Source organism: Glycine max, chromosome 11 (assembly GCF_000004515.6).
Source record: "Glycine max cultivar Williams 82 chromosome 11, Glycine_max_v4.0, whole genome shotgun sequence".
Classification (NCBI taxonomy): Eukaryota; Viridiplantae; Streptophyta; class Magnoliopsida; order Fabales; family Fabaceae; genus Glycine; species Glycine max.
The window spans coordinates 35641402-35713490 of NC_038247.2; the positions used below are offsets into that span (position 1 = coordinate 35641402).

At 34.9% G+C, this 72089-nt stretch overlaps 6 protein-coding genes and 1 pseudogene across 6 annotated transcripts; 4 read left to right on the forward strand and 3 right to left on the reverse strand.

The window, feature by feature from the left end:
* The first annotated feature begins 19044 nt into the window (after nt 1-19044).
* On the forward strand, nt 19045-27736 carry LOC100815551 (receptor protein kinase TMK1-like; annotated as a pseudogene).
* A 2648-nt stretch (nt 27737-30384) lies between these two features.
* On the forward strand, nt 30385-32020 carry LOC100800966 (U-box domain-containing protein). Its single transcript, NM_001317643.2, has one exon. The coding sequence runs from the start codon at nt 30497-30499 to the stop codon at nt 31802-31804; it is 1308 nt and encodes a 435-aa protein (NP_001304572.2). The 5' UTR covers nt 30385-30496; the 3' UTR covers nt 31805-32020.
* Nucleotides 32021-34159: 2139 nt separating this feature from the next.
* On the reverse strand, nt 34160-34960 carry LOC100816084 (agamous-like MADS-box protein AGL80). Its single transcript, XM_041006860.1, has one exon. It carries the CDS (start codon nt 34886-34888, stop codon nt 34160-34162), a length of 729 nt encoding a protein of 242 aa, XP_040862794.1. The 5' UTR covers nt 34889-34960.
* A 2166-nt stretch (nt 34961-37126) lies between these two features.
* Nucleotides 37127-43542, forward strand: LOC100801506 (nicastrin). The gene is made up of 16 exons (XM_003538339.5): nt 37127-37373; nt 37459-37572; nt 37759-37873; nt 38075-38157; nt 38259-38335; nt 38655-38732; nt 39020-39091; nt 39183-39256; nt 39700-39832; nt 39950-40021; nt 40503-40622; nt 40781-40852; nt 41022-41162; nt 41966-42050; nt 42158-42599; nt 43045-43542. The coding sequence occupies exons 1-16, from the start codon at nt 37307-37309 to the stop codon at nt 43307-43309; spliced, it is 2010 nt and encodes a 669-aa protein (XP_003538387.2). The 5' UTR covers nt 37127-37306; the 3' UTR covers nt 43310-43542.
* Nucleotides 43543-51014: 7472 nt separating this feature from the next.
* On the forward strand, nt 51015-56946 carry LOC100802040 (NADH dehydrogenase [ubiquinone] iron-sulfur protein 1, mitochondrial). Its single transcript, XM_003538340.4, has 5 exons — nt 51015-51798; nt 52836-53082; nt 53263-53557; nt 54825-55199; nt 55817-56946. The coding sequence occupies exons 1-5, from the start codon at nt 51372-51374 to the stop codon at nt 56714-56716; spliced, it is 2244 nt and encodes a 747-aa protein (XP_003538388.1). The 5' UTR covers nt 51015-51371; the 3' UTR covers nt 56717-56946.
* Nucleotides 56947-57572: 626 nt separating this feature from the next.
* LOC100816608 (centromere protein V) lies at nt 57573-59451 on the reverse strand. The gene is made up of 2 exons (XM_041006876.1): nt 59313-59451; nt 57573-58198 (listed from the first exon to the last, which is right to left on the reverse strand). Exon 2 carries the CDS (start codon nt 58128-58130, stop codon nt 57720-57722), a length of 411 nt encoding a protein of 136 aa, XP_040862810.1. The 5' UTR covers nt 58131-58198; nt 59313-59451; the 3' UTR covers nt 57573-57719.
* A 5704-nt stretch (nt 59452-65155) lies between these two features.
* On the reverse strand, nt 65156-67361 carry LOC100802565 (centromere protein V). Its single transcript, XM_003538341.4, has 2 exons — nt 67219-67361; nt 65156-65913 (listed from the first exon to the last, which is right to left on the reverse strand). The coding sequence occupies exon 2, from the start codon at nt 65843-65845 to the stop codon at nt 65432-65434; it is 414 nt and encodes a 137-aa protein (XP_003538389.1). The 5' UTR covers nt 65846-65913; nt 67219-67361; the 3' UTR covers nt 65156-65431.
* Between the last annotated feature and the right edge of the window lie 4728 nt (nt 67362-72089).

Genomic DNA, 72089 nt, shown 5'->3' on the forward strand with positions numbered 1-72089 from the left:
TAATATTAATTGAGTGAATAGGCAATTTAGTCCCTGAGATTGTACCTATTTTGCATATTAGTTCTTAACTTAATATTAAATTCAACATAGTCCCTATCTTTACATAAGTGTTGCAAAATAGTCCTTCCGTTAAATTTTAAAGTAACGCCGTTAATGAGGTCAATTTTAGTGCCACGTGGCACTAAAGGATGACGTGACATGACACATGGACGTGTCTGATGCCACGTCATTTGATGATAACAAAATGAGTAAATAGGCAATTTAGTCCCTGACTTTGTACCCCTGTTGTATATTAGTCCCTAACTTAATGAAAAATTCAAAATAGTCTCTATCTTTTACATAAGTATTGTAAAATAGTCATTCCGTTAAATTTTAATGTAATGTTGTTAGTGAGGTCAATTTTAGTGTCACGTCATTTGATGATGATAGAATGAGTGACTTTTTCAAATTTGATAGTTTTGAACCAATTGAGACATATATACGAAACAGAACTCACACACACTTGCAAAAATAAAAAGAACCAAAAATTCACAGCAACAACCTTATCTTTGTATTTGTCAACACCAATGGACAAGGTTTGCATAACCATTCTCTTTTCCTTTTTTTTTCTTCAATTACCATCAATGTATCATTCTGGGTTCTGATTTTTGTGTGTGTTTTGAATAGGAAGAGAAAAAATCAGAGGAAAACAAAGTGGAGGAGAGAAAAACAAATGAAGAAGAAAAGAAAGAAGAAGAGAAAAAAACCAGAGTAATCAAAAGATGACAAGGAATCCAAGGAGAAATCTGCGCTGCCAGAAATCGTGCTAGGCACAATCTTTGCAATGCATGGACACTTTAAGCATGATTTCTGGCATCTTTTAAGTTAGAGACTATTTTGCAACACTTATGCAAAAGATAGAGACTATTTTAAATTTTTCATTAAGTTATGGACTAATATGCAACAGGGATACAAAGTCAAGGACTAAATTGCCTATTTACTCGTTTTGTTATCATTAAATGACGTAACAACTTTTAGGAGGCACATCCACGTGTCATGCCACGTCATCCTTTAGTGCCACGTTGGATAGTTCACGTGACACTAAAATTGACCTCACTAACAGCGTTACTTTAAAATTTAACAGAATGACTATTTTGCAACACTTATGCAAAGATAGAGACTATTTTGAATTTAATATTAAGTTAGAGACTAATATGCAAAATGGGTACAATTTCAGGGACTAAATTGTCTATTCACTAAATATTAATTAGGTGAAAACATCACACACTCATCAACAACGTGATCAGTGATCACTAGTCATCTTGCAGAATAACAAAGTTTAGTAGAGAATATAAAAAATTAATGATAATTAAAAATGAAGGAATTTGGATTTAGGTATATCTATTGGAGTCTAATGCAGTTGTACTTTGATTCATAAACGTAGGGTGACAGTTCCTACAAGAAACATGTTAATATTTTTGAAAAGTGAGATACAATATGTTTATCATGAATGATAAAAGAGAATAAAATATTCTTATAATACTGATTTAATTATGAGTATATGATGATAAAACTTTCTTATCTTCACAAGTGAGAATGAAATTTTATTATAAAAATTGAGTGAAAAATCAATAAACATGTGAATCAACTTATAAAAGATTTTTCCGATTTGAATATAATTATTTCTAATAAAAATATATATGATTTAGATAAAAAAAAGTCACTAAATTTATTTATAATAATTAACGACAAATATAATGTTTTATTAATGAAAATTTAATAATAATTAATATATATTATCTTGTTTTATAAAACTAGTTAATAACCTAATTAAAGAGTGCAAAATGACATATAAAGATATAATTTAATTTTTGATTTAAAAAGATTAAAAACATTATCAAGTAAATCAGTGAGAATAGAAAGAAATTAAAAAAAAAACTTATAGAAAGTAAATTAAAAATTACTAAAAATAAACTAGTGTGTAAAACAAAGTTGATTAAACTAACTCAAACTAATAGTTTATAAACTCCCAAGTGTCTTATAAACACAATGAAAGATAATTATAACAATTGTGTTTTTTTAATCAAGTGATTTATACTTTAAATCTATTAATTACCGTTTTTTAAGATTATTTCATATAATATCATGATAAAAAAATAGTAAAGAAAAAAAATATTTGATGTAAATTAGATAATATTTAATAATTCTCAACGAGCTAAACTCCAATGAAATGCATATAGAAAAAATAGCAAATTAACCCATCATGGAAAGAGACTTAAGGGATATCATGGCCCTCAACTCCCTCATTAAAGTGACATTATTCCACGCACGAAATTATAGAATCATGATGGCCATAGGTCCATCATTTGCTCTTTTCAACTTGGGAATGACCCTTTTACTTCCTTTGATCTTTAATTTCAGCCAGCGTGTTAGTATATGATACTACTGCTTGTGACATGGTTAGGAAACAAATGGGTCTCACAAAATCCATCATGCTAAGCTACCCAACAATGGCAGCATTCAAAACCTTTACAATCTACCTATACAATTTATAAAAATATAAAAATGCCCATGTCAACACCTTTAATTTTATCTTCTTTTTTTGTCCAGAAATGTTAGACTGAGAGTCACAATGAAAAATAAAACCACAATAAAAGCTTTATTAAACTAACAATTTATAATCAGAATGGAAATGAACTGAGACTTTAAGGAGGGGAAGTGATGGCGACTTTTCCTCCTCCCAGTCTATTAAATCAATTTAATAGCTTAGATTTTCCCACTTGTTTTTTTTTTTTTTAAAGAAATTTCTCGCTTGTTTTAGAAAATATTTTTTAGTTTGATTATTAATTCATTTTTCATATTTATTTGTTTTTGAAATTTCCGGCTATTAAACTGGCAGAAATTGTTTGTACAATAAAAAATTTCTAAGATTTGTAATTGTTAGAAATTTTGTGGTGATTTTACACCCTCACAAAAATTTCTTTTACAACATTTAGAGAAATCTAAATGGTGATATTGATCTAATAGTCTAAAATGATAGAAAATTATGACTTTCTCTCGTTTAAGTCATTGAATCCGTATTCACTCATAATGATCATAATCACTTTATCTAACATTATAATATATGTTAAAATATTTTCAACAAGTTTTAAATAAAATAAATTAACTTATATTGAAGTAAATAACATACTTTATTATGTTGATTAGTGTAAGATTTTAAAATATCTTAAAACAAGTACTATTTTATTCTCTTATTCTCATTATAATTGCTTTGTAGGAAAAAAAATTATACAAAAAAATTATCATTTTAATTTTTTAATGTAAGATTAAATATATTTTTATTTATTTATATCCCTTATGATATTAATAATATGGATTATAAAAATAAAATATAAATTAATTAAAATTAATTTTATAAAATTATTATCTTTTTATTTATTTATTGATATGCATAAAATAATCTAAGAACATAATTATAATATATCAGAGGAAGTAATATTATGTTCTAATTAATATAGATGGACCAGATACAATGTATCTTCCAATAAATTAAATAAATTATTTTGCTTTAACTGACTAGTGATCAATTACTTTAAGGCTGTCAATTTTTAAGATTATTGTGTCTGTGTAAATGTATTTGATGTTAAGATTTTGTGCTTCATTGTAATCTTTAAAGCACCAACCTTGCATTGTTGCATTGGCCGAAAAATAATTGGTAAAATTGGAACGAAAATTAACCACAGCAATACCGTGAATATAAAAAGAATATGAAAGGAAGCACTTGTCTAATGGGCAAAAGGGGCAGGGTGTATGAAGAGCTATCTATTATCTATTAGTATAAAACTAAAAGAGTAATTATTTTTTACATCTTAAGCGTGTAAATATTCTATTGATATTTTTTTATCATATTATATTACTTATTACATTTATATTCTTTTTCTTTTATCTTTTTATCTCTATAAGTATCTACTAACATAAAATTTTCATACATAATTTTCCTATACAAAAATTTATGACCAATATATTATATACATATTCTAACTGGATCTCACATGATTTTTTTTTCTTTTCTTTCAAAGAATCATTAATTGAAAATGCACAACAAATTTATAGAAGATAAATATTAACGAATGTCTTTGAAACATTAATTAAAAATAAAAAAAATATTAGAATACACAATATTATGTTTTTCATGATTTTTTTTTACGTTGTCCCGTAATTTTCATAATAAATAATTTTTTAAAACATAAAATATTAAAGAAAGAACATTAAAATAGTGCACCATGTTTGCGTTCAAATTAACAACCAAAGTTAAAGTTAATGTAGATTAATGCAAGTAGAAGTAGTTAAATATTCATCAACATTTCATCGACGCTCTGTATAGTGATATTAGAAGTGCCCCATGTTCTATCACTCTTATTTATAAAACAATATTTTTAATGGGAAATTATAAGAAGCTTAAGCAAGTGTTTAAAAGGGGAGATGAAGTAGAGAACGGTGTTAAAAGAATACACAGGCTCCTCAAATTAAAGCAAATTTTCAATTGATTTTGCACTTAAAAGGACCCTAAGCTGGAGGAATACCAACCAATGAATCCGTTAAGGCCGAATGTTCAAAACTGATCAGTGATCTTCTTATTCATATCACATCACAGAGTGATCAAGAAAAATATTTTTTTTAAGAGCCCAATAAAGTAATAAACAATACGTAAAATTGTAAATTTGGTCTCTCATTTTATTTTTAATTTCGGATTTTGTTCCCCAGTAAAATTATTTACAAATTTTGTTCTCGTATTTAATCAAATCACACAATGTTGGTCTCCCAGTCCATGATTGGACATTATCTGTTACAATGACTGTCACATGTCCCGTTCTTATTGGATGATGACTGTCACGTGTCATTGATCAATGAAACAACAATGTATTTCATTTTCCATGAAGTTGACATCCAATCAGAATATAACACGTGATAGTCATCATCCAATAAAAACGTGACACATGACAGTCATTGTAACAGTCAACGTCCAGAGTTGTGGGCTGAAGAACCAATATTACTGATTTGATTAAATACTAAAATAAAATTCATGAATAATTTTAGCGAGGTACAAAATCCAAAATTGGAGACAAAATAGAGAAAAAAAAATACAATTTTGCCTAAACAATACAATCTAAGAATTTTTTTTTCTGGGTAACCCAACAATTATAAGACATTGATAATTCGATTAAGAATTTAATTTAGTTGTTTAAGTATGATGCGTAAATTATTATAAATTTTATTTTATTTTTTATTTCTATAAATAAAAAAATCATCTAATCATAAATTATCGTCGGATTCAAACTAAAAAAAACTATACCAAAGCCAATATTTTTTTTTATTTTCTAAAGAGAAACTTATAATACACCTGTTAAAGCCAACATTATTACACATTTGATGTCTATCTTACATTTTTTTCACTTATTTGATCACACATATGACAAGTGACACTTCACCTTTTGGTCATGGCAGTTAGAGACATGTCCATGTTTCCGCCGCTTGGTGCAGTTCCCATCACACCCTGGACTGCCAAGGTGGTCCCCACCACACACCCCAATTCATATCTGTCATTACAAGGCCTAAATGCATATCATAAGCAATAAGCGTTGATATTTTAGTGCAGAGGATATAAATATTAACTCCTTTATTTTGATAATTATAGTCTCTAATCTATTGATGTATTTTAAGGCAGTTTCTTCCACTTGGTTTGGTGACTAATTAATATATTCTCATGCTTCCTTCCTTCTTTACAATTGTTTAGTACAAACATATAGTTAGTGCTGATTAGTAAGAGCCCACCAGAGACTACGCTTAGTCATTCATAGCCATGCCTTTTCCTATATTGCACCTTCTATCAAATACATGTTCATCATGATTCCAATCTAATTTGAATTTTAGATACCGATTGGTATCGTTGGGTTGGGAGATCAAAAGATAAACTACTTGCTAGCAAACACTATTGGTTTGTGCTTAGAGCATTTATAAAAACAATAGAGGATTGGATGCTGCTGGCATAGAACATTATGACCAAATTAAACATCAGCATAAAAATGGTGGAAGTGTTATAGTGTAAAGATTCTTGGGTACATATACCTTAGATGGATTAACTTGTGTCTATGCACCACATTCATTCCATGTTGACATCTTAAAGTTGATCTGATATATGTGCCATGCGGCATCTCTTTTTTCCTTTTCAGATGTTTCCTTTACTCAAATCACAAGAGCATGCATAATATTCTATCTCACAGTTGTCTTTTTTTTTTTCTCCTTAATATGATGTTTGTTTCTTTTTTTTCTTTTTTATCTATTGGTGCTCATGCACTCGTAAATGTTCCATAATATTCAACAATTAAATCAATTCAATTCTAAAATTTGAAGTCGATAAAGGCTTAAATGGACTAGAGTTTTGGGCAATTAATTTTAGGGGAGTAATATTGGCTTGGGAAGATGCAGACAAGCATCTCAGTTTAGAAAGTGATTCAAAAAGCAGCTCTTGCAATTGCTACGATATTTCCTGCTAGTAGCAACAGAAATAATCACACAACTATGGTAAGACGAGTATGTACTCTAGCCGGATAGAGATTGAAAGGAGGATCAACCACACTTTTGGAGAAGGTAGGAAACATCAACTGCTACCAGGACCTAACTCTTTTTTTTTTGTCTAGACCACATATATTCTCCATTTTAAACAATCATGTTCAATATAAAGTAACAAAATTTTTCCTCAGAGTATTTAACACTACTGCGTATTCAGGACTAGAACTCGAGACTTCTAATAAAGTTAAAACAATCTTACTTCAGTTGATTCTCATACTTGATGGTACCTAACTCTCTTTTTAGCTCAAGGGTAGTGAAAATAAACTTTGTAGTTTTTGAAGATGACGTAAAAGAGGGTAAATTTTTCACATTTTTCGAAACTTAGATTTTATTTTCTCAGTGTAGTTATATTTGAATAAAGAGCAGGGAATAAGCTCACATATAACAAAGTAATTTGTAAAATAAGAAGCATGACATACTTTCACAAGATACGTTTTTCAAGTTGTTTCTTCCATAAGTGCCTAATAAACAGTTTATAAAGATAGGTAACAGAATCTAAAATAGACATGTCTGTAGAAGATAACACACATATCTAGATACATTTATCAAAGTTGTAATGAATTAGTGTCAAGGTCTACAAAAGGAATGAGCAGGCACCTGTGACATACATGTATATATAGAATACATCAATAACTCCAGTAGGATCTAACCCTACATGGTTGCTAAATATAGACAACTACAACTAGAAAACTCCTAGAAGTACTCCACCAAACATCTCCTATAACATCCCTAGGCATCCAATAGTAGTATTGTCAACTCCATGCCTAAGTCTAACCATCAGTGGTCAGAAAGGGTATCCCTTGGGCTGGATGATAAGATTCACCAGAGTCATATAAGCAATAATAATTGATGCAAAATGAGGAAACATGATCATATTTACGAATGATTTTGCAACATTTATTTGTGTTCCCTCCATGTCAAGATCATTATCTGATTTCATTTGATATGGCTATGCAGGTGGCATTCATTCTACTTTTTTTGTCTTGTTTATAAAGCAATTGATCAAAGCCTAAAGCAACTACAGGTTGTGCAAGGTTCCCTTCCCTTGTTTATATATACCTTAGTTATTTGCATCCTTTCCATGTTCTAGTACTCATTGCTCTATTGTTAACAATAAGTAAATAAATAAAACCTTCAAAGTTCAATCTCTAACCCTGGCCATTAAGAGTCCAAGTGAACGCACATAGATGCATGAGTATATATATGGAACAATGGGATAAAACTTACTAGCTTTATATATGTCACTGATGAAAACTTTTTTCAAATTTAATAATGGATCAAAAGCCTATAATACAATGATCAAGCACTTGGTTTAACTCTTTTGTTTTGGTAGCTGAAACATTAAATTAATTTGACTCGATCAACAGCCCATGATACTGAACTAATTGAGCAGTGATTAAGCATGCAAGAATGTCATTATATATAGGCGATTAATCTATTGATACTTGATGTAAACTGTAAAATTAACAACGGAGAGTCATATTGATGTAAACAACACATAGATACTTGATGTAAACTGTAAAACTATCACGAGCCCATCATCCAGAAACAAAAAGCTCAACATCTTCAACTGCAAATATGCAATGTATTACTATCATTTATCAGTGATCCACTCATCATAAGTTTATCCAAACAGGGCATATGTAAAGTTGAGAGCTTTTCATTGCTTCTAATGACGAGTTTATCACTGATAATAATAATACATTGCTTCTAGAGCCAGAACTCTATTATCATCAATGTTCCTATCTTTATCCGAGTAAGTATTTATAGGAGAAGAAAATACTTTGTAATTTGTAGGCCCCAGACTATTTTGCACTAATTTGTACATCTTGTGATGATCTCAACACATAATAACCATGGAGTTCACATGCAACTTCACTTAAGACAGCCTTCAACTCATTATGTGGACCGTCAAGACTGTGATATGCATCCACAGAAATTTTAGAATCTCCCTTTGAAAGCATGGTTTTGGAAACTGTCATTTCGTGAAATCCTTGGTATATCATTTGAAAGCATAATTTTGGAAACTGCCATTTCGTGAAATCCTTGGTATATCATTTGAAAGCTGATGTCATAAATAGAATCAGCATAAGACAACTGTAACCCAAACAAGAAGATAAAAATATAGAAGTTCTGTTGGGCCAAATTCACTTTTGAGGGAATGTCAATTGGTATAAGAATTTTCCCCTCATACAATTGCAATCACCCTGACTAAGAGTGATAAAGTAAGTGGTTAGAACTATGCATCTCCTTGAGATGAAATTTCAAGGACTGGCATCAGTGGCATTCCAAACCTATCCCAATCTAAACCAGATTTAATCCAAATAACCAATTTCCATGAAGAATTTTGTTTCTAAAGGAAACCACCAAAGCCTTTTCGCTGCCAAAGAAATAGTTTTAGAGAAAAACTATTGCCTAGACTTTAGCCCCCTCATTTCTGCAACACAATCCCAATCAACAAGATTATCTCTTTTTGGATCACTTGCCCATGTCCACAGAAAATCCTTCAATAAACCTATCACTCAAAACACACCAATATGCTTCCAAATATCATCTCAATGATCATTTGAAGATGGGAAATCGCCAAAGGATAGATGTTTTTTGAACAACAATATGTCTTGTAAAGCGGCGTGAAATTAACCACCAAAGCCTTGTAAAGCCAATATGCCTTGAAAACCATATGAAGTTAACTAACAATATGCTTCCAAATATATTTGGATAGAGTATTTTGAATGACTCGTCAGGAAGCTCTGAGTTTCCAGTAAGATCAGATCTTTCCAAGACAAATATATTCAGGCAGTTCCTCACAGGAGTATCAAGTTCAACTCGAACATTCACATCAGAGGAATGAACATTCAAATTCTTGCTAAACAATAGTAGGGCATAATCTCTGGCCAAAGATTTCGTGCCACCATGAGGATATAGCAATGAACTTTTTGCAGTCCATAGTCCCCACACCAATATTGCATTCTGCTGCAGGAATCCTAGAAGTTACCTCCTCAGAGTATTCAGGAGCGAAGTGTTTAATAGCATTGAAAGGATGAAGTGGACGACTCTATCATAAAAAGCTCTGTTAGACAAGTTATAAAAAAATACTTAAGTAGCCCACAGAAACATGATTCACAATATAAGTGAATTGGGAATAGAGAATAATCTTCTAAAAAAATTAATGTGCGATGAAGAATACCTAAAATTACATATACACATGATAGGCAAAATTATAAACCTATAGCCACAGTACAAACCAATAAACAAAATCAGTATAGAACTATAAGAACAATAAGCATATTGTTGAGAAGTGGACAAAAAGAATTATATAACAATAAAATAGACAGAAATGTATACATTTGCAGGTACAGAAGGAAAAGGAAAAAGAGTGAGAGTCCTACAAAAAACAGCTAATGGAAAATTGTTGATCAGAACTAAGGGCCAAAAATTAAATAAAGTTGATATTAAAAGGAAGGCAGTACCTTTTAGAAGGACCCTTTGGTAATTTTTTGCTGCTCCCTCCAGGACACAGTGCAGTAACATAATCATACCTTGAATCAAAATTTACAAACTTAACAAATTAAGTAATTACATATCACATAAGAGTGCAAAAGGATAACAGGGCATATTCTTAGGCTCTCATGTGAAGTTTATTGGAGAACTTTCTTGTGACAACATTTGCTGCAAATATCTAAAGGAGATATCACACTTGCTTGCTGCTCAGCAGCTATGGTACTTAAGAGGAACCCTGCACTGGAGAGTGCTCAAGATATAGAAACAAACAAAAAGTCTGACAAGAACAGGATGCGAATTGAGAAAATAAACAAGATCACCATTAAGAAATTCTTTTGGCAGAAAATGCAAATATATGGAACTAATTCATACTTTATATTCCAGAGGAGAACATGTTTTACATCCATGAATCACAAGTATATTACAATTCATTCCTAATTGTTGCTGGGATTGGGAATATCAATCCTTTAATGCAATTTTTTTATTCAATAAATATTATTATAATAATCTCACTCTTAGAAGAAAGCACTAAATTAACCATCATCCTAATCCTACAATCATTCTTATGTGAAAATGCTTGATTGAAAAACACATTCAGCCTAAGTATTTATATATAGAATAATTAATGCAAAATGCAATATATATGAATAATTAGGCAATTAACTCCATGTCTATTTAAGAATAACATAACCCTCTCGTCATAACCAACAAATGTCACATGTAATAACATTGCAGTTATCGACCTGTATACCTCATCACCATCCCTCTTTTGCTCAATAATAGAAGGTTCTGCCTACTTATTTTGCAACAGAGATTCTTGTAAAGCAACGTAAACTTTGATCCAACTCAAAACAAACCATCTAATCATTTAAAAAAGTTCATAGAAAAATATTTCAAGATTGCTGCAACATCAATGCTATTCTGTAGAAATTATAATTTCTAAACCTTGCACTTGTGTAGTCTTTTATAAATAGCTATAATAAAATAACATATATGAATGAATGAAAGAAATGCATGATGCTTGCTTATTTGATGTAGGAACATACTTTTCTTCATTTGTGTAGTCCTTTATCAAATAGATTCTAAAATGTATCAGAACTCAAACAAGTGTATCATATGACAAACCTAAATGTCCTCAAATTAAAGGCATTTCCACTATTCCAATAATTACCAACAAAATATTAAGCTTATATTATTATTAGTTTTTTGCAACAACTAATTTAATATATATCGTCATGATTAGTTTTTCTATTATGATTATTATTATGCCTATCACTTCCTGGCATAGTTTTCAAGAGTTTTGTATAAACTGTTATAGTAGCCCAGTTACCAGGCCCCCAAGTGGCTTATGTAGATACAAATATTTTTCATTGATATTTTTTTTTTGGCTTCTGTTACATAATTTAAAGAAGGCACACAGAAATCAGTACCTCAATCCCAATCAATAATAATTCATGAAGCAAAATTTAACTCAAGTACAGTTACCACACATTGATTGAACTTCCTCCCCACCTAGGAATTTCAGAGGTTTTGGACTGAAACAAAACTTCCTCCCACACACATGCAGCTCAATGACAACACAAAACTTGCTTCTTCTTAAGGGTGCAGTGCAGTGCAGCAGCGTAGAAGGAAGAAAGTTTGAAACACGAATTTGATTTTGTGACACCATCTATCCCGATATACATATAAATAAGAAAAACATATAAAAATGCAGAATTTAATTAAATCAATTTTATTCAAATCACTTAAACAAATTCACATGGGTAAAACGGTCACATTCGATTCACTTTTACCAAATAAAACTTATTAAAAACATCTCCGGCTCAAAACAAGACCGTCCAAGTTTACAAAAGAACTCAAATTAAACAGCAAAATAAAATAAAGTAAAACAATATGCTTAGAACATGATGCAATTGAAACACAAACTCATGCTCCAATGTCACATCCTATTAGAGCATTGTGTCCGAACATCCCCTAACACAAGATTCTTTAAAGTTATCCACCTAGTTATCTGCTCCCATGAACACAAGCTTTGAGATCCTGACAGGATCCAAACACAAACAAAACACAGGGAGTGAGTTATCACATTCGTAAACAGGTAGAGATAAATGAAGACACATATATAATATAAGTATAACAAGCTCAACTTAGCACAATTCACATCATTTTACCACTCATGTAACATCACTTGTCCCAAGAATCTAATAAAAAAATCACATTTCACACTTTCACATAATCACGTGTTCAGAACAACACATTCAAGTACAATACAACATCTCATGCTCACACAATTCATTACTCACCATCACGTAACAAATCACAATGATCATTACATAGACATTATGCAACAAATACACTAAGACTCAATTTTATATGCAATGTGGTATTAGGTGAGTGAAAAATCTCATCAGGCGCCTAGGAATACATGACAAGACAAGTCATACATCGGTAAGTCAAGTCACTCTCACTAGGTAAAATCATAGAGAGAGCAATCAAGGTCACGCTTTTTTTGAAAATACTCTAACCATATGAGATCGACATAGGCTTAAAGGAACACTCAAACCGGGTGTATTTACTCCCAAGGCCTAGACTCCAAATAGTCCTTCAAGGCTTCTCCCTCCTGATTCAGGTTCAACCCAGAAAATATTTTAACATGAAGACTCTATTTATGAACTATACAAAATACATGACTCCTCAATTGTTCCCATAATAATTTTAACTCGTCGCGCCTCTAAGTGATTCAACTCGTCGGGTTCCATAGTGGATCCATCACAATACTCGTCGTGCATTAACTCGTCGCCCTTAAAGGGTCTTACAGTCATGTGACTGTACGGTTCATAGCTCACAACATCTTAATACACGTGTGATCTCACAATTTAACACATACTCAATTTTTCACTTACACACAGTTCATCACACTTTCATAATTTCAAGACATCATGTTATCATGCCTCATGCATCATATACATATCACACAGTACTAATACTAATATGTTATGTTCACATGACTAATCATCTCATTAAAACTGGTGTTTAAAATCATATGTGTGTCACTAAAGTTTGAACTGTGCAATACACACAACTACTCAATTGTTTGTAAAATCATTTTAACTCATTATGCCTCAAAGTGATTCAACTCGTCGAGTTCCCACAGTGAATCTCATCACAATAATTGTTGCGAATTAACTCGTTGCCCTTGAAGGGTCTTACAGTTGTGTGATTATACAATTCATAACTCACAACTCAATGTCATCACTTTACACTTCACAATAACATGTATAATCACATTGAGGAATGTATTAATTCCACAGTTGTTCACAACACATGTCTCATCATACCTTCTCACTAACACATTATCACATCATGGGGAACAAAACCCCTTAATCAATTTCAAGAAAACATGCAAGAATCAAGAATTCACAAATTTCTAGGTTTCTAACATTTAAAGTCAAACACTCAATTAAACCATCCAATTCACATCAGGGCATTAATTGACCCGTCAAACATGAGCAATTCGTAGTTATCATTATATAGGCAAAATTAAAACGCATAAAACACCCCAAAATTAACCTTAATTTGATCTTCTAAGGATCCCTACACATGTTCATTCTAATCCCAATTGCGATAAATTCATCCTTTACCTCTAAGCGGGCTCACGCGTGTAGTCTGACAGCGATAGCGACAACTCTGGTGGTTTCCTAAGATTCCTCAAGTCTTTCTTCCTCTTCCAAAACCCTATCACACTTGTTCTGCTAGGGTTTTCAAAAAGATAGGGTTTTGGAAGAGGAAGAAAGGCTTAAGGAATCTTAGGGAACCACTAAAGACGTTGTTATCACTGTCGGACTACACACGTGAGCCCACTTAGAGGTAAGGAATGAGTTTATCGCAATTGGGATTAAAATGAACATGTGTAAGAATCCTTAGAGGATCAAATGGGAATTTATTTTGGATGTTTATTATTACAATTTTGCCTTTATGATTATAATCACAAGATTGTTATGTTTGACGGGTCAATTGATGTCCTAATGCAAATTGGTTGATAAAATTGAGTACGCTTGGTGTTTTTTGTGTTTTGAACCTACGATTTTGATTCCTTTGATTTTAATATGATTATGAGAAATTGTTTAAGTGATTTTACTCCCCATGTTGTGAGAAACATTTTTGTATAATTCGTTTGTGTTTTGGACAAGATTTACTAGATTAACGTGATAAATTGTTATATTGGGATCATGAAATTGTAATTGAGATTGTGCGTAAGTGAAAAATTGAATATGTGATGAATTGTAAGATACATGTGTATTAAGACATTGTATGTATTGAGTTGTGAGCTATGAACTGTGCAATCACACAACTGTAATACTCTTTAAGGGCGATGAGTTAATGCGCGATGAATATTGTGATTGGATCCACTGTGAAAACCCGACGAGTTGAATCACTTTGAGGCGCAACGAGTTAAAATGATTTTGAAAATAATTGAGTAGTTGTGTGTATTGCATAATTCATAGGTAAAGTTTGTGTTTGTGCCATGTATATATTAATACTGTGTGATGTGTATATGATTCATGAGGGTGTGAAAACATGTTGCTCTAAGATTATAACATTGTGAAGAGAATAGGTGTATGTAATGAATTGAATATGTGTTGAATTGTAAAATACATGTGTATTGAGATGCTGTGTACATTGAGTTGTGAGCTATGAATCGTATAATCACATGACTGTAAGACCCTTTAAGAACGACAAGTTAATGCGCGATGAGTATTATGATAGGATCCACTGTGGGAACCCGACAAATTTAATCACTTTGAGACTTAGAGAGTTAAAATTATTTTGCAAACAATTGAGAAGTCTGTGTTTTGTATAATTCATAGATAGAGTTTGCGTACTAAAATATTTTTTAAGTTGGACCTGAATCAAGAGGGAGAAGCCATGGACTTTTTCGAGTCTAGGCCTTGGGGGTAAATGTTTGAGTGTTTCTTTAAGTCTTTGTTGATCCCACATGATTGAAGCATTCTCGCAAAATAGCGTGACCCTGACTAGTTTTCCTATGATTTTACCTTATAATGATTATTGTGACTTGTTACGTGATTGTGGGTAATGAATTGTGTAAGTGTGATATGTTATGTTGTTTTTGAGATGTGTTATTCTGAACACGTCATTAATGTGAAAGTGTAAAATATGATTTTGTGATTAAATCATTGAGACAAATGATGTTATGCAATGAGTGATAACATGAAGTGAATTGTGCTAAGTTGAACTTATTATACTTTTATTATATATGTGTGCTTTCATTCATTTCTATCTGTTTAGGAATGTGATAACTCATTTTCTATCTGTTATTTATGTTTGGATCTTGTGATGATTTTGAATCTTTTATTCGGGCTAGAAAATACTGAAACAGAAGGTTTAATCATGCACTAAACCATTGAGTTATTTAGTGGTAGCTTGTTGCTAGCAACTAAGGTTTGAAGGTTGAAATTTTGATAATTAAGGTTTACTTTCCCACCATTTCCAACCAGCCAGAGTAAAGGTAGAGTTTTTATGTACGTATATAACTCGATTAATATTTTTGGACAAATTAGAAAAGTATTTATTTTCTTTAATCATAACTCTTGAAACTCTATTTATAATTTCCGGTGAAAATAATGTTTCGAACTTTTTCTCTTTTACAAGCCAATAGCCAACATGGCTGCCAACTGCTATCATAGTTATTTTTCTTTTCTTTTCGGTGAAACTGCTATCATAGCCTCCCAAAGATGGTAATCACTAACTTGGACCTATAATTAAATTGTAATTTACTTATAGTCACACAAAAAACTGCATATTAATTTTGAGAAGTGAAAAAGGTAGGGGAAACTGCATATATGCCTCCATCAAACGTCTATTGTATTTCGCGAGTAGCATCTACGTACCACAGAACTTAATTTTCTTCACACAATTTATTTATTAATGCTTGGTTGATGAACGAGTGACAGTTGAAATATATTTAACATGGTCAACATAATAAACTACACGTTTTTTGTGTGACTACAAGTAAATTACACACATACATGACTTTGATTAATAAAAGATTAAAAATTAAATTATGTATTCTTATTTCACAATTCCCAACTACACTTATGATATGAACGTTAACATGTTCTTTGTATTTTATACTTCAAAATAAATTGAACCTAGCAATGAGAAGATTAAGTAATTTACATAAGATCATAAATACTTTTCGTTACAGTTTAAGATCATCCATCATTTATCTTCGAGATGGTAACAAAATACAAGGAAAAATGAATAAGAAACTTTGTTAAAATAAAATAAAATCCCTGCCAGTAATTAATTCCACGTAGAACTACAAGAGATAATCATGCTAGTGTTTGTGAGTAGGCATGGCAACGGGGCGGGTCGGGGTCGGGTTTTGTTTACCCCACCCCCGCCCCCGACTCCCCATTTCCCTCCCCACCCCCGCCCCCGAAACGGACGGGTGTGTATTTATACCCCATTCCCGTCCTCAACCGGGGTCGGGTTTTTCCCGCTTCGTCCCGCCCCCGACATTTTTATAAAATTTTATTAAAAAATATAATTTTTCATAAAATAAAAAATATAATTTTAAATAAAACATAAAATTCAATTCAACACTAACATAAAATTTAATCTAATAATTTCATATTTCAATGTGTTATATATATTAATAATTAGCGGGGCGGGTTCGGGTACGGGTTCGGGACGGGTATTAAGAATCTCATCCCCGACCCCGAACCCGAATTTGGCTATCGGGAAAAACCTGACCCCGACCCCGACCCCGATCAACTCAGATTTTCCCCGTCAAAATCGGGGCGGGTCCCATGGGTTCGGGCCCCATTGCCATGCCTATTTGTGAGAGATCGAGCCCAACCTCCAATGAATAAACAACTTCACCACAATTAAAGTCATTTTATTATTCCATTACTGTTCTATTTATTTATTTATATTTGTTTTATAAATTCAACTTCCTTCTAACTGAATACATGCCAATTGACCTTATTTAGTTGTCCACGTGTTGATCTTGACGTAGTATTCACGGTCAACAAGTCTCAGTTTTGTTATTGGATATTTTGAGTATTATTATTATGTCCAAGTTATTTAACTTTTTCTATATTTACAAGTAGGTGAATAGATTTTTTGTCTAACGTGGGTATTAAATTCTTTCCATAGAAATACACTACTTCACTATAAAAAAAAGTATAATTAAAATTGATTGAAGTATATATTGTAATTATTATCATCAATTTTATAAAAAGGTGTTCCTATCAAACTTTGAAACAACAGATCCAACATTTGATAGTTATTCTTCACTTCACAAATAAAATATTAAATGAAAATGAAAAAATTAATATATTTAGAGGATAATGCTTTCTTTATTACTGTTATTATTTAAATTACCTTGAGCTCTTACGTTGACCTCAAAGTTTATCGTCAGCTAAACTTGAATTTTAGGTTGAGTATTTAGCTTTTAGGTTAATTTCAAGTCCAATGTTGCCTAAGTAGGAAAATTATAAACTTGTCCGAGTTTAAACTTACCTTAAATCCATCTTGAGTTGAGTATAAATTCTATATCAATACTCAATAATTTCTTGGTCGACCTTTGGTCAAATACAAGCTAAGTTCTACATGAATTGACTTTATATTAGACTAATCTTAAGTTCATCATAGATTGAGTTTGCACTCTAAGCCAAATACTTAAATCTTGGAGTTAACCTGAGATTTACAAGTTCAGCTTAGTATAGGCTGAGGACCCTAGTTTTGCGGCTTATAGTTAAAGGCTCAAGCAATCATAACTTATAATGCTCACTTGAGGATTATCTATAACTGAAACAATTAATTGGAGGGGAAAACACTAAATATATGGAAGTAACTCACAATAGAGGTAATTGTGCTTAGATTTTAATTTTAATTTCCTATACATTGAAGAGGGTAGACATAAAACAATTTATAGTGGATTTTTATGTTGAACTTTGAAAATCTTATAATTATTACTATTATTATTGATGGTGATGGATTGATAATAGAGTATAGTAGAAACCAGCCAAGAGTACATATATCTCCAAAATGATTAAGAGCAATATCCCCTATACAAAATGATTACACATCTCACAAAATATCCAACCATAATCACCAATCTATCATTTGTTTTCTTTTTTCCCCTTTTCCGTAAAAGACATAAACACATGATCTCAACTCAGCTACACGCCTAATACCACGCCAGCAATACTCTGAATCTGAACCGTATCAACAAAAAACAGTTAGATAAGATTCACAGTGCCTTTCATCACAGACAAACAAAATCCCTCCAACTGTCAACCGTAACAATTTCCCATCCCCACTCCTCTTCCCTCTTCTCCTCCAATGGAAAACACAATTCCAACATGCCAAGTTGGCTAGCTAGTGGCCCCCACTTGCCAGAACCACACCAACTAGTGGTAAAGTCACACCTTTTCAAAGTGCTATTGAGGTGGTTTTAATTTTTTTCTAACAAAAAAAATATTAATATTTTTCAATAAAAAATTCTACTTTTTTATTAATATGATGTGACATTATTGATAAATAAATAAATTTATTCTTGAATATGTAGTCATGAATTAGATTTTTGACTTGTATGTATGAAAAAAATATTTATTAAAAAAAATTAATTTCTTAAATAAATTTTAGATATTTAAAAAAATTAATCATTGATTTTTTATGAAAAAAAATCTAGTTAAAAAAGATTTAAATATCTTCTTTGTTTTAATAATTTAGTAATTTTTTTTATTCTTATAAGATTTTTTTTTTGTTTTGATGTTATCCATAGCACTTTAATATATATATATTTTAAATGATTAAAACAAAAAATTTATACGAATAAAAATAAAAAATAACACTAAATCATTATAAAAACAAAGTGGTTCCCACCTCCATGTGCCCGTCTCTCACTGCTTCACTTCACTTCCCACACACCCCCCACCCATTTCACACCACCACCCTTCTCCCTCCATCTTCTTCACTATGAGGAACCACAAGTCCCACATCGCTACATACCTCTCTTGTTTCCTCTCCGTAATCCTCTATGCACACTCCCAAGATGACACCTCAGCAATGCTCGCCCTCAGGGACACCCTCAACCCGCCTGAATCTCTCGGGTGGTCTAACCCAGACCCGTGTAAGTGGAAACACGTCGTGTGCTCTGAAGAGGTAAAACGGGTCGCCCGGATCCAAATCGGGCACCAGGGCCTCCAGGGGACACTCCCCAACCCCACCGTGATCCAAACCTTGACCCAATTGGAACGCTTGGAGCTCCAATTCAACAACATTTTGGGTCATCTTCCAAGCCTAAACGGTTTAAGCTCCCTCCAAGTCCTCATTCTTAGCAATAACCAATTCTCTTCCATTCCAAACGACTTCTTCATCGGCTTGTCGGAGCTTCAAAGCGTCGAGATCGACAACAACCCGTTCAAACCTTGGAAAATCCCTGACAACTTCGTTAACTGTTCTTCCCTCCAAAAAATTTCCACGAATTCAACCAACATTGTCGGAACGCTCCCGGATTTCTTCTCGAGCCTTCCCACGTTGACCCACTTGCACTTGGCCTTCAATAATCTCGAGGGTGTGTTGCCTTTGAGCTTTTCCGGGTCGCAGATTGAGACCCTCTGGTTGAACGGACAAAAGGGTGGTGAAAGCAACAACCTTGGCAGTAATGTTGATGTTTTGCAGAACATGACATCGTTGACGCAGGTTTGGTTGCATTCCTATGCCTTTACTAGGCCTCTTCCTGAATTTTCTGGGTTGGAAAGCTTGCAAGATTTGAACTTGAGGGATAATGCTTTCACGAGTCCTGTTCCCGGGTCTTTGTTGGGGTTGAAATCACTCAATGTTATGAACTTGACTAATAACTTGTTTCAGGGGGCAGTGCCTGAGTTTGGTTCTGGGGTTGAGGTGGATTTGGATTTGGGTGACGATTCTAATAGTTTTTGTTTGTCGCATGTAAGGAATTGTGATCCAAGGGTGGAGATTCTGCTTTCTGTTGTGAGGGTCTTAGGGTATCCTAGAAGGTTTGCTAGGAATTGGAAGGGGAATAATCCTTGTGCGGATTGGATTGGGGTTACTTGTCACGGTGGGGGGATATTACTTTGTTAATTTTCATAAGATGGGTCTTGAGGGTACTATAGCTCCTGAGTTTGGTTTGCTTAAATCACTGCAAAGGCTTGTGCTTGCTGATAATAATCTCATTGGGCCAATTCCAAAAGAGTTGGCTTTTTTGCCCGGGCTTGTTGAATTGAATGTTGCAAACAATCGTCTTTATGGGAAGATCACGAGTTTTAAGAGCCATGTGGTTCTTACCACAAATGGGAATAAGGACATAGGGAAGGATAAGCCCAGCCTAGGGCCAAGATCATCACCTTTAGGTCCACTGAATTCAACAGCTCCGAACAGAAGTGAAGAAAATGATGGGAAAAGATCCTTACATGTAGTGGTGATTGTGTTTGTTGTGATTGGTGGTGTGGTGTTGGTTTTGGTGATTGGTTTCTTGGTTTTTTGTCTGTTTAGGATGAAGCAGAAACGGTTGAGCAAGGTGCAGAGTCCAAATGCAATGGTTATTCATCCACGGCATTCTGGATTGGACAATGAAAATGTGAAGATAACGATTGCAGCTTCAAGTCTTAGTGTTGATGTTAGTGGAATTGGAATGCGAACCATGGCTGGCAGTGAGGCGGGGGATATTCAAATGGGTGAAGCAGGAAACATGATTATTTCTATACAAGTTCTGAGGAATGTCACTGACAATTTCAGTGAGAAGAATATACTGGGACAAAGAGGTTTTGGAACGGTTTACAAAGGTGAACTGCATGACGACCCAAAGATTGTTGTGAAAAGGATGGAGTCGGGGGCAATTAGTGGGAAAGGTGCAACAAAATTTAAGTCTGAAATTGTTGTTTTGACCAAGGTTCGCCACCGGCATCTTGTTTCTCTTCTTGGTTACTGCTTGGATGGGAATGAGAAGCTTCTTGTGTATGAGTACATGCCTCAGGGGACATTAAGTAAACACCTTTTTAATTGGATGGAAGAAGGACTGAAGCCACTGGAATGGAACAGAAGATTGACCATTGCCTTAGATTTGGCAAGGGTTGTTGAGTACCTTCATAGCTTGGCCCATCAAAGCTTCATTCATAGAGATTTAAAGCCTTCAAACATTCTCCTTGGAGATGATGTGAGAGCAAAGGTTTCAGATTTTGGTCTTGTGCGTCTTGCTCCAGAAGGAAAAGCTACCATAGAAACAAGGATTGCTGGAACTTTTGGATATTTGGCACCAGAATACGCAGGTATCTTCTTGTTTTTATTCCCCTTCTCTAAGCACTTTCTTTGTTATAAATCTATTTTGAATTAGAGTTTAATAGACATGCAATGTTAGTGTGAAAGCTTTTACACTATCAACTAATTAGAAATCATCTTGATATGAATTTTAAGCTAGTTAAAATATAAGTAAACAATTTTACAGTACATGACAATTGACAATTTGTGATTAGATGATCTTTACACCGTCAATGTATAATATTTTATCTATTCTTTGAATTATTTTGAAAGAAGCAAGTAGAGATGGTCTGTTCTTGATCTAGATATTGGTTTGGTTTGGATGTTGGCTATACATTTCAAGTCAATGGCTAAGTATCTCAGCAAAAAGTATATCATAAAATCTAGTTTTATTTGCATTTGAATAGCAAGATATAGTGTCTGGAATGCTTTATAAGCAACTGGTAACTTTCATTTCATTAGGAAGGTAACCTTGCTTTTCTTATATCAACTGTGAAACTGATTTTTGATTGTAATTGTTACTATCAAAATTTTGTTGTTGATTAAGTTCAACCAAGTGGGTGTCTAACAATGCCATGCTATCTGCTTGCAGTTATTGGTCGTGTGACAACTAAAGTTGATGTGTTCAGCTTTGGGGTAATATTGATGGAGCTAATAACTGGAAGAAGAGCACTTGATGATACCCAACCAGAGGATAACATGCACCTTGTAACATGGTAATGTAGAATGTATGTAAATAAAGACTCATTCCAGAAAGCCATTGACCACACAATTGAGCTCAATGAGGAAACATTTGCTAGTATCCACACCGTGGCTGAGTTAGCTGGCCACTGTTGTGCAAGGGAGCCATATCAAAGGCCAGACGCAGGTCATGTTGTTAATGTGCTTTCTTCTCTTGTAGAACTTTGGAAACCATCTGATCAAAGTTCTGAAGATGTATATGGCATTGACCTAGCCATGTCTTTACCACAAGCATTGAAGAAATGGCAGGCTTATGAAGGTAGAAGCCAAATGGAATCTTCTTCTTCCATACTCCTACCTCCTATGATATGAGCTGGTCGTGAGGGAGATGGAAAAGGAAGGGAACGTGGTGATTACGAGCTATGGGTTCCTTGATTTGAGGTCAAGGGCCTCCTTACTAAGCTAACTTTCTTCTAAAATATCACTCTGAGTTTATTCTCATATCATCAAGCTTTTATACAACACGTTTCTGTTAGTTATAAGGAGCTAACGATGCTAACGACCCTAATGGTTCGTAACTACTTAAGCTAACTGACTAACGAACTCGTAACCATGCATGCAGTTACGTGTTTGATCTCATGCGTAATCTTCCAAGTATTTGGGTTGCGTGCTGCTGCTAACACTATCCACCCCTGGGAAAACCACCTTGTCCTCAAGGTGGTGGTTGCTTCGAATATCGTCTCAGCGTTCCCAGGTCGAGTCTTCTAGGGGTACCCCAACCCATTGCACCAAGACCATGCGTGTGGGGGGTTGAGTAGACAAATCCACGCGAGAATCCAGAATAGTGAGAGGTTCCAATATGGGGCTATTGTGGGACGCATCTGGGGGAAGAGGGGCTTGCGGTAGTTCCAAGGGACCATAGTGAGGTCGGAGTAAGGAACAGTGGAATACGGGATGTAGCTTGGATCCCTCAGGCAACTGCAATCGATAAGCCACCTTGCCGATACGTTCCAAAACTCGAAAGGGACCGAAGTAACGCTTGGTGAACTTGTTTGAAGGTTGTGAGCGAAGTGAAGACTGTTGGTGGGGTCTCAGCTTTACGTAAACCATTTGGTCCACTTCGTAAACAACTTCTCGTCGTGACTGGTTTGCGAAGAACTTCATGTTTTCCTGAGCCTTGAGGAGTTTGCGTTTGAGTAGCGCATGGACCTCTTCTCGTGTACCCAGCACTGAGTCTACGACATCATTGCGGGACGAACCGCGGAGATAGCTGGAGAAAGTTGAAGGGGCCTTACCATAGATCACCTCGTACGGGGTTAACCCAGTACTTGCGTGCTGTGAGGTGTTGTACGACCATTCTGCCAGTGCGAGGAACCTGAACCAAGACAAGGGTTGGTGATGCACGAAGGAATGCAAATATTGCTCGAGTGTTCGATTCATCACTTCTGTTTGACCATCCGTTTGAGGATGGTAGGCAGTGCTCATGCGTAACGTGGTGTCGCTCATCTTGAAGAGCTCCTTCCAAAACAAGCTGATGAAGATCGGGTCACGATCTGATATGATGCTTCGCGGGAATCCATGGAGTTTGCATATAGTATCCATGAATAACGTGGCTACTATGAAAGCTGTGAACTGCGTTGGTAGGGCACCGAAGTGGAAGCCTTTAGAGAATCTATCCACTACTACTATGATCGTCGTGAATCCTTGGGAGTTGGGGAGGTGGGTCACGAAGTCCATGGAGAGGTCCTCCCAAACTCTGGCAAGCATAGGGATTGATTGCAACAAGCCCGCGCTCTTGCGTGTGATGTGTTTGATCTGTTGGCATACTGCACACTCACGAACGAAAGTCTTGATGTCCTTGATCATGTTGTGCCATTGGAAGTTGGACTGAAGGCGGTGCAGGGTCTTCTTGATTCCAAAATGACCACCCACAGGGGTTGCATGATACTCATGGAGTAAGGAAGGAATAAACGGATTTTGGGAATCTAACCATATAGCACCTTTGAAGATGATAAAGTCATCTGAAATGGAAAATTCAGGGTGTGCTTCAGGCTGAGACTGAATGGCTTCTCGTTGCTTCTGGAACTTTGAGCTAGCCATGAGGGTTGCCTTTAGCTGGGTGAGAAATTCTGGGTGAGGTACAGAGAGAACCAAGTACTGGCCTGAAGAAGGTTCATCCCTACGAGATAGCAAATTAGCGACAATGTTAGAAGTACCCGCCTTATATTGGATATCATAGTCGTATCCAAGAAGTTTGGCCAAATAGAACTGCTATTCCGACGTTTGGACCACCTGAGACATGAGTTCACGAAGACTCCGGTGATCGGTGAAGACGGTGAACTTATGACCCAGTAAATACTACCGCCATTTTCGAACCGTGGCGATGATGGCGTGCAATTCTCTAACGTATGCTGAGGCATGTTGGAGTTGCTGGCAGAAGGATTTGCTAAAGTAAGCTATGGGGTGACCGTGTTGGTGGAGCACAGCTCCCATAGCCGTGTTTGATGCATCTGTTTCTATAATGAAGGGAAGAGTGAAGTTCGGTAGGGCTAATACCGGCGCAGCTGTCATAACTTCCTTCAAAGTATCGAAGGCGGCTTGAGATTTCGACGTCCAGTGAAATGAATTTTTGCAGAGAAGCTTTGTCAATGGCGCAACGAGGGCAACATATCCTTTCACAAATTTCCGATAGAAGCCTGTGAGGCCTAAGAATGCTCTAAGGTCTCTTGTAGATCATGGGGTACTCCAATCCACGATGGCCTTGATTTTTGTTGGGTCTGGCCTGACACTGCTGCTCGAGACGACGTGGCCCAAGTAATCAAGTTGGCGTTGGCCAAACAAACATTTTGAATGCTTGAGGTAATAACGAGCCTGCAACAGTGAGTTGAAGATGCATTCTAGATGTTGAAGATGATCATCGAGGGTTGCGCTATATATGAGGATGTCATCGAAGAAGACTTCTGCAAATTTCCTCAGGAAGGGGTTGAGTAGAGCGTTCATGGCAGATTGAAATGTAGATGGCGCGTTGTAGAGGCCGAACAGCATCACCCGATATTCATAATGACCGTGGTGGGTTCAGAAGGCAGTTTTCTCGATGTCTTCTTCTGCCATGAGGATTTGATGAAATCCTTGCCACAAATCAAGCTTTGAGAACCACGAAGCATTACCTAATTCGTCGAGCAACTCGTCAATCATTGGGAGAAGGAATCTATCTCGGACCGTGATTGCGTTTAATGCTCTATAATCGACACACATCCGCTATGTACCATCTTTCTTCTTCACCAGTAACACCGGAGAAGAAAATGGACTACGGCTTGGCCGGATGAGACTGGAGTCCAACAATGTCGTGACCTGACGCTCGATTTTCGTCTTCTAGAAATGGGGATATCTATATGGGCGCACATTGATGGGGTTAGCTGCAGGAAGGATATTAATATGGTGATTGTGGTGTCTGGAAGGGGGAAGAGATGAAGGTTGCTGAAACAATGCTTGGTACTTGAGCAAGATATTGTTAATGGCGGGAATGGTATGGGAAGGGTGTGGAGGTTGATCTATTGGAGGGGTGGGTAGAAGTGCAAGGTGGAAGAGACCTGAAGTTGAACTGGTGGATAGCATTCGTCGAACCTGGGTAGCTGAAGCGAGGAAAGAGTTTGACTGAACATCCGCGTGAAGGTTGATAGGCTTGCCTTCGTGTGAGAATTGCATGGTGAAGGAAGTGTAGTTGGTGACGACGGGACCCAAGGTGCGAAGCCATTCGACACCGAGGACTACCTCAGCTCCACTCACCGGAAGTACACGCAAGGTGACCGTGAATTCATGTTCTTGGACAATAAGCTTTGTAGCAGCACACAATTGCTTGCAATCCATGACTGAGTCATTTCCTACCATTACTCTGAGAGGAATCGTGTCTTCAAAGGGAAGATTCAAGAACTTTGCGATTCGTGGTTGAATGAAATTATGTGTGCTCCCGCTATTGATCAAAATAATGACGTGTGTGTTATTAATGGAGCCATAAAGACGAAAGGTGTTTGTAGCAAGAACTCCTGCCATGGCATAGAGGCTAATATGGGGTTGAAATGGGGTTGGGTCGAAGGTTGAGTGAGGTTCGAGTGGGTCAGGATTAGGTTCGTGGGGGAGTGTGGGCGTTTGTTCATCGAAAGATGATCCCGTCGGGGAAGACTCGTCAGAATCAGCGATGAGAAGCAAGACGCGTCCCTTGCATCTGTGCGATGAGCTCCATTTCTCATCGCAATTATAACATAGGCCCTTTTCACGTTTGTAGGCCATGTCCTCTTGTGTTCTTTGGATAAAAGGGGTTTTGGGTTTAGTATGGAGGTTACTATTTGGATGTGAGGAGGGTGGTTGTGGTGGTGGAAATGAGGATGAAGGTGAAGGCCGGGAGTAGTGTTTCTTTCGGTCGTTTATTTTGTCTTCCTGAAGACGAGCTAATGAGGTGGCTTGTGGTAATGAGATAGGTTGAAAAGCTTGTACTTCACGTCTGATCTCCGGGCTTAGATCGGAGATAAAGCAACTAAGCAGCACCGAAGGGGAGAGTCCGGTGATACGATTAGCTAACCTCTCGAACTCGGTGAGGTACTCCGTGACTGAGCTCCTTTGGGTCAACTTGAACAAAGTTCCTCGCGGGTCATCGTAGAACGATGGAGCGAAGCGAGCCTCAATTGCCTGGAGCAGCGCCGACCACGACATGATGAATCCGTTCCTGAACATCCATTGGAACCAGCTGAGTGCTGGCCCATCAAGGTAGAAAGAGGCTACTGTAATGCGTTCTTCCTCCGGGGTTCCTTGATACTCAAAGAACTGCGAGATTTTGAAGATCCAACCCAGTGGATCATGGCCGTCAAACCGAGGGACATCCAACTTGACGGGTGGTCTGGAGGGAAACGAAGGTTGAGTTGATGGCGGGGTGGGGTGAGAGAGGTGCGAGAGGCATTCACACATGGCTTCGACTTTGTTGGCAAGGTCGGAATGTCTCTCGGAAAGGGCGGTAATGGCTTCTTCTAGGCGGTCGGTGGTGGTGCGGTGGGTTCCGTGCTCCGCCATGGGTGGCAGGTCGGACCAGTTGATATGAGCTGGTCGTGAGGGAGATGGAAAAGGAAGGGAATGTGGTGATTACGAGCTATGGGTTCCTTGATTCGAGGTCAAGGGCCTCCTTACTAAGCTAACTTTCTTCTGAAATATCACTCTAAGTTTATTCTCATATCATCAAGCTTTTATACAACACGTTTCTGTTAGTTACAAGGAGCTAACGATGCTAACGACCCTAACGGTTCATAACTACTTAAGCTAACTGACTAACGAACTCGTAACCATGCATGCAGTCACGTATTTGATCTCATGCGTAATCTTCCAAGTATTTGGGTCGCGTGGTGTTTCGCTTTGGCCGTTCGTGTGTTGCAGGTGATGAAGGTGATGAATCTTCATTCTTATGTGTGCTACTGCTAACATCCTAGCTTGGATAACACTCATACAAGCATACTTACGCGTCCGTATGGATTTGTGGAGTCTTTCACATCAGCAGATGGTAGGTGATCATGTGTGGTTGTAAATACTTGTAATGGTTGGTGGTTCTGTAGTGTATTTTCATTCTCAATGCTTCTTGCTGGCTTTTTCTATTTGAAGTTGTTTGTCATTTTCCATGTTATAGTCTCTTCCACGGTTAATCTTGTACTTCTTCAGCATTTGTTTTTAGCCTTATGCTGCCAAATTGAGAATAGAATATTGTTAGCTGAATATTTATTTTTCATCTTAGGATCATGTCTTAATCCTTTAGTTAATGTTAAGAGATGTAAATCAAATGTCATGGTTAATTCATTTACATGATATCACATTCTTTTGAACCAATGAGTTCCAAGTTGAATTACATGCATGTGGATGATTGAATGAGATTGTGATGGGGTTTCCTTTTTATATGAAAAAGTGTGAACTTATGTAACAGTGGATGGGAAAGTTATTGCATGAGACTGATAAAATATACACTTAATTTTGTTTGCTTTACCCTTTTTTATCATGCAACCATAATCTATATATAATAATGAACTTCAATTAATTTGACTAAAAACTAAGTGTGTGTTTGAATCGACGTTGGTAATATTGATTTTGAAGTAGTGTTATTTATGTTTGGATGATTTATTATAAAATCAAGTTAGTAAAATTTTATATGAAATTTTGGATTTAACATAAAAACTATTTAAAATTATTTCAATCCTGAATTAATTTTGGACCTAAAATTAATTGATTTTTTTTAATATGAAACTAAACATATAAAAATATATTTCAAATTCAGAATCAATTCCTCAGTGTCCAGTCAAACGTGCATTTTATATATATATATATATATATATATATATATATATATATATATATATATATAAAGTACACATTCAACCAAAATATTTAAGTTTTTTTTAAGGGTCAAGTAATGATATTATTAAAACTCAGTTCAAAGCACGAGTGCCCACAAGTACCTGAACTTGATCACAACAGCTGAGTACAAATGTTGTGCACTCACTTATATAAAGAAACTACAAAATAGAATAGCAATTACAAATATGGTTTATATAAGCTAATTTTTAAGTTAATATGTACACTAATTTATATTTTTATGTAATTAAACCAAAAAAAATAAATCAAATAAAATGATTAATTGATATTAAAATTAATATCTCAATTGTCACATCATTCTTTTTAAAATTGTCTTTAATTCATCATCATAATTGTTATCATTTTCATTGTCATGATCTTTATCATTATCAAGATCACCACAACCATGATTTCATGACATTAGTGTTGACAATGATAATAGAGATAATTATATAATTAGATTTCAAGTTTAAGCTTTTATATTTACACAACTTAAACCAAATCTTGAATGGATTAATCCAATAACTCTAAATATCTTATTGTGTGTTTGGTTGCATGCAAAAAAATTGATTTTGGGTTCAAAATTGATTTTACATCAATTTTTACTTATTTGATTTCATGTAAAAAAAATCCATAACTATTTTAGGTTTAAAATTATTTTTTAGTTGAAATAGCTTTAGATAATTTTTGTATTTATTAAAAAAAATAAGTTATTTTTATAATAAAAAATCTAAATATAAATCACATTATTCAAAATCAATATTGTTTAAAATTAATTTTACCTACATTCATATATACTTGACTGAAATATTGATAAATAAATAAAAATAACTCGTGATTTAATTCTAATAATTGAGCGAGTCATGTGATTTAACTTCTCTGAGCATAAGATTCAAAGAAGTATCAACGTGATTTAACTCCAATTTATAAAGAATATTATTATTTATACATTTAATTTACTTTTTTAAGACAAAAGATGTGTAAGAAAGAAAGATGAATAAAGAAGAAAAAATAAAAAAAGTAAAAGATATGATGTATATAATAAGATTTTCAACTAAAAAGTATATAATATGAGATGATAAGAAAAAAATACATAAAATAATATTATACAAATATATAAATATCATTATTGTATATATTTATATTATTTCTCTTTCTCAGGTTGTAGTTGTCACTGCGCGTACGCGGCTAGAGTAGCGAACGCAAATGCAAAGAGGCTTACGCAGGTGCACGCGTACACGCTACAATGCTGGCTGGCTAGCACACGCGCAGTGCTCTAAAAGGCAATTCCAAGTCGTTCTAATTAATTCGAGTCCGTGTAGGCATAGTATAAGTAGTAATAGTAGTATTTTATTTATTTTAATTATGGTAATGATATGCAATAGTTTCTCTGTCAAAAAAGATGTGATTAATTTTTATTGCGATCATCAGCACACAATACAAAAGTAAATATTTTCTTAAAATGTGATTTATTTCATATATAAAATCAAAATTTAAATATTAAATTACTAAATTAAATAGATAAAATTATGGTGGTGATGATGAAGCTAATAATATAATATATAGTATATGGTATGACTACTACTTTGTTAAGCCATCGATTTAGGACCAAGAGCGTTTGGTAGCATCTTTATTCCACGAATCATAGTTCTCCTTCAATCCTAAATCTCAAACCTTACCCTCCACATCTTCAACCTTTGAACGGTCAACGTTCAAATTCCCTCCCATATCTACACAGTCACACACCAATATGTATACTATATAAAAAACATTAATATTTCATTTGATTTGAAAAATTCTTCATTCAACCACTCATCTCACCAAGCTAACTACTTTGACCCATCCTCATCTCCTCCGCACACCCATCTATATATATACCAACCACGCAACCTTCTTTTCCTCATATCATATTCTCTCATTCACCTCACAACTTCATCAAACCAAAAAACACAACAAAAGAAAGAAAGAAAGAAACAAAGAGTTCCTTGCTTTGTAGTAAGATATATCATCAAAAATGGTTTTGTCTTGGACTAGAAGAAACGTTTTCCGCCGTGCAAAGAAGGAGAAGGAACAAAGTCAACTATTAGAAGTTGAGGTTGTGATTCCCAACCACTTTCGCTGTCCGGTGAGTTTGGAGCTGATGACAGATCCGGTGACTTTATCAACCGGCATTACCTACGACCGTGTGAGCATCGAGAAGTGGATCGAGGGAGAAAACAGAACCTGCCCCGTCACCAACCAGGTGCTGACAACCTTCGACCTCATCCCCAACCATGCCATTCGCATGATGATTCAGGATTGGTGCGTCCAAAACAGTTCTTATGGGATTGAAAGAATCCCCACTCCTCGTATTCCCATCTCCAGCTACGAGGTATCCGACACTTGTACGAGGATCTTGTCGGCTTGCCAGCGTGGGGACAATGAGAGGTGTCAGGAGTTGGTTGGAAAGATTAAGGTTTGGGGTAGAGAGAGTGAGAGGAACAAGAGGTGCATAGTTGGTGCTGGTGCTGGTGCTGTTCTTGCATATGCCTTTGATTGTTTCTCAAGTAACTCTATTGATAAGCATGTGGTTGTTTTGGAGGAGGTTTTGGAGGTGATGACATGGATGATCCCATTTGGGGAAGAGGGTGTTTCTAAATTGAGTTCAAGAGCTTCTTTGAATTCATTGGTTTGGTTTCTAGAAGGGAAAGACCTTGCATCAAGGCAAAGTGCTGCTTTGTTGCTTAAAGAAGTGTGTGTGCAAGAATTGGCCAAGGTTGGAAATGTTGTTGAGGCTTTGGTTAAGATGCTTAGGGAGCCTATTGGGAGTAGTACTTCCACAAAGGCTTGTTTGGCAACAATTTTTAACTTGGTTTCTTCAGCGGCTGCGAATAGAGAGGGGATTGTTCAAAGATTTGTGGAGTTGGGTTTGGTTTCACTTTTGCTTGAGGCTATTGTTGATGGAGAAAAAGGGGTGTGTGAGAAGGCACTTGGGGTGTTGGATTGCATTTGTGATTGCCAAAAGGGGAAGGAGGTTGTTGAAAGCAATGCTCTTGCCTTGCCTCTTGTTGTTAAGAAGCTTTTGAGGGTGTCACCATTGGCTTCAAGTTTTGCTGTGTCTATTCTAAGGAAGATTTGTGACAAGAGGGAGGAAGGGGTTCTGGTTGAGGCACTTCAAGTTGGGGTTTTTCAGAAGCTCTTGGTTATGCTGCAGGTTGGGTGTGATGAGAGCACCAAGGAGAATGCTACCCGGTTGTTGAAACTGTTGAATGGTTACAGGAACAAAGCGGAGTGCACTGACTCATCATCATTGGATTTCAAGCATCTTAAGAAGCCATTCTAATTTGTGATGAATGGCAACTAGATTCATTTATTCTTTATTTTTATTATTTGTATAGGTCAATTTATTGATACAAAATTCTTTGCTGTAAAAAGATACACACATCAATTGATTCTTTGAATTCATTTTGGATAATTGATTCGATGTAATTAGTTAGACTACTAATAAGTAATAACCATGGTTGTGGCAAATAGCCAAATACAGAGAAGCATCTTTTTATATCATTGTCTTCCATATGGTGTATAGTATTTGTTTTCCGATTGATTTTGAAGCAAGTTCAATAAACCAACAAGCACTTGAATAAAAAAAACCAAACGTACAAAAGGACGTAGTGATGAGAAAAATCACATCATTCAATGACACTGCTAAAGCCAATTTAAGCTTGAAGAAAGAAGAGAGACACGGGTGCTAAAGGGACATATTTTAAAGATAGGAAAGGGGTGTGGTGAGAGAATTTAGTTTGTGACGAGTGAGGGATTACCAGCTATGTGATCAGAAGCACCAGAGTCTAGGATCCAAGATCCAACAAAAGTTGAATGAGAAATGCAAACGGTCGAATTACTAGACTGAGAGCAATGGTGGCAGAAGCTTGTTGGGCTGCCTTGTATTGGAGGTATTCTTTATATTCAGTGTTTGACAAAATATTTTGGGTGTTGCTTTCCACTTGTTGGTCAGATGTTGAAGACAAGCGACTGCTGTAGATTTATCTGGGAAGCCAATCAATTCATGGCACTTATCTCCGGCACCACAGCCGCCTCGGGCACCACGGCCACCTCTTCTTCCAGTATTATCTGCCATGAGGGTGAATGAACAATACCAACAGCACACAAATAGCAGCAGAGGTCCAAGAGAAGTCAAACAGTATGTGAATAGTAGCTCTGATATCAACTTGAATATCAGACTAGGAATGATTTGAATGCTTTAGGAGAATGATTCCTCAACTCTTTATTTACAATAATGGAATTGAATACAAATAATGATAGGATCGATCCCTTGATTATAAGGATTTTTACAATCAGGATCAATTGCATAAAAATAGTAACTAGGAAACTGAAACAATAACATAAATAAGGAAATAAACCATATCAGAATTATTTCTCAACAATAACAAAATCATATGATATCTCAACAGTCTTAAACGTTTCATGATTGTTTGCTGAAGCTACTTATATCCATCCTTTGCAAAATAAGCAGCAGTTGTGGAAGTCCAAATTGAGAGATCCGCAGCAGTATTATCAACAAAAATACTCATCACTCTATTTATATACTGAACCATGTTACAAATGGCACCTTCCTTGATCCAATTATCGTGCCATAAAGAAATATACCTTGCGGACATGAAAACTGAATCCTGGTCTAAGAATTTGAGCAGCATGAGAAAATGATCTCCAAATATAAGAAGCTGTCCCTAGTCCTTACTGCACATCATATTCCACACATGCTTACCATTACCAAGGCCACCATTTCTTTTTTGGTTGAGCAATGCTTTCTCACTTCACATCACAAGGCTCTAATTGGTAGAAGACTAAGAACTACCCTTCCACATAAAGTTCCTCAGCAAGCCAAAAGTTTTGCATATGATATGGAAGAATAGATGATGGGACAGATGAAGCCGGAGTTACTCTCCACCCTTTATTGAGAAGTTTTCCTTTCCAACCTACCAATCTTGAGTTTAATTTATCAATGATAAAGCTAAAATCAGCATTTGTCACCTTGCTAGTCACAATTGGAAATCCTAGATATTTATGGTTAAGAAGTATGCTGAAAAGAAACAATTGAAGCAAATTTGTCTTATTTAGTCCTTCGGAAAAATTTTAGAGGGCAAAACTTTTGACTTAGGACATGGTTTACATTATAGTGAAGGTGGTGGTGGTGTTGATAGTTAACGGTAGAACCGTAGAAGCAATGATGGCCTTGGCCACAATCCTAGTGATAATGTCATGAGATCTTATACTACATTCAAGCCATCTATTTCTGTATTTCAATTTTTCTGCTAAACAAAACCTAGCCATATTATGAAAGGTGATGAATTTTTTAAAGGTGATAAGAAATTATAAATAATTTATAGGATAAAGTTTTTTCCGACTCTTTTTAATATAGGTTGGTAACCAGTGTGGGTATTCAAAGCTTTAAACCAATATCTCTTCATTTTAGTGAATACCAAATCTTCAAATAAACAGCCACACCAAAAGGGTATTCATTCTACTGAACAACAATCCTTATTGAAAGTAAACCTGAGCTATATACAAAGTGGTGAAACAAAGAAATAAACATGCGACTCCTAGACCATGAATGAATCCATGTTCACTTATTTTCGTGCCATGATAGCTAATCATTAAACCAAGCACGTGACATTTTTCAATGGAAAAAAGGATTAGGCCAAAAGCCATTTTGTTGATTAACATCTCCAACAAAAGGCATAGCCTCATTCCCAGCACCACCGTCGCCGCTGCCATTATTCATCAAATTCATAAACCAATTCTGCTTCTGCATGAGATCCACGTTGATATCAAACCCCTGCTGGCCATGCTGACTCCCTTGTCCATTGTCTTCAACCTTGGCAACAACATCAGTCACCACTGGTGCTGCAATTTGTGGTTGACTTTGAACATTCTTAGTCAACACCTCAATCCTTCTGTTGATATCCTTCAAGTTCTGGTCAATCAACCAAGCCAGATCATTCAAGTCAACCATGCTTATATTGTGCATGATCTTACCTGCACTAAGGTATTGAAACATGAGCTGAGTCATCTCCTTTTCCCTATTATCCTTCCTTTGTTTCTTCAACTGGTCTTTGGCCTTCATGATCCTCTGCCTCAGAAAACTCTCTTGGTTCACCATCTTCTTGCTTTGCTCCAATTCAGGCATTCTCCTGAACTTACTAAGCACCCTTTGAACCCCCATTGGGGATGGCCAAACCTCAGGTTGAGGATCATAGGAACTGTAAACAATTGCACATGCATCAATCCCACAAAGGGTGCTAAGTTCACTAACCTTCTTCATTAGACCCTTCTTCCTTTTCTTGAATGTTGCCTTCCTAGCTGAGTCATTGGCTATGAATGCCAACTTCACCTTCTTTCTAGTCATGGTGCTGATGAAAAAACAGTAACAAAAAAATATGTGCAAATTGGACCAACGCTGTTTGTTGTGGTTTTCTTGTTCAAGCAGTTTCTTCTTTATATACATCACTTTGTGGTAACCAAATTTATTTTACATTAATTTACTCTTAGCAGCATTGACATGAACCATTCAATACCAAATATATGTCTAACGACAAGGAGATGTTAAGTTTAAGTGTCCTTCCATCAATGGAGGATACAGAATACATTTGTTACCAAGATATTCGAACGGAATAATAAGCAATATAAGTATGGAATTCAATGAGTAGAATCAGAGTGCATTGAGAAAACATATTCTCATTTATAAAATTTATATTGTCACAAAGTTTTATGCTTCAGTCTTGAATTGTAGTTGCCTCACATCATTTTATGATAAATGCTTATATGAAAGATACAAGATTCTCAATAACATGTTCATCAAACAGAACGATTCCTTCAACTTATAAAATCAAACATAATTGGTAAAGAAAAAAAGTTATGGGAAGTCATATAAATCTTTACTTTAAAGAGAATCAGGATTAATATTCATTTGAAAATCTAAAGAAAACAAAAATGCTATAAATTACTATCAAAGGAATGGAACGTTAGTGACAGCTGTGTGATTTTTCTTGGAAGGCACAGCTGTGTGTGATGGATTGTATATTTTTCTATTTTGACAAAAAAATCTTACTTAATACAGTAGTAATGTAATTAATAATTGAAAAAAAAATCCTAAAATGATATTTTAGATACTACACATCTAATCTATAGAATCAAAATGATGAAATCATTAAAGCACGATATCTTCTGATATTTTCCATTGCTGAAGAAACATTTAACTAATTAGATGACATTAATCAGTATTATTTTTTATGCCTTGGATAGTGGGGGCAAATCTTTATAAATTATGAGATGTGTAAGTGTATAGGAATAAAAATAAGAATATCATCATAAAATAAACAAATAATTTAGTTGATTAGTTGATTCATGAAATGTGTGAATATTATAAATCTTTTAGTATTATCTTTGATTTTCAATTGATAAAAAAAATAGAATTATATATAACATTAAAAAATTAATGTACAATGCAGCTCCTTCTCTACTGAAGAGTAATTTAGCCTCATAGCCTGAGCGCCACTTACATGTGACTGAAAAACAAAAACTTTTCTACAGAAATTTATGCTACAAACTGCAAAAATAGTAGAATGTGAGAGATATTTTAAGTTGAATACAAGGTTGGAAAGTTTGTTAGATATTCAACTGCTGAATGCAAATCTAATGTGGTAATCAAATTAATCTATCCATTGTCATGATCCGGAGAAGATGAATAATGAAAAATAGCTTCAAATGATATATGTAAGTTAAACTAAATGCATAGATATTAATTAGGAATTTGTGTAGTGGGGGTCCTAAAGTTGGGGATTATGGCATTATTTCTGACTTGATTTAGGTGTATTTATTAAACATAATTATAAATTTTGGTTGAAAAAACAAGTTTGTTATCATTTAAAAAATATTAATAAGAGATTGGTTTATTCAAATTTTATGCTACAAATTAACTAAAAACAATCTTAAATATGATTATTAAATTAATTATTACAAAAATCAATAGTTTTAGCATGCCATATTGCTTGAATAACAGTATAAAAAACTTTTACAAGGACATTGTAATTAAATTCTATTTTTTCTGATTAGTTAAATTTTATTTATTAGTTTATTTAAAAACTTAAAATTTGTTGACGTACATAAATGTTTAAATTTGCTAGCACATTTAAAAGTGGGTATATTTATCTTATTAAACGTTTTACTGTAAGCTTTCAAAATAGATTAAGTTTTTGAAAAGGTTGAGACCTATCTTTAAAAAAATTCATATACCAAATTTAACTAGATTTTGATGTTTAATTAAAAAAAAAAAGCGGTTAAACTAAAATTTACATACAAAAGTTATTGAAGTATTGTTTGTAGTTTGTACTTTATTCTAATTAAAATTAGAATTTTATTTTGATAATTTGCGTAACAAAAATTTACATTAAAAATGATCAAAATTAATAAAGTAAAACTCTAATTTTAATTGAAAAAACGCCTAACACCAATACAACTAACCAACTAGATAAGTTTTGTCCTTAAAAAAAAAAACAAATAAAATTCCTATGTCCGATTGGAGTTTGATGAAGCAGTGGACCCCACCCAAGCAAAGCAATCCTAATTTGGAAGCTGAATCAAAACCGTACGGTGCGTTTGATCTCTAAGAAATCATAGAATCCTACCAATTTCAGAATCAAGAGAGAGGAAGAAAGGTGAGAAGAAGAAGAAGAAGAAGAAAAGAAAACCCACTCACACACACTCTCTGCCCCTGCACATGCACATGCACCATTCTCACTAATCACTAGGGTTTATTCATCCATCCATGGAGCTAACCGTTTTCTCTCTCTTCTTCTTCTTCTTCACCTTCCACCTTCCCTCCTGCTTCTCAGGTACCTCGTTGATTTCATTCTCCGATTTGCGATTTCTTCACAATTTTAACTGTCATTTCTCACTGTTCGCGTTTCCTTTTCGCAGGACAATCGAGCTCCATGGAATCAGTGCCTGATCTTCAGAACACTATGTACGCTTCCATCGACGGTTATCCTTGCGTGCGCCTGATGAATCTCTCTGGCACCATCGGTTGTTCAAGTGAGTCTCCAACCTCTCGCATTCTCTCTCTCTCTCTCTCTCTCTCTCTCTCTCTCTCTCTCTCTCTCTCTCTCTCTCTCTCTCTCTCTCTCTTGCGTTTTTTCGATTAATTGTGATTTTAAGGACTGATTGCAAGTTAAATAGCGATGGAGTTTTTCTTTGCTTTTATTGTTTTCGAATTCGTAGATCCTGGACGAGATAAGGTTGTGGCTCCAATTTTAAGGTTCGAAAATGTTGACAAAATAGCTGAGCCTTCTGCTATATTGGTTTCACTGGATGAGTTTCCAACTCTCTTTACTAGGTATCATATTTCTACGATTCTGTTTTAAGAATTAAGAGGTGCCAAACTTTACTATTGCATTTAAGTTTAACTGAAAGTTATGGAATATTTGTAACTTTGCTTCTGGGAAGAAATGTTGTTCTTTCTTAGTTACTTTTAAGAAATGTTGGTTGTGATTCATCAAATTGTGTTTGTTTTCTGAATATTTATTTCCCCTTTCAGAATATCAGATGACTCTAGCTTTGCTAGTAAAGTCCTTGGTGTACTGGTTGAACCAACGGGTGATGTGCAGAATAAGTTAAAGGGTAAATAGTATTGATTTGCTCATTGTCTGATTTCAAACAAAGTTAGAGTGATCATAGTGTATAGAGCTGTCTGTGATAACATCTTTTTTTGTCATGTGTAGGATTTTCTCCGGACCAAAAGTTTCCACAAGCTCAATTCGCTCTTTATCATAATACCAGCTACCAATGGAATTCAATTGTATAATATGAACTGTCCTTTTTCATCAAGTTTCTTGGCTTATTTATAGCTCATGACAGCATCAATTATTTGTCCTTTTCTTTTATCCTTGCTTGTTACCAAATACCAATAATCATTTTCCAACTTTAACTTGATCATTTTTTGCAGAATGTAATTCTGCTTTTTATGGTTCTTAATTTTGATGGATGTACATTGTTAAAATCCAGTGACATAAATCTATTATTCAATAAACAAATTAATAGGTCAAGCATGTCTATGGTGGGAATATTGCCAATATATTTGTGTTACTTATTTTTTATTTTTGGCTCAACATCTGCAGGGTTCTGGTATTATGTGGAAATCCTACAAGTTTCCTGTATTTTTACTCACAGAAAGTGGCTCAAAGACTCTTCAAGAGGTATTGCTTGGAATTTTCATGTTCTTATACTTGCAAAATACTGGTGATGATTCATTGTAGTCAGTCAGTTTATTGATCCATACAGCCAACTACACCTAGTAAATAAAGGCTGCTTGTTTATTTATTTATATATAGGGAGAGAGAGAGAGAGAGAGAGCTACACAAATCTACATAATTTTAGTGATATTGTTAATTCCATTGCCATAAATTTTATAGTGCTCTGATATAAATTTTGTTATTCTGTATGTAAAAATAAAGTAGTTTAATTCTCTCTCTTGTTTGTACAGTTTGTAACAAAGAATGAGGACAAAAAGAAATCTTATACTTCTAATGTGGCTGAGTTTGATCTGGTGATGCAGGTATGATTCAGATTATCTTGTAAAGAATATTATCTAGCTTATGAAGAAAAATGTTTCATTATTTGCTTTTTATTTTTTAATCTTCAATTAGACAGTGAAATCTGGAACACATGATTCAGAGTCTTGTTTAAAAGAAGAAACTTGCCTTCCTTTAGGTGGATACAGGTGAAGTTTCTTGGGCTCTATTCTATAAATGCTGTTAAACTAGATACAATGTTAATCATGCAAGATATTCAAGACCAAAATTTCAGATTTTTGGCTGATAATTGCTTGGAACCTCAAAAGCTATCCTTTTGTATGTGTATAGAGTATTGCCATATATAAAATAAGATCTGCTATGAGTTTATACTTTATATTGCTGTAAGAAAGGTGGGTTCATGTACTGGAGAAAGCATGGAGTGAATATGGTATCCACTATTAGATTGGATGGATTGATAATATCATCAAAATGCAAAAGATTAAACATCACATTCTTCCCAGTGGAAATAAGCTGCCCTGGATCTATATGAAGAATATCTTAATATCCTTCCCTTCTCATTTTGCAAACAAAATTATAATTTCACCATTATATTTTATTTTAATTTGTGTATGTTTCATATGGAAGGCAGTGTCTGGTCATCTCTTCCTCCGATCAACATTTCATCCTTACAACAGTCTAAGCCCATTTTATTGACAGTGGCATCTATGGATTCTGCTTCATTTTTTCGGGACAGAAGTCTTGGTGCAGACTCCCCTATTTCTGTAAGTGCATGTGCATCTACTAAAATTCTCTCTATTTCTGGCCAAATTATGTGTCTCTTTATGATATTTGCCTATCCCTAAATCAAATTATAGCCTAATGTATTGATTACTTTACAGGGTTTAATTGCATTACTAGCAGCTGTTGATGCACTTTCTCATTTGGATGGTCTTGGTGACCTTAGTAAACAGGTGTGTTCAAGATGGTCCATGGATTTTTACTCCTTTTTTTTCATTTCAGTTTTTGGTCCATGTAAGTGTAACTTAAATTTTTTCATTGTCATTTAGCTGTGAGTTTATCTAACTTTCCTTTTATGTATTTGGTTTTTTCTTTACCTCAAGATCTTTTCATGGGGTAAATATCTTAATTATTGGTGATCTTCTTGAGGCATGTGAGTTATATTTTGTTGGTGGGAGTGCACTAATTACACCAATGACATGAAACTTATGGTTACTCTTACCATCCCAGGAGGTGGGATAGAAATGTAATTGTAATATTGTATAGGGTTTATCGTACACACGTGCATTATAGTTCCTATTGTTTGGTGTTTTATGCTTTCAAACTTCCAGGGTTGCTTATTAAAATCTGTTAATGCTCAAGAACCAAGTACTTTACTGACATATTTCCACTAGTCTAAACTTTATTGCTGATAGTTTCTTGAACTCAATGCAGCTTGTTTTTGCAGTTTTCACTGGAGAGGCATGGGGTTACCTTGGAAGTAGGAGATTTTTGGTAGAACTTGACATGCACTCAGATGCTGTTCATGGCCTTAATCATACATTAATTGAAACGGTATTTCTTATCTTCCTAGTAAATATGACTGCTGGGTAGTATTAGAGGGGGATCTAACGTGCTGCACTTTATAAGCTAGACTGTTAGTAAATGCCTCTACTAGATTATTTTTTTCTGCTAATAATCTAACTTATTCTTTCCTGGCTGGTATTTCGCAGGTCATTGAAATTGGTTCTGTTGGAAAGGGTCTCAGTCAAGGTGTTAAAAACTTTTTTGCTCATAAAGAGGGGGTGAGATCTTGATTGATCTGTCAACTATGTGCACATTCACGACTCTTAATAGAAAATTTTGCTATTTTAATGGGTTATCGTGCATTATGATACATAGTTGCTGTGTATGCACTACCAGAATTAGAGAAACATGCCAAATCTGCTTATGACTAACACTTCATCAATGCAGGATTCTTCTGCCACAAATCAGACAGTGGCTGCCTTGAAACGTGCACAGGAGTCACTGATATCTGAAAACATAAAGATAGCATCTGCAAGTGCCTCAAATCCTGGGATACCTCCATCCTCTTTGATGTCCTTTTTGGAAAAGGTGCTGCATAGATATTACTCTTTTTTTCTCCCCCCACCTCCCCCCAAATAATGATATTGTGAAAAGAGCTGGCTAGGAATCCCAGAAACAGTTACCAGAATATTAATCCTCTGTAACTAGTGTCTAGTGGTGGTTTCTTAAAATGAACGTTTTAAAAGTTCAGACTGTACAATGGTGAAATTCTTCATATGGAAAGGACATGGTCAATTGAGCTAAGTTTGTGAATATAGTGTTTCAGAAGTTCTTATGGAGCCTTCTTGATCTCATGGTTCTTATTTATTCTTTCTTACATTAGAGATCATTAAGTGTCATTGAGTGACCTTTTTCTATCTGTAGCATTCATATAGCAAGATTCCTGCACATTTTCTTGAAATTAATTTGATATTAATCTCACAGATTGTGCTTATTTGGATACATGGACACTCAATATAGTCATGTGCATGATATTAGACATTTGAGCATCACATTTTGAGTAGTATCGATAAGTGTTAACCCCATATTTAAATGGTGGGCCAGTACTGTGGACAGATTACAATTACATGCTCTAATAAAAAAAGGTTATGAGAAGTCTGCAACTACTTCAATAAGTTAGGCAGAAGATGCTGTTGACCCCATTTTTAATTTGCCATGTTGTATCAAATCATTTTCTTATTAATAAATCTAACGTCATTCTTATTGGCATAAATTGACTGCTTTTGTGAATGTACTATGTTGAATAACCTCATTTGTATATTGGCATATGATTAAAAAAAATCCATTGGTTATTAATCTTTTTCTTTTGTTCTTTCCCTCCTTTTGATCAGAATCCTGCAATCTCTGGTGTTGCCCTAGAAGATTTTGACTCTGTCTTTGTCAACAAGTTCTACCATAGTCATCTTGATGATTTATGTGAGCTACTCTATGCTCTTAGCATTATTTTCTTTTTCTTGCTCGTCTTATCCTTAATTGCTGCCTCTTATGTCACATGCATTCTTATTTTTGTATAAATAATGCAGCAAATGTAAATTCATCAGCTGTAGTTGCTGCTGCTTCTCTCATTGCCCGAACCCTTTACATGCTTGCCAGTGAAACTGAAGATGTACAAAATTCTACTTTGGCTGCTATAAATGTTAATGTCTCACTTGTTGAACAACTTATGGGTTGTTTGTTGGACTGTGATCCTGGTCTTTCTTGTGAATTGGTGACAAAATATATTTCACCCATGTCAACCTGTCCAAGCCATTACGTAGGTGTTATCTTGGACGAACCTTCATCTACACCATATACAGGATACATCAATGATGTTCCCAGGTTCATCTGGAATTTTCTGGCTGACAGAACTTCTATCCCAAGGGAGAATAATAGTTCAGATTGTCAACATGGTTGCAATGGTAGAGATGAAGTATGCATCAAAGCAGAGACTGATGGCAAGGGAGTTTGTGTTCTCTCTACAACGAGGTATTTTCCTTGTCAAAGGCTATGTTTGGTTCAACTTTTTATGACTTTAAAGCTACCTTAAAGCTTAAAATAAGAGTTTTAGATGAGATAGAATGAGACGCTAAGCCACTTAGGTGTGCAACTTAATTAAGGTAGCTTTTGACACCCACAAGAGAGCTAACAGGTTCACATACATGCACAGCCATATTCACTAAACTAGGTGGACTCTACTCGTTTTGCATCCTTTAAAGAGGCGGTGTCCTCACTTGTCTCATCGTGTTCTAAAATCATCACTTTACATCACAAATTGGCACCTTGTAAGTATGCTCATATGGAGTATGCAATTAGGTAGATTGCACAATGTATTTATATGCCAGGTCATGTAATGCGCTTCTTGTTGGCTTGGCACGAATAAATGGCTAAATGTATGTGCTGTAATTTTACGTTAATGTTTAATCCTTTACAGGTATGTTCCGGCTTATTCAACACGGCTAAAATTTGAATCAGGAGTGTGGAATGTTTTGCCCCCTAATTCCTCTGACAAAATGGGGGTTGTGGACCCTGTCTGGACAGAGAGCAACTGGAATACGATAGGTATGCGGGTCTACATAGTACAAAATGCGGCTTATGATCGTCTTGTTCTGTTTGGGGGCATCACTCTGACAGTCTTTGCATATCTTGCGATAGCAACCGCAAGAGCCTTTTTCAACAAAGCAATGAAGAGGGATTGACATTTAACTTCCAGAATCTAACTGGTAAATTTTGTGAAACTAGTAAATTATAATGGGGATTAGGGTCATTTGATAGGCAAATTAACCGTTTCTGAAGAGTTTCCAAGGATGTGCAGTATTTGGGGCCGCATTCTTGTGTTCATTAATTCTATTTCAGAAATTTCTCTATGACACGATCATTTTTGTCACTTGTAGGCAAGTGTAAGGAAATATAATGAAAATAGTTCAAATTAGCTTGTGCTGTAAATGCCTAGTTAGTGACTACATGATTTTTATTTGGTTAATGGTTTTAATTTATTAGTTGCCAATGAGTCATCATATGGTTTAACTGTGAAACCAAAAAAATGTGGGTTTAACTGTTTAATGGACGAATAGTGAATCAATCCTCTCTTGTTGACAAACAAGGTTGGGATTTCTTTTGATTTTTTTTATTTAATTGAATGATAGAACAATCCTTTCTTACTGATAAACAAGGTTGGGATTTCTTTTATTTATTTTTTCTATTTAATTGAATGATATAATTATACCAATTAAGATTTGTTTTTGGTTGGTCACTAATATATTTTTATTTTTTGTTTTGTTTTGGTTCTTATAAAGTCATTTCTTTCAAAATTGTCGTTTGTTAATTTTTCTTATTAATTTAATATGTTCAGTTTTTTTTTTTGTTGTCGTTTGTGTTTGTAATATGTGAATATTTGCTTTTAGTTTTTACTATCATTTTTTCTACAAAATATTATAAGAATTAAAATTATATATATATATATGACAAATTGAAAAAAAAAAAAAGAAGCAAGGACTAAAATTAAAAAAAACTTTACAAGTACTATTTTTTGTTTTTATAAAGATATAAATAAATAAAAAATTATAATTAAACGTTTTTTAACTATTGGATAAGATCAACCTAAGAGCATCTCAAATGATGTTTAACTTAATTTATTATATTTAATACAAAGTTAAACAACTCATGAGTAATAATTATTTATATAAATAATTCTTTAATCTTAACTCAAAATCATATGTAACATACCAAAATAATATTATTTTGTTAAACAACTCTTTAGCGATTTCCATTATAAATACTCTATATTTGGATAGAGAATTTTAATTGAGAAAAGTAATTTATTAGAGAAATTGAATTTCTGTAATCTAGAATTTACTATTTGGATGTTTTTTTGTGAAAAATTTAAAATTTTGAAATTTTAAAACAGAATTTTAAACAACTAAAAATCTGAAATTTTAATTTCCTTCTAAAAGGTAAGAAATTGAAATTCTCTTCTTATAATCTTTCTCAAGAAACACGGTCTGAGCTCGTGGAACATCGATTGAGTGTGAGCTTAGAGAAACACATATAAGTAGCACATTAATCATATCTTCTTTTTTTTTTCATTCATTTTTTTTTCACCTTCATAATTTTAATTTTTTTTACTCAAACATAAAATTTTGAAAATAAAAGAATTTCAATTGAAGTATTTGAAATTCTTAGAATTTTAAATTCCTCCATCCAAACATATTCTAATAGCATTTCGTGATTATCATATATTCAAAGTAAAAGAAAAATAATAATTCAAATAAAATATGACATGTATGTTTTTGTTTTGAAACATGGTTATCAAGTTGAGTACAATAGTCTATAGAAATAAAACTCTACTTACTTAAAATTAACCAATTAAATCATTTTTACTTGTTTTGATGTGTGATGTATTAAATATTCATTTCTTATATATATATATATATATATATATATATATATATATATATATATATATATATATATAAAAGACCAAAGATAGTATTAGTCATCAATAAAAATAATAGTAAATATTTTACACGTATTACATAATGATCCCAAATCAATGCATATATTATTTATTAAAATATAAACGTTAGACCTCGTTCAAAGGTGGTTGTAAGTTTGCGGTTTTCAGTTTTAAAATACAATTTGAAAATTGAAACATGTTCGGCTAAAATAGTTGAGTTGAATTTTTTTCTTCTTTTCAAATCAGATTTGAACTTTTTTTAAAAACAATAAAAATAGGTTTATAGATTTTAGTTGTTGGTTTATCCTAACCTCTACTTCTACCTCAATTACCTCTCCCTTCACTCTATTGTTCGTCTCTCATCTGCCACAAAGACTAGCAAAAGCTACTTCTCCTCTGATGAGGACAAGGCAAGAAATAAGGATAAGGAACCTTTAGAAGGACTTGGAGGACCTATGACAAGGGTTAGAACAAAGAAGGTCAAAGAAGCTCTTCAACAAGTGTTAATCATGCTATTTGAATTTAAACCTAAGTTACAATTGGAGAAGCTTCGGATTGTCAATTGCACCATGTTCCAAGAAGAGTACAGGGTGTCACTTTTGTTGAGTGATTTTATTAGCATTTTGTTAGTTGAAATAAAGGCTCAAACTTGTGTTAAAGTGGCTGTCAATTCTCTTTGGATTTGCACCACCCATGGGCTTGTTTTAATTTAAAGAAATTAAGGTTTAATAAGGTGAAAACTCTAGGATTGTGGCTGCCTCTTGGCTGACCAAGGAGTTGCACAATTTTCCATATGTTTTTGTGTCTTAATTCCAGTTTTAATTAGGTATAATGACACCATCAATTGTTGTTATTAATTCTAGGTTTAATGACACCATCAATTGTTGTTATTGGTGATCATTTTATCTTCTCACTTGTGTAACCAACTTGATGTCATTCATATTTATGGACTGCACATTTTCTAATAAGAAAACAAACATTGAATTGAGTTTTAATCACCTTCTAAAGTATGAGAGTAAATCTCCTTAGTTACTCAAGTGATTCAAGAAATTGGTTTATCAAGGAACACAACCTTGTGTGTGACACCAATTCTGGAGGAGCGATTCTTCCAACCACCTTCTTCATTCTCCTTATCCATTCCATTTTTCTAAATTTCATACAAGAAAAAAAAAACCTTTGAAGATCCATCCTCAACCCTTGTGCAAATGGGTTTACATCATCCTCCTCTGCGGAGACCGACAACACCATAATCGAACTTGCCTCTGCCACCTCCCTAATCCTCAGCCTCGCACCACCGAAACACGTGCAACACCCCTTGCATCCACCGTATTTCCCTCTTCACCAATCCCTAATCCTTTATCCTTGTGCTGGCTCCGGAAATCCTTCATAGAATGTGCTAGCTCCTACGCGGCCTTCCCATTGCGGCGATTCTCGATGAGGAAGTGTGCAATTGTGAGGCACTGAGGAAATGGATCTCATAGAGAAGCTTGGTGTAACATACCATTTTTTTGTAAGCTAATTCAAAAAGGATTGTTATTTATAAATAAATAAAGTTTTAGAAAAATGATGAGGTTTTTATAATTAAATAAATAAGGAGAAATAACTTTATTAATTAAAATAATTTGTTTGAGAGAAAATAAAAAGGATATTTTATTTATTCATTTGATAGAGAATAAAATAAAGTTTCTTTTTATAAAATAAATAAATAGAGTAAATGATAGGTTGTGAGTACCCTAGCTATAAATAACGACATGTTAGGTTAGTGTTCAGACTAACGATATCTTCTACGCCTCCTCTTCCTCTCAATTTCGTTTTCCCCTCTCATCTTCCCAAAACCCTCTCTTTTTCCACATACCACCAAACCTATCCCAGAAAAAATGATGATCTCGGACACATTTACCGTTGGATCGTCGTAAAATTTAAGCATCAGGTTCTCAACTCAATTCTGAGCATTCTCACGATTGGGAATAACGAAAAGATGTTGGAGATGAGAGGAATACCCTTTGCATCGTAGCTTTTTCTTTTCCCATAGAAACACAAAATTGTCTCAGTAAAACTACGATGACGGATTTGTTAACCGTTGGATTGTTGTGAAAGTTTTATATGTGGTTCAATATTCATTTCCACACGTCTTCACCATTGGGATTTGCAAAATAATGTCTGCGGAAGAACAAAGATGCATCACACGTAGGACCATGGAATAGAGGCTTCAGTCTCTTCTCTTTTTCTCTAACGTTTGGGAATCCTAACAGAGCAACCGGAGGAGGAGCTTTAGAGAGCACCAGAAACATCACAATTGATAACGGGGAACACTTGAGTGACTACATCGAGATAAGGAATGAGTTATTTACAATTGGGGATTAGTGAGAACATGTGTAGGGATCTTCAGAGTATCAATTGGAATGGGTTTTTGGGTGTTTTTGCAATTTTTGATTCTATCCTTATAATTATAATTGTGAATTATATATGTTTGAAGAACCTGTTGATGTCCTAGCGATAAATTATTATGAAATTGATGTGTTCTTGTATTGAGTGTGAACTCTTAAAAAAATTGAGTTCTTTTTATTAACGTGAATTATACTCTAAATAATATTATTCAATGACTTATTTTATACAAATTATTGTCTTATTCTAATTTTTCCACGATGATGATCAACATGTTATGTGTATATATTTATTGTAATGCTAAAATAATAAATTAAAGAAAGTTGTAAGGTTAATGTCTAGTAGCAATTTCTTTTGATGTAATATTAAATTAATTGTTATAAAAATTCTTTTGATTAAAAATAATGTAGCTTGATTTACTATATATATATATATATATATATATATATATATATATATATATATATATATATATATATATATATATATATTGTGTCATGCAAATATGATTATTGTGTGATGTGTATATGATTTATGAGGTGTAATAAATTATTATAATGACATTGTAATATTATTATGGAGATTGAGTAGTACAAAGTGGAACGTGTCAATTTGCGAGATACATATAAACATGAAATGATTGATTGTGACATTATGAGATGTTAAATTGTGGACATGATATTTGGTTGTGAATAAGTGTGTGTTAACATTTGATGTGACAATACTTATGTTGTGAGCTGTGAATTATACAATAACCCGACCAGTGTTGATATTGAGAAAGATGTTTATGCGCAGTGTTAAAGAGAAAGTGTAGGTTTTCCTATTTATGAACCAGTGTTAAATTGTAACGCAATGTGTTAAACGTGTTTGAAACACGAGTGAGAGGTCATGAGTATTGTATAATTCATGAGCAGTGTCTACGAATGTAATATGTGATGAATTGTGGAATAACATGTTACTTTGAGATTCAGTATAAGTGCAAAGTTGAACATGTGTTAATTTGCGAAACATATGTAAACATGTGATGGTGGATTATGACATTATGAGATGTGAAATTGTGAATATGAGTTTTGGTTGTGAATAAGTGTGTGGTTAACACTTTATGTGACATTACTTGTGTTGTAAGTTGTGAATTGTACAATAACCCGACCAGTGTTTATCTTGAGAAAAGTGTTGATGCGTTGTGTTAAAGAAAAAGTGTAGGTTTCTTATTTAGGAACCAGTGTTAAATTGTAGCGCAATGTATTGTACGTGTTTAAAACACGAGTGTGAGGTTGTGGGTATTGTATAATTCATGAGCAATGTTTGCATGCAAAATTTGTTTTAGGGGTTGGACCTGAATCAGGAGGGAGAGGCCTTGACGGACTCTTCAGAGTGTAAGCCTTGGGGGTAAATACACCCGGTTTGAGTATTCCTTTAAGCATGTGCTGATCCCACATGGTTGGAGCATTTTTGCAAAATAGCGCGACCCTAACTGGTCTCCCTATGATTTTACTTAGTAAGAGTAATCTGACATACTCATTTTGTGATGTGTCTTGTTATGCACTCCTAAGCGTCCTAGGGTAGTTTTTCACTGACATGGTACCACATTGCATATAGGTTTAAGTCTTAGCATAATTGTTGCATAATGCTTGCTAATTGTTTATTATGAAATTGATGTGTTATTATGTCTTGATCGGAGTGTGTGATTCTTGTGTAATGTGATTGAAGATCGAAAAATGAATTTTAAATGATAAAGTGGTGGAATTACGTGAGTTATGTTTAAGTAAGTTGTCTCTCATTTATATGATATGTACATCTAGTTGTCTTGTTTCTCTATTAGTTAGGAATGTGATAACTCACTCCCCGCGTGTTGTTTGTGTTTGGATCCTGTGATGATCTTGAACTTTGTGTTCAAGGGAGCAGATGACTACGTGAATTGCTTTAAGGAACCTTGTGCTGAAGGACGTCGGGACACAATGCTCTGATAGGATGTGACATTGGGGTATAGGTTTTTATATTAATTACATGATGTTAGTCTATTTTATTTTACCTCACTGATTTAACAAAATATTTTATAAATTTTGACGGCCTTGTTTTGAGCCAAATATATTTTTAATAAGTTATATTTGATAATAATGAAGTGAATGTGAACCTTTTACCCGCGTGAATTTGTTTACCAATATATTTATATATTTATTTATTTATATATGTGTCGAAGTAGAGGGTGTCACCGGTCTCGAAGGCGACGAGGAGGTCGGGGTCAGCCTTAGAGTGGATGAGGGAGTCGTGGACCTGTGCACTGACGATGAGTCAGTTTTGCTCGACGCCAGAGATGCCAGTGGTTTCTTCGATTCTCAAAGGGGAGAAGCCTTCACGGATTAGGGAAGTGATTAAGGGCGTGTACTCGTACCAGAGCTCAAGCGGTTGGCGAGGATGTCAATTCGGCCAATGATTTTGAGGATGCCGAATTGGGAGGGAAGGGGCATCAGGGGAGGGCAGAAGGGCTGGTAGACTTGATGCTGCAGCGGCAGAGGCTGTTAGGGCTTCTTGAAGGAAAACGAGTTAAGGACGATGGAGATGGGTTTCACGAAGTAACAACGATGAGGAACTTACAACAGCTTCTAAAAATTCAAAACTAAAACTCAACACTCAAAACTGAAACTGGGTTTAATTTTTAATAATTTCAAAATTGGAAACAGAAAACCACCCCAAATGGGGTCTTAGTTTTTGGTTTGTTTTAAGTCTGTTATTTCAAAACTAAAACTCAACACTCAAAACTAAAAATGGGCATTTCCAAAGAAATCTAGTAACTTCATTTTTCCAGGCATTTGAATCCTCAACCAACCATTTTATGTATATGGACAAAAATAACCCTTTTCACTAAGAACTTTTATTTTAGAATGGTCATTCTGGAATAGTTTTGGAGCACTTATTTCTATTCCAGAATGGTTAATCTAGAGGTGAAAAATAACTTTCAAAATGGTCATTCTGAAATAGGATGATACATAACCATTCTAGAAGCTAATTTTTACCTTTCGGAATGACTATTTCGAAATAGAAATAAGTGATCCAAAACTATTCCAAAATGATCATTCCAAAAGGTAAAATTACCTTCCATCATAACAATAAGTGTTCTAAACTATTCCCAAAAAAACTATTTCGAAAGGTAAAAATTACCTTTTGGAATATCCATTATGAAATAAAGTTCTCTAAAACTATTCTCAAAATAACCTTTCAGTAAGCCAAAATTTACTTATGGAATGGTCATTCCAAATTTATTGTTTCACAACATATACCCTTCTTGACACGATAACTTGAAACTCATCTAAGGTGGTGGTGGTGTAGTGTAGTGAGGAGGGTGCAGGGGTTTGTGCGTGGAGGATGAGGTCGCCATCGTTGTGGGATGGTGAAGTAGGTGGCGTGATGTACTGGACGAGGTCACAATCGTCACGGGTAAAGGAGGTGTCGTTACGGTGCAAGTATGCTTGTGAGGAAGGTGTTATCGCAGGTCTTAAGACTATGATTAGTCTAAGGGAGGTATTAAGATATTTTAATCTTTTCACACATTCATGAGAAGTACACGATAAGTATGGGAAGTTCAGAATTTAAATACCCATTTTTCAACATTGAAATGGAAAGGCCTCAAAGCAATTGTCATTCATTTTCAACTATTTATTAGAAGCATCAGGTCGGGTCAAACCCAAATCGCTGGTCGAATCACCCACCCACCCACCCACCCATATCTGAAAGACCATTTTCTTCTTCACCCAACACACAGACACACTCTCACATCGCAGCTTCAAAAACCGAAAGATTCCTTCAACGATCTGCGACCTTCGCGTGTTGCATCTCCAAATCCCACTCCAAAAAAAGTCACAATCTATCGAAAGCAAACAGAGAGCGAATCGGAAGAACAAAAACAAGAAGCAGAAGAAAAAATGGGGTTGGGTTTGTTAGCTTCGAAGGCCATAAGACCCACCTCAAGGCTCCTCCTCGGTTCCCAAAACCCTACCACTTTTCTCCTCCGAACCATCGTCTCCAAGCCTGAGCTTCGGAATCCCGAAGCCAGCGCCGCACAGCCGGAGCAGCCGCCGGCGCCCGATCTCCCGCCGCGGACTCCGCTCGCCGGCGCCCGCGTCCACTTCTCGAACCCCGAGGACGCCATCGAGGTGTTCGTGGATGGCTACCCCGTGAAAATCCCGAAAGGAATGACCGTTCTTCAGGCCTGCGAGGTCGCCGGCGTCGACATCCCGAGGTTCTGCTACCACAGCAGACTCTCCATCGCCGGAAACTGCCGCATGTGCCTCGTCGAGGTCGAGAAATCGCCCAAACCTGTCGCCTCTTGCGCCATGCCCGCTCTCCCTGGTCAGCCTCTTCAATTTCCTGATTTTGGTGTCTGTTTTGTGATTATCTGATATGATGACGATTTAGTTCGTTAGAGTTTGATGTTGTTGGTGTTCAGAGTGATTCTGCATACTCTGATTTGTTTTAGTTTGATTAATTTGATGAATTGTTCTTTGTTTGGTTTCCACTGCATAGATTTTAGATGGACATTTAATTCGTTAGAGTTTGATATTGTTGGTGATTAGAAGGATTCTGCATTTGTTTTAATTTGATTAATTTGATGAATTGTTCTTTGTTTGGTTTCCATATAGCATAGATAGGATTTTAGATGGACATTATCGAACTTAGTTGATGACTTTCTGGTTTCTTCCTGTTATGTTCAGTCTCAAATTTCTAGTTTGTTGGAATAGTTGTGAGATTTGATTGGTTTGTGTTATTGGCACATTGTAGTTTGTGGATAATGGTGATGCTAGTGAAATTCAATGAGTTATATTTGATTTTAATACATCATTAAGTTGCCCAGATGACATTTATGTGTTCTGTAATAGAGTTTAATTTCTATGCACTGTTTGTCTAAATTTTTTTTGGGTCTGTCAACCAATCTGAAATCATGATATGATGACTTTTAAGGTAGTTATTGTAAATGTCAATAGACCTATCATGCATGGCAATTTTTGTGATCGGATGATAGATGATAGTTGATAGTGTAATCTGTTATGTTTGGTTCATTGCTAATTTTGCAGTTTTTATGTAAAATAGTTTGCATTTTTTCATTATTTTTAGGTTTCTTCTCCTTTTTTTTCTATTTGCACTATAAATTATTATTTTTTAAATTATGGAGACATTTTGAGATAAAATTATGATTTGTCAGTTGGTTTTGCTGATGGTATCTTCGTTTTTCTACAAGATCTTACTTTTATACTCATGTAGTATTCATATGCACTCATTTGCACACAAAAACAGATAAGCATCCTTGGATTTTGTTTTAATGAGGTTTTTAACCAGTTGTTGCTATGATTCTTGTTAAAGATGTAATCTAATGAGATGCTCATCTTTAGGGATGAAAATTAAGACTGACACACCTGTTGCAAAGAAGGCTCGAGAAGGAGTGATGGAGTTTTTATTGATGAATCATCCATTAGATTGCCCAATTTGTGATCAGGGTGGGGAATGTGATCTTCAGGATCAGTCAATGGCATTTGGCTCTGATCGTGGGCGGTTCACTGAAGTGAAGAGATCTGTGGTAGATAAAAATCTTGGACCTCTGGTGAAGACTGTGATGACTCGGTGCATTCAATGTACAAGGTCAATATTGGACTAAACTTTATTTTTTTCCCTGTAAATCTGATTATTGTGAATGCAGATTTTATTAAACATGTTACACATTGGAAATCATATTATGACTTATTTCTTCTAAAAACTTATTAAATACTTTAATCTGAGTGCCTGAAAGGGCTCTGGTGGAATGTTTCTTTCTTTCAACAGGTGTGTTAGATTTGCAACAGAGGTTGCTGGGGTTCAGGATCTTGGCATGTTAGGTCGTGGCAGTGGAGAGGAGATTGGAACATATGTTGAAAAACTTTTGACAAGTGAGCTTTCTGGAAATGTCATAGATATCTGTCCCGTGGGAGCTCTCACGTCAAAACCTTTTGCATTTAAAGCCCGGAATTGGGAGTTGAAGGGCACAGAGACCATTGATGTTACTGATGCAGTTGGATCCAATATTCGAATTGATAGCAGAGGACCTGAAGTGATGCGCATTGTTCCTCGTTTAAATGAGGTTAGGTTCTCATGGAAATGTTTTGTTGAACTGTTTGTGATTGCTGAGGCTTCAATTTTCTTTGTGGTTTTTAAAATGATTTAATTTCTGCAAGAAAAAGTGTAGTCCCATTGTTGCTGGTGCTTAAGAAGTACTTCTCCCTTGTTTTTATGGTATGAGTTTGTTTGGAAAATGAATTTTTGTTCACTAAGTTGATCTAAAACTTAATAGGAATTGATGCTTTACTAAAACAGTATTCTGATGAATTTTGGCCTTGATCTATTTATTTGGCTGTAGATTTTTTTTCATTGTGTTATGACAGTTACTACTTTTCGTCCCTGGTGGAATAAGGCTTTTGTTGTTGTATGACAGTTACTTTTATGGCATAAGCAAGATGATTTTCAAACTTTCTTTACCAGCAGCCTCTGAAACACATTACACATGGTTAAAGGAACTATACATGTAGTACTTAAAATTGATGATATATTTTTTTATCTTAATTTCAATATTACTTTCTGTTAGTTGAAATAATTACAATGATGTGGATTTGAAAATTAAAGAAGAATAAAAAAGAAAACTGACAACAAGGACCAGGTTGGCTAAAAAATTATGACCTTATGGGCTCAAATAAATCACTCTGAGTGGTTATTCAGATTATTTGTAACTGAATACATGATGATATTTTTACTCTTATTTTTTTGGGAGAGGGTTGTTGGAGGGAATGTAATTAGGTTTTAAGTGTGTTTGGGCCATTGACCATGAGTCAGAGTATGCCTTGACTATATTGTTATAAAATGTTAATTTATGTTTACAGTGATTGAGATCCTATCATTTTAATTTGTCACAAGATAGGATCATGTGGAGAGAGGGAGAAGGCTGTACAGAGTCCCACATCTACTGTATACGGCCCCACAAATTGTGCTACAAATACTTTTGTGCCTTCCTCCATAATAATAGTTCATGCGAAAAGCTCACGTGAGAGAATCCAATTCTGTATTTTAATTGAATCCACATTGTAATTATATGAGCAACTAGTGAGGAGTACCTGTAAGGATTGATCTTTTGGGACCAAGGGGTTTCTCATTTTCTGGATTGACTTGATAATGCTTAATTTGGGCAAATTGTTTGATGTTTTTATGCTTTTGGGTATACTTAGAGCTATTACCAATAGGAAGATCTCTCTCTTTTTCTAAAAAGAAAAGAAAAAAAAATCTTCTTAGGGGGAGAAGAGGTTGGCTTCTTTCCATAGTTTGCTATTTTTAAAGCTTGTTCTGCTTGCCCATTGCAGGACATAAATGAAGAATGGATTTCAGACAAAACCCGCTTTTGTTATGATGGTTTGAAAAGGCAGAGGTTAAATGACCCCATGATTCGTGGTTCTGATGGACGCTTTAAGCCTGTTAACTGGCGTGATGCTCTTGCTGTGGTAGCAGAGGTTGCCCACCAAGTCAAACCGGAAGAAATTGTTGGCATAGCTGGCAAACTTTCTGATGCTGAGTCCATGATTGCACTAAAAGATTTCATAAATAGGATGGGGTCAAATGATGTATGGGGTGAAGGCATTGGTGTAAATACTAATGCTGATTTCAGATCAGGATATATTATGAATACTAGCATTGCTGGTCTTGAAAAAGCGGATGCGTTCCTGTTGGTTGGCACCCAGGTATATCTCTTATCTCTCTAATGTATTTTAATAATATGCATGTTTTTTAATGTTACAGATGGTCAAATGATTCCTGTGTTAGACTAAATAATTTTTTTAAGTACTTCATCCCATAATTATTTAGCAATCCACTTATGTAAATTTAAGTATTATACAAGGTTTATGACTTTTTGTTGATTTTTTAAATTTAATGGTTTTGATTTTTCCTATTTTTTTGGCTTGTTAACAAATTAGGGATTCTAGGTTTTTATTCTATTCTGTTGCCACTACCCTCGGATACCTTCAGCTCTCTTTATACTCTGATGACAACAGCTATAAGTGGTCAGTCTGAAGTCTTACAATGACATGCGGCTGTAGAAAATGGGATTTTCATATCAATAAATTGTTTAGCAATATCCTGTATCTGCACTGGATTTTATTTTGATAACTGTTGTTTTGGGGCTTTTAAAATTTATGACATGGAGGAGCTTGTGTTATTCAACAATTTGAAGTATTTTGTGTTTTTGACTGAGCTCATCTACTAGTTATATATAGGGCTGGGATCTTCTATGCATGCATACTTTTTTGTTGCTTCTGGTGTCTTTGATTATCTTATGCGTTCATTCTCAAATTTGCAGCCACGGGTGGAAGCTGCCATGGTTAATGCCAGAATACGCAAAACTGTCAGAGCAAACCAAGCCAAAGTTGGGTACATTGGGCCTGCCACTGATTTCAACTACGATCACAGACATCTTGGTACTGGCCCTCAAACACTCCTTGAAATTGCTGAGGGTTGCCACCCATTTTTCAAGACACTCTCAAATGCCAAAAACCCTGTTATCATTGTCGGTGCTGGGGTTTTTGAGAGGAAGGATCAGGATGCAATTTTTGCTGCTGTTGAAACCATTGCACAAAAAGCAAATGTTGTCAGACCTGACTGGAATGGCCTTAATGTATTGCTTCTCCATGCTGCCCAGGCTGCTGCGCTTGACCTTGGACTTGTTCCACAATCTGAGAAAAGCCTTGAGTCTGCAAAATTTGTATATTTGATGGGTGCTGATGATGTTAACTTAGACAAGATCCCAGATGATGCTTTTGTTGTTTATCAAGGTCACCACGGTGACAAGAGTGTTTATCGGGCAAATGTTGTTTTGCCAGCAGCAGCATTCAGTGAGAAGGAAGGGACCTATGAAAATACCGATGGTTTCTCACAACAAACATTGCCTGCAGTTCCAACAGTTGGTGACTCCAGAGATGATTGGAAGATAATTCGAGCTCTATCTGAGGTGGCAGGAGTGCGTTTGCCCTATGATACAATTGGGGCCGTTCGTGCTCGAATCAGTACTGTAGCCCCAAACCTTGTGAAAATGGATGAGAGAGAGCCTGCCACATTACCATCTTCACTCAGACCAACCTTCTCTGAGAAGGTGGACACCACCCCATTCGGGACTGTAGTTGAGAATTTCTATATGACTGATGCCATTACAAGGGCATCAAAGATAATGGCACAATGCAGTGCCATGCTGTTGAAGAAGTGAAACATGGATTTTTTATTTTTTGGTTTCAATAAAGAAGATTCACGTTTTTCCCTTCCTGGCCATGCAAGATTGCTTGCCAAAAACTTATTGGATGTTGGAAGTATCCAATAAATTAAAACTAGGATTTATCTGTTCCATTTGTAATATGCGGTGTGGAAGCACCACTTTTTAGAACTGTTGTCATGTACAATTTGAGTTATCCAACTGATTGTGAAGGTTTACTCGTCTAATCAATTTTCCATAGTCAGGAAAGTGCATCGTCAAATTCTTATTGCAAATTATTTACTGTTGCTATGAAGTTTAAGCCCAAGGTAAATTCGACGTACTAGTTTACCGAAGGGGGGAACTGTGACAGAAAGATAGAAGTGACAAATTGAAATGAGTTGGAACTTTGAAATCCTTTAGTCCAATATTACATTTGAAAATTTGAGAATTTGGTAGAAATATTGACAGAGTTCTAACTATATCAAAATGAAGAGGCTGCAACAAAATACAAAATTTGGGAAATTAAAAACTCGGATCACAAAATGCCACTTTCTTCTTGATATATATGGTTTTCATCTTATTTATCATGTTGTGGACAATCCATTTTGAGGTTATACTTGCTGTTTTATTCAACAGCAGTTCTATGTTTCTGTTCTTCATGAATTCTTTGCATGTGTTATTTATAAAACAAAGGTGATTATGCACGGTTGAAACATTGCTTATTAAATGAATTTAATTATAATTGTCATAAACGGTAAATTTGTTGACTATTGCAATAATTATTTTAAATATTTTAAGTTAAACTTCTAATTGACTGACAGTACAAGAAATATATACACTGATTTTAACCTTATAACTAGAAGCATAAACATTCCAAAACCTAGGAACATTTCATTATTGCATAATGTCAGATTTATCTTTTCCCATTTGCAGTAGCAAATACAATGTATCTACGGAATGAAAACTTCAAGCAGGACTGCTAGTGATCACTGTTTTTTGCTCCTTGATGTTAAGAGAGTTACTTCTGCACCTTTGAATATGAAGCGATGTCTGTCTCAATAACTGCCCTTTCCCAATTCTTCCCATCAGCATGCCTGATTTCAACGTGTGTCAACGTTCCAGGGTCAACACCCTTAAATGTAACAGCAATCCCATCTGTGTTTGAGCGTGGATGATAATAGAATGAGGTTATGCCACAGATTTTACAGAATGTGTGCTTTGCAGTGTGAGTGCCAAAAGTGTAAGTTGTAAGAAACTTGTGAGAATCTCCCAAAAGCTCAAAATTGACAGCACTGGAAGGAGCAATCACTTTCATGTAGCAGTTTGGGCAGTTGCAATCCCATGCAACAACACTGGAAGGAGCAATCACTTTCCACCTTACACTCTTACAATGGCACCCTCCAGTATGCCACACTTTTTCAGCATCCATTTCAGGCTTCTAAATAACCAATAATTGCGAACGGAATCTTGGCCTCTGGAGCCACTGGCTCTTGTCAGCTATAGTTTGTCATGGACAAATATCATAAATTAAAGTTAAGTGGGGAACAATTTGGAACCATATCTATACAACAGATACTAAGAAAGCCTTTAGATACAAACTTAGTAACAGATGGATTCTGTTCAAAATACATTATTTTATAGATATTGAACCTCGAGAAAGGGGTGATTGTGAGTTCATGACAAATATTCATATGTTGTTGCTAACAAATTATATACTTTGTTCGCCAAGAAAGATAGTTAAAAAGAAGAGAGGGTGAGGACTCAGATAAAAGGATTTTGTATTGTGCAAATCAAAGTGTGATTTCAAAGGCTTGCATAAAATAAACATGGATTTTTGTTTTTGAGATGAACAAATCCTCAATTTAACAGAATGGGAAGGAATAATGTTTTGGAGTATACACTTGTGTGACTCAATAAAGTTTCAAGATGAGGACCTAATGAAGGTACCGAGTATGCACATAAAAATTCAACTTATAATCAGTGAAGTGATCATATTCTTAAATGAGTCATGCATTCCCTGGCTTGGCTTGGTAACTATCCTACTAAGAAAGCTTCAAGAAAATTAAAATACATAATCATGTATGCAGACATGCACTGTGACTCTGTGAGTTTGTTTCACTGAGATAACTATATTGCACTGAACCACTGAGGCAGCAAGCCAGCAATATTTTTGCTTGAAACTACAAAAACTAAGCATTCACTTCTTTTGGTTTTCTCCCTTCCATAATTTACATTCACAAAAACATCAATGATGTCTATCTATTTGTGAGCAAACATGTTATCACAAAATAATCACAACCCTGGCACCATATACTGATACCACTTTAAAGGAAGAACTTTCCATAAACATGAGTGGCATCTTGAAATTGTTTAAGCCCCTCTCATCATCACTTGTATCAAATTTACAAGAATCTTACCAAATTTTCAACACTATCTAAGAAAACATTGATAGATGCAAGAGAATAACAAAGCAACTAAGTTTGTAAAGTTATTGCTCAAAAAAAGGGAGAATTGTTAACAAGTATAGCACAAACCTATGCAAGAAACAGATCAAAAGATTCTTAACAATTTTTCATCTGATGGAATCAGATGGGAAGCCAGATGTGCTTACCTTACTTGTAGGGTGGCTGGTATGCAGACACTTTTGGCAGCTTTAAGATTAGATGAAGATAATTGTGAAGAAAAAGAAATGATGGCGAAACGGGGGCGAGGGCGGCCACCGAATACGGTGCCTCCGCCACCGGTGAATCATCCTCAACCGGCGACTAATCTGGTAGTGGAGACTGAGAATCACGAGTTACAGAAGCACGAAGAAACTATTGAGGAATTTGAAGCAACAACGAAGTGTCCCGAAATCCTAATTGAAGAACCGAAGGAGGTCACTGATCGAAAACTGTGGGTAGATGTTCTAAACAACAATCATAATCCATCCAACGGCGTAACAATGGAGTTTGTAGCACCCAAACTGATCAATGGTGAAGTGGAAGTGGAAATTGAAGCGGAGGACATTGCGTCAGAACTTCTATTTTGGGAAAACGCGATGATACTGTATGTGCTGGGAGGTAGTTTGAGCATGAATATGTTGAAGAACTACATGGTGAAGATGTGGAATTTCGTTACTCTTCCAGATATGTTGTATCACGATGACGGTTACTTCCTTCTCTGTTTCAAGAATCGCGAAGACAGGGAAACTGTGATGATGAGAGGACCCTACACCATCCGCAACATGCCAATCATACTGAAGGAATGGACGCCAGATTTCAATCTAAGTAAAGACCTGGAGAGAACTATGCCGATTTGGGTAAAGTTACCACAATTGCCTCTATGCCTTTGGGGATTGAAAAGCTTGAACAAGATAGGCAGCGCAATAGGCAATCCTTTGATGACTGATGAATGCACAGCTCAGAAACTTAGAGTTTCTTATGCTCGCATATTGGTTGAGGTTGATATTACCCAAAAATTGGTAGAGGAAATCACCATATCTGACAGAACTGGAGGAAAGATAAAGCAGATTGTGGAATACGAGTGGAAGCCAGAATTTTGTGAGAAATGTCAAAAGGCTGGTCATCAATGTGGAAAGAAGAAAGTTGTCAAGAAATGGATACCTAGGAATAAGCAAGCAGATGAGGTAAAGGCAGATCCCCTTCCAAAGATACCTGTGCAGAATATTGAAACTGAAGGAGAGGACAAACCAGAAGGTTGGATTACAATGGGCAAAGCTGCAAGACATACAGGCAAAGCTATAGAGGTAATTGGTACATCTAATGTTAATTGTTCTAATGGTTTCAAGGCTCTAGAGGTTTTGAATGACTCTCTAGGAGGCCTAGGGGTGGTTACATGATTATATCTTGGAATTTAAGGGGGTTAAATAATGTAGGAAAGCTAAAGGAGATTAGCTCTCGTCTCCTAAAGCTTAGGCCTACCATTGCTATTTTGATTGAAACTAGAGTGAAAAATAAGAATGCTAAGAAAATAAGAGATAAGCTTAAACTCCCTCACAACTACCTGGACAATTACAAGTGGTATGATAATGGGAGGTTGTGGATTGAATGGGATAATAGTAAAATTGATGTGAGGCATGTTAAGTGTTCTAGCCAATATGTGCACGTGGGTGTGTATAACTTGCAGGGGGAGTTCAAATTCTGGCTTACTGCAGTGTATGCCTTAAATCAGTTGGATAGAAGGAAAGTTATGTGGAAAGATTTGGAGGCTATCCATAAACATCAACAAGGTCCTTGGTGTGTGATTGGTGACTTCAACAATGTTACTAAGGCTCAAGATAGAATTGGAGGAAAAGCTGTGACAGAAAGTGAGTACATTGATTTGCTGAACATGATGGAGACTACAGGCCTGGCTGAGATGGATACCACTGGTGAGTTTTATACCTGGACTAACAAGCAGGTGATAGGAACCATCTACTCTAGAATTGATAGGGTTCTGGGTAACTTGGACTGGTTTCAAGACAACTTGGATACTGTGTTGACAGTGCTGCCAGCCAGTGTTTCGGACCATGCCCTGCTCTATGTTAGTAAAAAAGATCCCATTATCAAGAACAATAAAAACTTCAGATTCAGTAATTGTCTAATTGAGATGGAAGGGTATAATGATATGGTGAAAGCCAGTTGGAGCAGACCTATTAGAGGTAGCCCTATGGTGAGACTGTGGAACAAGCTTAAGAGACTGCAGCAGGATATGAGAAGGTTTAGCAAACCCCTGAGTAATCTAAAGCAGAATCTGATCAAAGCCAAAGAAGATCTTCAATTTGCTCAGGAAAACCTTAGAAACAATAACATGAATGGAGATAGTATTGATAGAGTGAGGCAGCTGACAGAAGAGGTTATTAATCTTAATGATTTGGAGGAAAAGATGCTTATGCAGAGAGCAAAAGTGGATTGGATAAGGAAAGGTGATGGGAATAACTCCTTTTTCCATGCTATTATAAAAAGCAGAAATAATAGAAGAAATATATACATGCTGCAGAAAACTGATGGAACCTTGCTTGAAAACCAGTCTGAGATAGAGGATGAGATCATGGATTTCTACAAGAAACTTATGGGGACTGAGGATAGCCAGCTGCACCATATTGACATAGATGCTATGAGAAATGGCAAACAAGTTAATATGGAGCAAAGAAGATATCTTGTGAGCAATATCACTGAGCAGGATATTGAGAGAGCCCTTAAAGGGATAGGTGATGATAAAAGCCCAGGGATTGATGGTTTTGGGGCTAAGTTTTTTAAGGCCAGCTGGTGCATAGTAAAAGAGGATGTTATAGCAGCTATTCTGGAATTTTTCAACACAGGAAGATTGTATAGAGGCTTTAATAATACAGTGGTAACTTTAATCCCTAAAGGTGATAATGCTAGGTATGTGAAAGATTATCGTCCCATAGCTGGCTGCACAACTGTGTATAAAATCATTGCCAAAATCATAACTGAGAGATTAGGGAAAATTCTGCCTAGCATCATTAGTCATAGCCAGGCTGCTTTTGTGCCTGGGCAGAATATTCACAACCATATCCTTTTAGCTTATGAGCTCCTCAATGGGTATGGCAGGAAAGGTGGAACCCCTCGTGTGATGATGCAGTTAGATTTACATAAGGCATATGACATGGTTAATTGGAGGGCCATGGAATGTATTCTTAAGGAAATAGGTTTACCTATGCAGTTTGTGAGTTGGATCATGACTGGTGTCTCCACAGTCTCCTATAGGTTTAATGTTAATGGAACCTATTCTGACATTATGCAAGCCAAGAGAGGGATTAGACAAGGGGACCCCATGTCCCCTATGCTTTTTGTGATAATCATGGAATATATGCATAGAACTTTGGTGAAGATGCAGCAAAATCCTGATTTCAATTATCACTCGAAATGTGGAAAAATTGGCCTAACTAATCTCACTTTTGCTGACGATGTTTTACTTTTCTGCAGGGGGGATAGTAAATCTGTATCTATGATGATGGAAACCATTAGAAAATTTTCTGATTCTACAGGGTTAAAGGTGAATCCAGCAAAGTGTCAGATGTTCTTTGGAGGAATGGATGGTTGTAGCAAAGAAAATCTGAGAAGGATAACTGATTTTGCAGAAGGAAAACTCCCTGTGAGATACCTTGGCGTGCCCTTATCTTGCAAAAGGCTCACTATTCAGCAGTACATGCCACTGATAGACAAAATAGTGGACAAAGTGAAGCATTGGACTAGCAAATTGCTAAGCTATGCTGGGAGAATCCAGTTGGTGAAGAGCATCACTAGTGCCATTGCAATGTACTGGATGCAGTGCTTCCCTCTGCCTCAGTTTGTTCTTAGGAAGATTAATGCTATATGCCGGAGTTTTGTTTGGACAGGTAAACAAGAGATTAGCAAGAAAAGCCTAGTAGCTTGGGATACAATGTGTAGGAATAAAAGCCAGGGTGGTGTTGGCATTATTAACTTGCAGGTTTGGAACATTGTTAGTCTGATGAAATGTCTTTGGAATATTTGCAGAAATTCTGAGAATCTTTGGGTGCTGTGGGTTCATACATATTATCTGAAGGGTAATGATACTATTACTGCTTTTGTCAGGCCTAATAGTTCTTGGATCCTTAAGTACATTATGAATCAAAGAGATAAACTGGGTCAGATACAACAACATTGGGACCAAGCTCTCAGTAGACAGAAGTTTCCTATGAGTGCTATGTATCATGGGATGACAGAGGAACACCAAAGAGTGCCGTGGAGGTCTGTGATGTGTGGGAACAAGGCTAGACCGCGAGCTGTCATTTGCTTGTGGCTTGCTTGTCACAAAAAGCTCTCTACTAAAGATAGATTAAGAAGATTTGGAATGATCCAAAGTAGTGATTGCAGTATTTGTAACTGTGCTGATGAGTCTATAAATCATCTTTTCTTCAACTGCAGTGGCACTAGAGAAATTTGGGGGAACATTTTGGATTGGCTGGGTAGAAGACATGATCCGAGGGAGTGGGATATGGAGCTTGCTTGGATTATTGAGAACACCAAAGGTAAAGGTTGGAAAAGTGCTCTGCTGAAAATGACAACAGCGGAGACAGTTTATAATGTGTGGCACTATAGAAATAGCATGTGCTTTGGCACAGTTGTGGATAAACAGGTTATAGAAAGGAATATCATTGACAACATAGTGTATAGAAGTTGGCAATATCCAACTCTTAGAAGTCATGTTGCAAAGCTAATGATGTAGGCTGTTAGGTTTTTGCTTTGGTCATGTTTGTTTGGTTGGATCGTTTCGATCACCTTGTATCAAACTGTTTTTTGAATTAATACATATTCTTTTTTATTCAAAAAAAAAAGATTAGATGAAAATAACTTTACATTTTCATCTATGTATAACTTTGAGATATTTTATCTGAAGTCAATATAGCGACCTAACTAAAACATTGCAATTACGTATGTTTTTTAGACAATTTATGTTATTTTTTTACTCATTAGTCGTTTATGATTATTTACTAAAAACTATACGGGGCTATAGTAAGGAATGGATTTGAAATTGTGAAGAAAAAAATAACATTTAGGGAAAAAAAACTCATACTTAAAACAAAAATTAAAAATAATATATATTTATTCTCTTTAATAACTTTTTATATATTAAGTTTTATTAATCTAACTGTTAAATTAAAAGTAGGGATATGTAAAAAAGAAACTTAACTGCACTGTACTATAAAAAACCAAACCAAATTGCTTTTACAAATTGAACCGAACTATATGTATGGAACAATTTTATGACTAGTTTAGTATTCTCACATAAGCTATCTTGTCGCTTATTCTTAAAAAAAATAATTTGCTAGCAATATGGTGAAGATATAGCTCATTATGTAACTAAGGGAGAGTACGTAGTGCTACTGTGCTAGTTGCTAATTCCCATTGAATTTGAGTAGATTTTTTTATTTATTCTTAATTGTAACTGTAACTCACTTTGGTTTTATGCAGAATAATACAGGTCTCAAGAGATTGAGTTGCTGGGGAAGAAGAGAGGATCTTGTGGACAATGGCTAGAAGTTAGATACACACAAATATGGAGCAGCAGAGTTCAAACCAATTAAACAGCATACTGATCCGTTTCTCAAAGTTACAGCAACAAAATACTTTAGGTACACTAGTATGAGCGATGCACTTCATTATGCAGCTTTCCAAGAAGAAAATAGTAGAGTAACATTCCTTCCATGTATCTAACACCCCTGATAGCATATGCCAAAGCAAAGGACTCAAGTTCTGCCATTTCTTGTGATGTTAGTTTGCCAGACAAAGCTAAAATGTTTTGGTTAAAGTTCTGAATTTAATTTGGTGGGTTGGACACACACCTTTTCCTTGGTGACAATTGACAACCTAGGCCGATGCAAGCTTTTTTATATTGAGGAACTATATTGTCGTGTAAATTGAGGACTACAGTTCTATGTTTCTTTTGTTCATGAATTCATTTGCATTTGTATAACTCAAACATCAATATCAGAAGTTGTCTCTTTTTATTTTTTACGTTTCATGATCATGAAAGACCATAGATTTGACATACAAGTTGAAACCTTAGAACTTGAAGCATAGACATTCTACAACAAGAGTACATCAATCAAATAAACACTTTGGCTGTGAACATTTTTTCTCATTGTACGATGTCAGATTTATCTGTGAACATTCCACAAGAGTACACAATGTCTCTGGAGAATGAAAACTTTATGAAGGACTACTAGTGATCAATATTTTTCACCACTTAATGTCACGAGAGTTACTTCTCCACCTTTGAATATGAAGAGATACCTGTCTGAGTATATGCACTGTCCCAATTCTTCCCATCAAAATACCTGATTTCAACGTGTGTCAACGTTCCCGGGTCAACACACCTGAATGTAACTGCAACCCCATCTGGGTTTGAGCGTGGACAATAGAATGAGGTTATGCCACAGATTTTACAGAATGTGTGCTTTGCAGTGTGAGTGCCGAAAGTGTAAGTTGTAAGAAACTTCTCAGAATCTCCCAAAAGCTCAAAATTGTTAGCTGGTACAATGAAATGAGTATTGGCTCTCATGTAGCAGGTTGAGCAGTTGCAATCCCATGCCACAACACTCGAAGGAGCAACCACTTTCCACCTTACACTCTTACAGTGGCAGCCTCCAGTATGCACCACTTTTTCAACATCCATTTCAGGGTTGTAAACAACCAATGATCATAAATGAAATGCTGGCTTCTGGAGTCACAGGCTCCTGTCAACTAAGTTTGAAATGCGCAGAGACTCAGTCAAAAAAAGACTGAAATTGGTGTCATAAATTAAAATGGGAAAAATGTGTTTTTAGTCCCTATATTTTCAATCAAATGTACTCAAGGTCCTTGGACTTTCATATGATGAATTTTGTCCTCAAACTTCAAAACATGGATTAGTCCTTTCTAACTTCAAAAAACATGATGAATTCTTAGAGAGGGGGACTAAGTCCACATTTTTATAAAGTTTGAGAACCAAATTACCTTGACCATATTTGACTAAAAACCCATTTTTCCCAATTAAATTAACTTGGGAACAATTTGGAATCATCCATAAAACATGCATAAACATATACTAAGAAAGCCTTCAGATGCAAATTCAGTACCAATTGGATTCTGCTCAAACATAAATTTTTTGTAGATGTTGAACTTCAGGAAAGGGGTGATTGTGTGTTCATGACAAATGCTCATGTTGCAAACAAGTTACAGATTTTGTTCCCCAAGAAACAGAAAAAAAGGAGGGTGAGGGATCAAAGATAAAAGGATTTGCATTTTACAGATCAAAGTGAGGAATTCAGTGAGGCTCGCATAAATTAAACATGGATTTTTATTTTTCAGATGAATAAATCTCCAATTTAACAGAATGGAAAGGAATAAGATTTTGGAGTATACTTCGTGACTTAATTAGGTTTCAAGATTAGGACCTAAGGAAGGTACGGAGTATGCACAGAAAAGTTCAACTAACAATCAGATAAATATTCAACATATAATCAGTAAACATCTTTATAATGACCGAACAGATTGGATTATACACATCATATGCATTCTCCCTCATAAATGGCCACATGCTGAGAGTGTGTTTCCACTGAGACAACTATGTTGCACTGAGGCAGCAACAATTTCCCTTCATAAACTACAATAACTCGGTATTCTCCCCCTTCCAAATTTTACAAGCACATAAACATCAATGCCATCTATCTATTTGTGAGCAAAACATATTGTCACAAATTAATCACAATGGTGGCACCATATATTCATACCACACTTTAAAGGAAGAACTTTCCATAAACATCTTGAATTTGTTTTAAGCCACAACCAGCCATCTCTCAACCTCTATCAAATTTTCAACTATCACTAACTCTAGGAAATAAATAACCATAGATAGATGGCAAGAGAATAAGAAAGCAGCTAAATTTGCAAAGTTATTGCTCAACAAAAGGGGAGAATCATTAACAATTACAGCATAAACACATGCAAAAAACAGAACTAAATAAAAGACTCTTAACAATTTTTCACGATGAGATCAGATATGCTCACCTTATTTGCAGGGTGGCCGGCTTGCAATCACCTTTGACAGCTTAAGCTTTAGATTAGATGAAGACAACAATGCCATTTTTATTTTTATACCCAAAAAATGGACACACACACTTATAATATACTTCTAGTAAGTACCCGTGAGATTGCACGGGTTGCATTTTTGGATTTTATAATTCATAAAAATGTTATTTGTATGTGTATCTATAAAAATATGTAAAAATATATAATAAATTTAAAATAAAAATAATATATATATATGAATAAAATCATAAACACAGTTTATTATTGATAATGTAAAGTTATTATCAATTAATATATATATTTAAATAATTTCGTGTTCTAAATAGGAATGACAAAAATACTAGTATCCGCAGATAAGATAAAATTTGCGACAGATTAAAGATAGATAGATACTTGCAAATAACTTAGACAGGTATATTCGATAACCATTAAATATCAAGGTACCCACCCAACGTACTCGTTAAATACTCATTATAATAAAATTACTTATATGTTTTTATTTAAATAATTTGTTTATACTTATGAGATCAAATTGTTTTAGTTTATTATCTTTTATTTTGACTTATGAGATTGAAGCATTTTAAATATTTAAATAAAATTATTTAAAAATTGTGTAGAGTAATTGTACAAAATTAATAATTGAATAATTTTAGTTTTGGTCTCTTTAACCTATTTTCTTATGAAAATGTTAAAATCAATAAAAATTATAGTTAAATTGTATTTTTTTTCAGTAAATATTCATAAATATCTGCATATACTCTATGGAGAGAGATAGTGTACTATATATATATATATATGAAGAGAGATAGTGTAATCTGATCTCTCATTATATATTATATATAAATATAGCTTTAGCTTTAAACACAAAAATTGATACTATTTACAACAAAAGTATTAAAAAATATTATGAATATATACTTTTTATCCGACACTTGTTAATAAATTTTTTAATTTATATTAAACTATCTTAATAAATGTTTTATTTGATTTATTTTATAGAATAAATTATTTTTAAATTTTTAAAAGAGGCTTTTAAAAAAAAGAGCAGTTATTATAAATTATGAAATATAAATTTTTATAAATAAATGATATGAAATAGTGATATAATATAAATAAAATTGTAGTTATTAATATATATATATATATATATATATATATATATATAATATAATATAAAAAAGAAGAAAAAGAAATAAAAATTTATGAAGTGGGTTTGAGAATAATATAGAAGAAGGGATGGGAAGGAGTACCTGAGAGTGAGAGGTATGAAGAAGAAGAAAAAAAAGAAGATGAAATAAAGCAAGAAAAGGTGTTAGGAAAAGAGTAAAAAATATGAGGAGAAGGGAAATAGTGACATGTGGCAAAAAGTTTGTTGACATAGTTCGGGAGAACAAACTTTTAAAATATAGTAAATAGAAGAATAGATGTATTAACTTTGAAATATTTTATATATCTCCAATTTCTCCTCTCCTCTTTGTTCTTGTTATGGAATACCTCCATAGAGTGCTTCATGGCCTTGGTTCAAACCATAACTTTAATTACCACCCTAAGTGTGAGAAGCTGAAAATTATTAATTTGTGTTTTGTGGATGATATTCTGATTTTTTTTAAGAGGGGATCGTGGTTCAATGAAGCTGATGATGAACAAAATGAAAGAGTTTTCAGAAGCAACAGGTCTTCAGATAAGTCATCCCAAGAGTAAAATCTATTTTGGAGGGGTGGATGAGGATACTCAAGTTAGATTGCAGCAGGAATCTGGTTTTTTGGTTGGTAAAGTGCCTTTTAAGCACCTTGGTGTTCCTCTTGACAGCAAAAAGCTCACTATTAATAATTGTCAACCTTTGATCGATAAGATGTTGAGAAGAGTTCAACATTGGAGCTCAAAACTGCTATCATATGCTGGCAGAGTGCAATTAATTAACAGCGTGTTATTTGCCATCACAAATTATTGGCTCCAAATCTTTCCTTTGCCTAAGAAAGTGGTGAAGCATATTGAAGGGATTTGTAGAAGTTTTCTTTGGACAGGTAAGAGCAGTAACAGTAGGAAAGCCCCTATTTCTTGGGATCATACTTGTGATCCAAAAAATGCAGGTGGACTGAACCTGATTGGTCTTGAGGATTGGAATAAAGCTACAATTGGTAAACTTCTTTGGAATATTTGGGAGAAAAAGGATAAGTTGTGGATTCATTGGATACACATTTATTATATGAAAAATAATAATGCAGATAACTTCCAGCCGGGGCAAAATTGTTCTTGGACGTTGAAAGCTATTTTCAAGTATAAAAATTTACTTACGCAGTCTGCGGTTTGGAAGGAGATGTGTGATGCTAGAAAGTATAATACGAGGAAAATGTACCAAGTGATTAGAGGTATTAAACCGCAGGTGGAATGGAGAAAAATTATTATAGGTAACCATGCTAAACCTCGTGCAATTTTCACTCTGTGGTTGGCTTGTAATAAGCGGTTGTTAACAAAAGAGAGAATGATCAGGTTTGGCATGCCCACTGATGGTTTGTGTGTTTTCTGTAAGATGGTTGAAACATGTCAACATCTGTTTTTTAGTTGCTGTGAAATCAAACCAGTTTGGGAGAAGATTTTGCGTTGGATTGGGTATGTTCACACTCCTACTATGTGGGATGATGAGCTTGGTTGGATTGTGGAAAATACTAAAGGCAAAGGTTGTAAAAGAAGTTTGATGAAGCTGGTTGTGGCTGAAACTGTTTATAGGGTTTGGTTTGTGAGAAATCGGATCATATTTCAAGGTGATAAGAAAGAAGAGCTTCATTGGGAGACCATAAAAAATGTGATTCTTAGAAGAGTTGAAAACAATAGAAAACTTATGATGTATTGCAATAGGAATCTCTAATCTTTTTGAGTTTTCTTGTCAGTTTGGATCTGGATCTTTGATCGGCGGATTTTGTATTATTCAGTTTTTGGCAATAAAATATTCTTTATTCAAAAAAAAATATTTTATATATCTAATCTGCCAAGTTAATAAAGCAACCTAGTTAAAACAAAACATTTACGCTAAATCTAACCCGTGGGATTAGTTTTTTTTATTCTCCAAATATATGCTTTTGTATGAATAATTTCTCTATTATTCTCCTTCGAGTTATTGAGTAACTCTTTTAAAGTTTTTCTTAAAATAACTCCATCCTACTTGTATTTGCAGCACAACTAGTTTTTGCTTCTGCATTTTGTAATTTAATTAATTGGAAAATTCTACTTAGCATGAGAACTTGAAACTAAGGTTACATAATCTGCTCCTGAATTTTTATTTTTATTTTATTTTTTTGGCTAAAAATTTGTTAGTGATACTAAAATAAACGAATATAAATTAAGGCTGGCCCATATGGGTCTAACTCTCTGGTAGCCCACATTTCTAAATGGGCCTTAAACTCCAGCTTTGATTCATTTCTAATGCGCAACTGGGCTGTGATAAATGGATAAGAGGATTATAAACCACAAATTGCAAAAGGATTCTCAAATTGGGAATTTATCCTTCAGTTTTAAACGGTGAAAGGATTCTCAAAAGATTTTTTTTTCTTCACTTTTGTTTTTTTTTTAAATCTGCAATTTTCTATATTTCCATTCTTAGAGAGCCAGATAAATCGTAGATGAAGTCATAAAGAGGTAGAGAATAAATTGTGCCATTTCACTTTTCTAGCTAGCCCAACAACATCCATTGTAAACAATAGGGGTGTGAGTACACACACAGAATGAAAGCAAAATTAAATAAAATAATAAGTAATCTATGTTAAGAAAAAATAATGAAGTAAAAATTTTATTTTTTTGGAGTTAAATTTATTTTATAACTATATAAAAAATATTTTTACATTATTTATTTATTTATTTCTACTCTCTTTTTCACTCATCTAAATAAGCTGAGATTTTTGTTTTACTTCTTTTCTTTTACTTTTATTCACATATTTGATATTTTATATTATGTTTTTTCTTTTATTTCTTTCCTATCTACTTAGTGGGGCATTTGGTTATGTATGAAGACTTAGGTTCTATCCTCATTATTGTTATTATACTCTCAAAAAAATCTTCACTTCTAATCCAAAGAGAGCATAATTTATAAAGGTACATAAAAATATTATTTAAATAATTAATTTTATAATCGAAATATGCGTTAATCAAAACTCTATTTGAAATATGTTGATTATAATCTAAAAACAAAAGGCAAATAAATTTGATATGTATTGGTTAATTTAGTTAACTCATTTAAATACATTCATTGTGAGAGATGCGCCTATGAGCTCACCTATATATCAATATAGACTTCTTTTTTTTACTGCAATATAGACTTATTATTTAATTTCAAAATTTACATATAAATTATCCTAATAAAGTAAAAATAAGTTAATTCAAACTTAATTGTGCTAACATATTAAATTAAAAACTCAGTTTTTGTCTTATTGATCACCTGCTGAAACTTTATTTGGTGCAATGCATGACAAGGAAACTTCATTTATAGTAATAAGTATTAAGTAATACTCACATGATTGACCACCGAATCCACATATATAGAATATCTATCAATCTATCATAGTATAATATCTAGTTCTCTCAAGCGTACCCGATACGCTTCACCTGTTCTTGTCGTAGTTGATCATGTCCCCCATGCATTAAAAATATAGATGGTCTAAAGTTATAAGATTTGTTGTCCTTATACAATTAACCATGCAATTCCTCGCATCATTATATATTCTGAAAGCTTTGGCTTCCTTTGTTCCATTTCTTTGCCACGACAAGAGAAAATTAGGTTTAATGCCACTGTCATGCATTATTGCTGCTTAATGTGAATTATTGATCAACATCAACGCTAGCATTAACCCCAATGTCTG

Bases quoted from the DNA above. Each gene is read 5' to 3' on its own strand.
- LOC100802565 (XM_003538341.4), bottom strand. From the start codon at position 65,845: ATGGATGTTGAAAAAGTGGTGCATACTGGAGGCTGCCACTGTAAGAGT.
- LOC100801506 (XM_003538339.5), top strand. From the start codon at position 37,307: ATGGAGCTAACCGTTTTCTCTCTCTTCTTCTTCTTCTTCACCTTCCAC. The intron at 37,874-38,074 runs GTATCATATTTC...TTCCCCTTTCAG, and splicing joins TTTCCAACTCTCTTTACTAG to AATATCAGATGACTCTAGCT. The intron at 39,257-39,699 runs GTGAAGTTTCTT...TATGGAAGGCAG, and splicing joins CTTCCTTTAGGTGGATACAG to TGTCTGGTCATCTCTTCCTC.
- LOC100802040 (XM_003538340.4), top strand. From the start codon at position 51,372: ATGGGGTTGGGTTTGTTAGCTTCGAAGGCCATAAGACCCACCTCAAGG. The intron at 53,083-53,262 runs GTCAATATTGGA...TTCTTTCAACAG, and splicing joins CGGTGCATTCAATGTACAAG to GTGTGTTAGATTTGCAACAG. The intron at 53,558-54,824 runs GTTAGGTTCTCA...TGCCCATTGCAG, and splicing joins TTGTTCCTCGTTTAAATGAG to GACATAAATGAAGAATGGAT.
- LOC100816608 (XM_041006876.1), bottom strand. From the start codon at position 58,130: ATGGATGCTGAAAAAGTGTGGCATACTGGAGGGTGCCATTGTAAGAGT.
- LOC100800966 (NM_001317643.2), top strand. From the start codon at position 30,497: ATGGTTTTGTCTTGGACTAGAAGAAACGTTTTCCGCCGTGCAAAGAAG.
- LOC100816084 (XM_041006860.1), bottom strand. From the start codon at position 34,888: ATGACTAGAAAGAAGGTGAAGTTGGCATTCATAGCCAATGACTCAGCT.